The sequence below is a fragment of the Cavia porcellus genome, unplaced genomic scaffold (genome assembly GCF_034190915.1).
Source record: "Cavia porcellus strain 051 isolate PalLab524CR breed Dunkin Hartley unplaced genomic scaffold, mCavPor4.1 scaffold_36, whole genome shotgun sequence".
NCBI classification, from domain to species: Eukaryota; Metazoa; Chordata; class Mammalia; order Rodentia; family Caviidae; genus Cavia; species Cavia porcellus.
In genome coordinates this window covers 8,779,868-8,851,956 of record NW_026947519.1, presented here as the reverse complement: position 1 = coordinate 8,851,956, position 72,089 = coordinate 8,779,868, and the positions used below count along the sequence as shown (strand labels likewise).

General features: G+C 42.4%; 1 protein-coding gene across 1 annotated transcript; it reads right to left on the bottom strand.

Moving 5' to 3' along the window:
* Positions 1-20,551: 20,551 nt before the first annotated feature.
* Positions 20,552-36,693, bottom strand: LOC134474719 (uncharacterized). The gene is made up of 4 exons (XM_063243239.1): positions 36,690-36,693; positions 26,027-26,282; positions 22,185-24,942; positions 20,552-21,689 (listed from the first exon to the last, which is right to left on the bottom strand). The coding sequence occupies exons 1-4, from the start codon at positions 36,691-36,693 to the stop codon at positions 21,345-21,347; spliced, it is 3,363 nt and encodes a 1,120-aa protein (XP_063099309.1). The 3' UTR covers positions 20,552-21,344.
* Positions 36,694-72,089: the final 35,396 nt, after the last annotated feature.

The window sequence follows — 72,089 nt, the reverse complement described above, 5'->3', positions numbered from 1 at the left end:
GCTTAAAAAAAATTAAAAAAAAAGAAAACTAGACACACTTGGTCTAGGTCCCGGGGTTCACTACATGAGTTGTGGAGTCTAAATATTCCATGCCATGAGAAAATACCTGGGATTTTTAGTGAAAGGGGCATTTGCATCCCTTTTCTAAGGGTTTCCCTTTCACCATGTTACATTTGAATTCTGGGAAAACCTGCTGGTGACAAGCTACCTAGCATTATGTTGGTTTAGGTATTGAGCTAGAACCTCATATTTAGTGTTCAGGGTTATGCTGGAATGGCTGCAGACCTCCTTGAAATAGCTATTGCAGACAAGTGAACACCGAGGAAGCTGGATAGTTGAAACAGGCACTCCAAATATTCATGCACTGCAAGGATTCACTTTCATTTTTGGACTCATCTTCTGGTTGCTGGCTTTTAGAGCTAACTGATACTACCATGGTGGCAGTAATCCAGCAGAGACTGCATGTATGGTTTGCAGGTTTGCTTCCAAGCCACAAGAAACTTGGCAGAACCCAAATCATTGTGGCATTTTCTTTCCTCCCCTGAAACATTTGGCTTTCTAAGTTTGAAAATTGAATAGACTGGGTTAGTCAGGTTTGGACCCCATGTACCATCAAACAGAGCTAAAGACAGAGCCAATTTCTTCCCTCCACTTGTCAAAATATGTCAAATTTGCTTGGTCACCACAACTTCAAAGAAAATTCTGAGGCAACTTAGAGAGGTGAATCAAATACTGCCTGATTGGAATGGCTGTGGTTGTATGAGGTGGAAAGCTGCAGAGTTGGGCTGAAACTGTTCACAGAAATCCACAGGCTTTTGGTTGCCAGGCAACCACACTGGGCTGAGATTGGCAGAACATCACTGTGAGGTGGATTTTAGGCTCTAGGTTTGAAAATTTAAAAGACTGGTGTAGTCAAGTTTGGAACACATCGACCACAGACAGACCAAAAGGTCTTTCAAATACTTCCCTCCACTTCTCAAAATATGTCAAATTTTCTTGATCACTACAACTGTAAAAAAAATTCTGAGGCAACATAGAGAGGCTTATCAAATACTGCATGATTGGAATGGCTGTGGTTTTATGAGGTGGAAAGCTGCAGAGTTGGGCTGAAGCAATTCACAGAAAGCCACAAGCTTGTGGTTGCCAGGCAACCACACTGGGCTGTGATTGGCTGAGCACCATTGTGAGCTGCACTTTAGGCTCTAGGATACAAGTGTGCAGTAGGAGACCTGAGTCACAATGCTGTGCATTGCCATGGAAACCTCAGTGGCACAGAGGACCTTGTAGGGCAAGATTTAAATAGGATGAATATTCTTGGCCTGGTATGCCACAGGATTCTCACTGAAGGCTTCACTGTTCAGAATTTGGGGATGGAAATGTTTGCCAATCTACACATGGATGTACTTTCAATGGGATATGAAATATGCCAGGGCCTGGCAGATGTTCTATGACATGTCCTATCCTTGAGCATATGCTTTTCCCCTGTCATGTCTATCAATTGCTTGAGTCCTGTTCCCTAAGCTATTCAGTCAAGACTTGCTGGAATCATTCACCTGCAGTATAAGAGCTTTCTGTGAAATTTCTCAGCAGAAATCCTCTGTAAGCACATAGCTTTGGATATGAGAGACAGTGGTGGAAGTTGAATTTCAAGGGCAGATATTTGAAAACAATGAAACAAGCCCCGAATAAGATCTTTACATGTTTCCCAGATGAATATGTTTGGAAATACGGGGGAAGATGGAGATCAAGACTGAGAAGAGTGCACACCCATTTCAAGGTACAAAAACCAGGGAAAAACATGGGAAAGCAAGAGAGCTGGTTAATTTGATGTAAAAATCTTTGATGATGAAAGGAAAATTATATTCTCATGGTGATTTAATCAGGCTGTAGCAGTGAAGTTCTCAAGTTGGTTGTCCTATGTGTGGCCTTCTGCATTGGGCAGTGGATGCAGGACAGGCGATCTTCAAATAAATCTGGTTGAACACAAAATAGTGAAAAAAATATCAATCTAAATCCTGTGTATTCCTTCCCTTTGAGAACATATATGGATAATGTCCAGAGTTTTAAAAGAGAAAATGTCTATTGGGTCATGGTTTCACCAATGAAATGGTCACTTCACATAATATTTTGAATTTTGCTTTCACAGTTGCTCATGTACCGGGCCTGAGTAAAGCAGAATTCAGAGTAAGCATCATCAATAGTTGTGCATTCCATAAGTGGTTTTAAAACCAGTGAAACCCTTTGGACCTAGTGTTTGTATTTAATTGGTTGATTGGTTTTTCAAATTGTTTGTTTTACTATTTATAACTTTGGGAGTCAGGGAAGCCCTCACTCATAGTGATTTACACCTCTCCAAAAGCTCTGAAGTTATTCATGTAACAGCTATTACATGTTATAAGTTTCTCCTATTAAAACTTGAAAGACTAACAGACTCTGCTACTTTTCATCTAAATTCAGTGTTGCGCTAAATTCAGTGTTGGACTTTTTTTTACAAGTCCTTTGAAATGTGTCCTCCTCTAGTCACTGGTCGTGCTAGAATGTACTTTTTGTGAAGATAGGATTTGAGCAAATTGACACAAGTACAGTTTGCCACTACTCTGGACACCTGGTTAAATATCGAGTTGCCTAAATGGTGTGTGTTTTACTTTGATCTTTGCTCACACTTTGCTCATCCAGTTAGAACCACAGGGCTTAAAGCCATAGCCTTTTAGGTCTAAACAAGAAAATTTGCATTCCATTTTGGGAGTTCATTCGTCTCTCATAATTTCTTTTTCCACAAATGTGTGCTTCAGGAGAGTCCATGTCTAAATGTGGAGAGGCCCGTTTTCATTCACTCACTTTCAGACTTTCTAAGATTTTCAGTTACTAGAGGTTTGCCCAGACTTGCCATTGTCAAGGGCCAGTGCACTTCACTTGAAGTTGTGCAGTATTACTTCATGTGTGTCTGTAGAAATTCCACCAATGGGAAACTCTTGCTGTAGTCATCTCCAAGTGTTTCTGCCTAAGACAATATAACTAACAAAGGATGTGGTTTCAAGCAGAATGAGGAATGGAGGGATAATCTTTTTTTCAGTGCAGGTTGACCTTTCAAAGAAATAGTAATTCCTATGAAATAGGAGGTAAAATCTTTTGTAAAGAGACATGGATATGACATGCTCAACTTTATATCACATTTTTAAAAAGCCAAGGGCATTTGAGAAATTCTTGGTGGCTGAATTGTCCCTTTTTTCAAATTTCTCTTAGGTAAGACACTCCAGTTTCTTCAAACCATGGTACAGTTCCTTCCATGTAAAAAACCAAAGCAAAAAACAAAATAAATTAAAACAAAACCCATCAAATTACATTTGAGACCACACAATTGCTCAGCAGGCCCACTATTCAAGAAGCTAGAGGTACAGAAGCCTCAGCCTTCAGCCCATGGCCTGAAATTTTGTCTCTATCATGGTCCCTCAATTCCCTGGCATGTCCATATTAACTCATGAATCTTTACTCATTTCCTCTTCAAATGCACAGGATCCAATATATTTGAACCCTGTTCCCCTGGGCTGTAATCATCCGAGGACACACCAGAGGAAGGGCAGCCACCCCCTTGCCTGGGGCCTTGGAGCTTATCACAATAGAAATGGAAACCTGAACAAGGGGAGCCAAAACAAAGAGAGGAAGATTCCTAAAGTCTGAAACACAGAAGCTACCTATAGACCAGTAGTGGGATTTCACAAATTATGTAAGAATCTCTGTGCACATGCTTGGCATGGTCGCTCATGCCTATAATCCCAGCAATCTGGGGGCTGAGGTGGATGGATCCTTGGGAGTTCCAGTCCATCGTGGGCTACGAATTTATCTCAAGGCCTCTTTCAACAACTACATAAGATGCTGTTTCCAAAAAGAGGACAACAGAAAACTAGACACACTTCGTCTAGGTCCCGGGGTTCACTACATGAGTTGTGGAGTCTAAATATTCCATGCCATGAGAAAATACCTGGGATTTTTAGTGAAAGTAGCATTTGCATCCCTTTTCTAAGGGTTTCCCTTTCACCATGTTACATTTGAATTCTGGGAAAACCTGCTGGTGACAAGCTATCTAGCATTATGTTGGTTTAGGTATTGAGCTAGTACCTCATGTTTAGTGTTCAGGGTTATGCTGGAATAGCTGCAGACCTCCTTGAAATAGCTATTGCAGACAAGTGAACCCCGAGGAAGCTGGATAGTTGAAGCAGGCACTCCAAATATTCATGCACTGCAAGGATTCACTTTCATTTTGGGACTCATCTTCTGGTTGCTGGCTTTTAGTGCTAACTGATACTACCATGGTGGCAGTAATCCAGCAGAGACTGCATGTATGGTTTGCAGGTTTGCTTCCCAAGCCACAAGAAACTTGGCAGAACACAAATCATTGTGGCATTTTCTTTCCTCCCCTGAAACATTTGGCTTTCTAAGTTTGAAAATTGAATAGACTGGGTTAGTCAGGTTTAGACCCCACGTACCATCAAACAGAGCTAAAGACAGAGCCAATTACTTCCCTCCACTTGTCAAAATATGTCAAATTTGCTTGGTCAACACAACTTCAAAGAAAATTCTGAGGCAACTTAGAGTGGTGAATCAAATACTGCCTGATTGGAATGGCTGTGGTTGTATGAGGTGGAAAGCTGCAGAGTTGGGCTGCAACTGTTCTCAGAAATCCACAGGCTTGTGGTTGCCAGGCAACCACACTATGCTGAGATTGGCAGAACATCACTGTGAGGTGGATTTTAGGCTCTAGGTTTGAAAATTTAAAAGACTGGGGTAGTCAAGGTTGGAACACATCGACCACAGACAGACCAAAAGGTCTTTCAAATACTTCCCTCCACTTCTCAAAATATGTCAAATATTCTTGATCACTACAACTGTAAAAAAAATTCTGAGGCAACATAGAGAGGCTAATCAAATAAAGCATGATTGGAATGGCTGTGGTTTTATGAGGTGGAAAGCTGCAGAGTTGGGCTGAAACTGTTCACAGAAAGCCACAAGCTTGTGGTTGCCAGGCAACCACACAGGGCTGTGATTGGCTGAGCACCATTGTGAGCTGCACTTTAGGCTCTAGGATACAAGTGTGCAGTAGGAGACCTGAGTCACAATGCTGTGCATTGCCATGGAAACCTCAGTGGCACAGAGGACCTTGTAGGGCAAGATTTAAATAGGATGAATATTCTTGGCCTGGTATGCCACAGGATTCTCACTGAAGGCTTCACTGTTCAGAATTTGGGGATGGAAATGTTTGCCAATCTACACATGGATGTACTTTCAATGGGATATGAAATATGCCAGGGCCTGGCAGATGTTCTCTGACATGTCCTATCCTTGAGCATATGCTTTTCCCCTGTCATGTCTATCATTTTGTTGAGTCCTGTTCCCTAAGCTATTCAGTCAAGACTTGCTGGAATCATTCACCTGCAGTATAAGAGCTTTCTGTGAAATTTCTCAGCAGAAATCCTCTGTAAGCACATAGCTTTGGATATGAGAGACAGTGGTGGAAGTTGAATTTCAAGGGCAGATATTTGAAAACAATGAAACAAGCCCCGAATAAGATCTTTACATGTTTCCCAGATGAATATGTTTGGAAATACGGGGGAAGATGGAGATCAAGACTGACAAGAGTGCACACCCATTTCAAGGTACGAAAACCAGGGAAAAACATGGGAAAGCAAGAGAGCTGGTTAATTTGATGTAAAAATCTTTGATGATGAAAGGAAAATTATATTCTCATGGTGATTTAATCAGGCTGTAGCAGTGAAGTTCTCAAGTTGGTTGTCCTATGTGTGGCCTTCTGCATTGGGCAGTGGATGCAGGACAGGCGATCTTCAAATAAATCTGGTTGAACACAAAATAGTGAAAAAAATATCAATCTAAATCCTGTGTATTCCTTCCCTTTGAGAACATATATGGATAATGTCCAGAGTTTTAAAAGAGAAAATGTCTATTGGGTCATGGTTTCACCAATGAAATGGTCACTTCACATAATATTTTGAATTTTGCTTTCACAGTTGCACATGTACCGGGCCTGAGTAAAGCAGAATTCAGAGTAAGCCTCATCAATAGTTGTGCATTCCATAAGTGGTTTTAAAACCAGTGAAACCCTTTGGACCTAGTGTTTGTATTTAATTGGTTGATTGGTTTTTCAAATTGTTTGTTTTACTATTTATAACTTTGGGAGTCAGGGAAGCCCTCACTCATAGTGATTTACACCTCTCCAAAAGCTCTGAAGTTATTCATGTAACAGCTATTACATGTTATAAGTTTCTCCTATTAAAACTTGAAAGACTAACAGACTCTGCTACTTTTCATCTAAATTCAGTGTTGCGCTAAATTCAGTGTTGGACTTTTTTTTACAAGTCCTTTGAAATGTGTCCTCCTCTAGTCACTGGTCATGCTAGAATGTACTTTTTGTGAAGATAGGATTTGAGCAAATTGACACAAGTACAGTTTGCCACTACTCTGGACACCTGGTTAAATATCGAGTTGCCTAAATGGTGTGTGTTTTACTTTGATCTCTGCTCACACTTTGCTCATTCAGTTAGAACCACAGGGCTACAGGCCATAGAGTTCTAGGCCTAAACAAGAAAATTTCCATTCCATTTTGGGAGTTCATTCTGCTCTCATAATTACTTTTTCCACAAATGTGTGCTTCAGTAGAGGGCCTGTCTAAATGTGGAGAGGCCCATTTTCATTCACTCACTTTCAGACTTTCTAAGATTTTCAGTTACTAGAGGTTTGCCCCGACTTGCCATTGTCAAGGGACAGTGCACTTCACTTGAAGTTGTGCAGTATTACTTCATGTGTCTCCGTGGAAATTCCACCAATGGGAAACTCTTGCTGTAGTCATCTCCAAGTGTTTCTGCGTAAGAAAATATAACTAACAAAGGATGTGGTTTCAAGCAGAATGAGGAATGGAGGGATAATCTTTATTTCAGTGCAGTTTGACCTTTCAAAGAAACAGTAATTCCTATGAAATAGGATGTAAAAACTTTTGTAAAGAGACATGCATATGACATGCTCAACTTCATGTCACATTTTTTAAAAAGCCAAGGGCATTTGAGAAATTCTTGGCTGCTGAATTGTCCCTTTTTTCAAATTTCTCTTAGGTAAGACACTCCAGTTTCTTCAAACCATGGTACAGTTCCTTCCATGTAAAAAACCAAAGCAAAAAACAATTTAAATTAAAACAAACCCCATCAAATTACATTTGAGAGCACACAATTGCTCAGCAGACACACTATTCAAGAAGCTAGAGGCACAGAAGCCTCAGCCTTCAGCCCATGGCCTGAAGTTTTGTCTCTATCATGGCCCCTCAATTCCCTGGCATGTCCACATTAACTCATGAATCTTTACTCATTTCCTCTTCAAATGCACAGGATCCAATATATTTGAACCCTGTTCCCCTGGGCTGTAATCATCCGAGGACAGACCAGAGGAAGGGCAGCCACCCCCTTGCCTGGGGCCTTGGAGCTTATCACAATAGAAATGGAAACCTGAACAAGGGGAGCCAAAATAAAGAGAGGAAGATTCCTAAAGTCTGAAACACAGAAGCTACCTATAGACCAGTAGTGGGATTTCACAAATTATGTAAGAATTTCTGTGCACATGCTTGGCATGGTCACTCATGCCTATAATCCGAGCAATCTGGGGGCTGAGGTGGATGGATCCTTGGGAGTTCCAGTCCATCGTGGGCTACGAATTTATCTCAAGGCCTCTTTCAACAACTACATAAGATGCTGTTTCCAAAAAAGGACAACAGAAAACTAGACACACTTGGTCTAGGTCCCAGGGTTCACTACATGAGTTGTGGAGTCTAAATATTCCATGCCATGAGAAAATACCTGGGATTTTTAGTGAAAGGGGCATTTGCATCCCTTTTCTAAGGGTTTCCCTTTCACCATGTTACATTTGAATTCTGGGAAAACCTGCTGGTGACAAGCTATCTAGCATTATGTTGGTTTAGGTATTGAGCTAGTACCTCATGTTTAGTGTTCAGGGTTATGCTGGAATGGCTGCAGACCTCCTTGAAATAGCTATTGCAGACAAGTGAACCCCGAGGAAGCTGGATAGTTGAAGCAGGCACTCCAAATATTCATGCACTGCAAGGATTCACTTTCATTTTGGGACTCATCTTCTGGTTGCTGGCTTTTAGTGCTAACTGATACTACCATGGTGGCAGTAATCCAGCAGAGACTGCATGTATGGTTTGCAGGTTTGCTTCCCAAGCCACAAGAAACTTGGCAGAACCCAAATCATTGTGGCATTTTCTTTCCTCCCCTGAAACATTTGGGTTTCTAAGTTTGAAAATTGAATAGACTGGGTTAGTCAGGTTTGGACCCCATGTACCATCAAACAGAGCTAAATACAGAGCCAATTACTTCCCTCCACTTGTCAAAATATGTCAAATTTGCTTGGTCACCACAACTTCAAAGAAAATTCTGAGGCAACTTAGAGAGGTGAATCAAATACTGCCTGATTGGAATGGCTGTGGTTGTATGAGGTGGAAAGCTGCAGAGTTGGGCTGAAACTGTTCACAGAAATCCACAAGCTTGTGGTTGCCAGGCAACCACACTGGGCTGAGATTGGCAGAACATCACTGTGAGGTGGATTTTAGGCTCTAGGTTTGAAAATTTAAAAGACTGGGGTAGTCAAGTTTGGAAAACTTCGACCACAGACAGACCAAAAGGTCTTTCAAATACTTCCCTCCACTTCTCAAAATATGTCAAATTTTCTTGATCACTACAACTGTAAAAAAAATTCTGAGGCAACATAGAGAGGCTAATCAAATACTGCATGATTGGAATGGCTGTGGTTTTATGAGGTGGAAAGCTGCAAAGTTGGGCTGAAACAGTTCACAGAAAGCCACAAGCTTGTGGTTGCCAGGCAACCACACTGGGCTGTGATTGGCTGAGCACCATTGTGAGCTGCACTTTAGGCTCTAGGATACAAGTGTGCAGTAGAAGACCTGAGTCGCAATGCTGTGCGGTGCCATGGAGACCTCAGTGGCACAGAGGACCTTGTAGGGCACGATTTAAATAGGATGAATATTCTTCCCCTGGTATGCCACAGGATTCTCACTGAAGGCTTCACTGCTCAGAATTTGGGGATGGAAATGATTGACAATCTACACAAGGATGTACTTTCAATGGGATATGAATTATGCCAGGGCCTGGCAGATGTTCTCTGACATGTCCTATCCTTGAGCATATGCTTTTCCCTTGTCATGTCTGTCATTTGGTTGAGTCCTGTTCCCTAAGCTATTCAGTCAGGACTTGCTGGAATCATTCACCTGCAGTATAAGAGCTTTCTGTGAAATTTCTCAGCAGAAATCCTCTGCAAGCACATAGCTTTGGATATGAGAGACAGTGGTGGAAGTTGAATTTCAAGGGCAGATATTTGAAAACAATGAAACAAGCCCCGAATAAGATCTTCACATGTCTCCCAGATGAATATGTTTCGAAATACGGGGGAAGATGGAGATCAAGTCTGAGAAGGGTGCACACCCATTTCAAGGTACAAAAACCAGGGAAAAACATGGGAAAGCAAGAGAGCTGGTTAATTTCATGTAAAAATCTTTGATGATGAAAGGAAAATTATATTCTCATGGTGATTTAATCAGGCTGTGGCAGTGAAGTTCTCATGTTGGTTGTCCTATGTGTGGCCTTCTGCATTGAGCAGTGGGTGGAGGACAGGAGATCTTCAAATATATCTGGTGGAACACAAAATAGTGAAAAAAATATCAATCTAAATCCTGTGTATTCCTTCCCTTTGAGAACATATATGGATAATGTCCGGAGTTTCAAAAGAGAAAATGTCTATTGGGTCATGGTTTCACCAATGAAATGGTCACTTCACATAATATTTTGAATTTTGCTTTCACAGTTGCTCATGTACCGGGCCTGAGTAAAGCAGAATGCAGAGTAAGCCTCATCAATAGTTGTGCATTCCATAAGTGGTTTTAAAACCAGTGAAACCCTTTGGACCTAGTGTTTGTTTTTAATTGGTTGATTGGTTTTTCAAATTGTTTGTTTTACTATGTTTAACTTTGGGAGTCAGGGAAGCCCTCACTCATAGTGATTTAGACCTCTCCAAAAGCTCTGAAGTTATTCATGTAAAAGCTATTACATGTTATAAGTTTCTCCTATTAAAACTTGAAAGACTAACAGACTCTGCTACTTTTCATCTAAATTCAGTGTTGCGCTTAATCCAGTGTTGGACTTTTTTTTACAAGTCCTTTGAAATGTGTCCTCCTCTAGTCACTGGTCGTGCTGGAATGTACTTTCTTGTGAAGACAGGATTTGAGCAAATCGACACAAGTACAGTTTGCCACTACTCTGGACACCTGGTTAAATATCGAGTTGCCTAAATGGTGTGTGTTTTACTTTGATCTCTGCTCACACTTTGGTCATCCAGTTAGAACCACAGGTCTCCAGACCATAGAGTTCTAGGCCTAAACAAGAAAGTTTCCATTCCGTTTTGGGAGTTCATTGGTCTCTCATAATTACTTTTTCCACAAATGTGTGCTTCAAGAGAGGCCCTGTCTCAATGTGTAGGGCCCATTTTCATTCACTCACTTTCAGACTTTCTAAAATTTTCAGTTACTGGAGGTTTGTTCAGACTTGCCATTGTCAAGGGACAGTGCACTTCACTTGAAGTTGTGCAGTGTTACTTCATGTGTCTCCGTGGAAATACCACCAATGGGAATCTCTTGCTGTAGTCATCTCCAGGTGCTTCTGTGTAAGAAAATATAACTAACAAAGGATGTGGTTTCAAGCAGAATGAGGAATGGAGGGATAATCTTTATTTCAGTGCAGGTTGACCTTTCAAAGAAACAGTAATTCCTATGAAATAGGAGGTAAAATCTTTTGTAAAGAGACATGGATATGACATGCTCAACTTTATGTCACATTTTTTTAAAATGCCAAGGGCATTTGAGAAATTTTTTGCTGCTGAATTGTCCCTTTTTTCAAATTTCTCTTAGGTAAGACACTCCAGTTTCTTCAAACCATGGTACTGTTCCTTCCATGTAAAAAACCAAAGCAAAAAACAAAATAAATTAAAACAAAACCCATCAAATTACATTTGAGAGCGCACAATTGCTCAGCAGGCCCACTATTAGAGAAGCTAGAGGCACAGAAGCCTCAGCCTTCAGCCCATGGCCTGAAGTTTTGTCTCTATCATGGCCCCTCAATTCCCTGGCATGTCCACATTAACTCATGAATCTTTACTCATTTCCTCTTCAAATGCACAGGATCCAATATATTTGAACCCTGTTCACCTGGGCTGTAATCATCCAAGGACACACCAGAGGAAGGGCAGCCACCCCCTTGCCTGGGGCCTTGGAGCTTATCACAATAGAAATGGAAACTTGAACAAGTGGAGCGAAAACAAAGAGAGGAATATTCCTAAAGTCTGAAACACAGAATCTACCTATAGACCAGTAGTGGGATTTCACAAGTTATGTAAGAATCTCTGTGCACATGCTTGGCATGGTCGATCATGCCTATAATCCCAGCAATCTGGGGGCTGAGGTGGATGGATCCTTGGGAGTTCCAGTCCATCGTGGGCTACGAATTTATCTCAAGGCCTCTTTCAACAACTACATAAGATGCTGTTTCCAAAAAGAGGACAACAGAAAACTAGACACACTTAGTCTATGTCCCGGGGTTCACTACATGAGTTGTGGAGTCTAAATATTCCATGCCATGAGAAAATACCTGGGATTTTTAGTGAAAGGGGCATTTGCATCCCTTTTCTAAGGGTTTCCCTTTCACCATGTTACATTTGAATTCTGGGAAAATCTGGTGGTGACAAGCTATCTAGCATTATGTTGGTTTAGGTATTGAGCTAGTACCTCATGTTTAGTGTTCAGGGTTATGCTGGAATGGCTGCAGACCTCCTTGAAATAGCTATTGCAGACAAGTGAACCCCGAGGAAGCTGGATAGTTGAAGCAGGCACTCCAAATATTCATGCACTGCAAGGATTCACTTTCATTTTGGGACTCATCTTCGGGTTGCTGTCTTTTAGTGCTAACTGATACTACCATGGTGGCAGTAATCCAGCAGAGACTGCATGTATGGTTTGCAAGTTTGCTTCACAAGCCACCAGAAACTTGGCAGAACACAAATCATTTTGGCATTTTCTTTCCTGCCCTGAAACATTTGTCTTTCTAACTTTGAAAATTGAATAGACTGGGCTAGTAAGGTTTGGACCTCATGCACCACCAACAGAGCTAAAGACAGAGCCAATTACTTCCCCCCACTTGTCAAAATATGTCAAATTTGCTTGGTCACCACAACTTCAAAGAAAATTCTGAGGCAACTTAGAGAGGTGAATCAAATGCTGCCTGATTGGAATGGCTGTGGTTGTATGAGGTGGAAAGCTGCAGAGTTGGGCTGAAACTGTTCACAGAAATCCACAGGCTTGTGGTTGCCAGGCAAACACACTGGGCTGATATTTGCTGAACATCACTGTGAGGTGGATTTTAGGCTCTAGGTTTGAAAATTTGAAAGACTGGGGTAGTCAACTTTGGAAAACTTCGACCACAGACAGACCAAAAGGTCTTTCAATTACTTCCCTCCACTTCTCAAAATATGTCAAATTTTCTTGATCACTAACAACTATAAAAAAAATTCTGAGGCAACATAGAGAGGCTAATCAAATACTGCATGATTGGAATGGCTGTGGTTGTATGAGGTGGAAAGCTGCAGAGTTGGGCTGAAACAGTTCACAGAAAGCCACAAGCTTGTGGTTTCCAGGCAACCACACTGGGCTGTGATTGGCTGAGCACCATTGTGAGCTGGACTTTAGGCTCTAGCATACAAGTGTGCAGTAGGAAACCTGAGTCACCATGCTGGGGGTTGCCATGGAGACCTCAGTGGCACAGAGGATCTCCTAGGGCAAGATTTAAATAGGATGAATATTCTTGGCCTGGTATGCCACAGGATTCTCACTGAAGGCTTCACTGCTCAGAATTTGGGGATGGAAATGCTTGCCAATCTACACATGGAAGTACTTTCAATGGGATATGAAATATGCCAGGGCCTGGCAGATGTTCTCTGACATGTCCTATCCTTGAGCATATGCTTTTCCCTTGTCATGTCTGTCATTTGGCTGAGTCCTGTTCCCTAAGCTATTCAGTCAAGACTTGCTGGAATCATTCACCTGCAGTATAAGAGCTTTCTGTGAAATTTCTCAGCAGAAATCCTCTGCAAGCACATAGCTTTGGACATGAGAGACAGTGGTGGAAGTTGAATTTCAAGGGCAGATATTTGAAAACAATGAAATAAGCCCCGAATAAGATCTTTACATGTTTCCCAGATGAATATGTTTGGAAATACGGGGGAAGATGGAGATCAAGACTGAGAAGACTGCACACCCCTTTCAAGGTACAAAAACCAGGGAAAAACATGGGAAAGCAAGAGAGCTGGTTAATTTGATGTAAAAAGCTTTGATGATGAAAGGAAAATTATATTCTCATGGTGATTTAATCAGGCAGTAGCAGTGAAGTTCTCATGTTGGTTGTCCTATGTGTGGCCTTCTGCATTGGGCAGTGGATGCAGGACAGGAGATCTTCAAATAAATCTGGTGGAACACAAAATAGTGAAAAAAATATCAATCTAAATCCTGTGTATTCCTTCCCTTAGAGAACATATATGGATAATGTCCGGAGTTTCAAAAGAGAAAATGTGTATTGGGTCATGGTTTCAGCAATGAAATGGTCACTTCACATAACATTTTGAATTTTGCTTTCACAGTTGCTCATGTCCCGGGCCTGAGTAAAGCAGAATGCAGAGTAAGCCTCATCAATAGTTGTGCATTCCATAAGTGGTTTTAAAACCAGTGAAACCCTTTGGACCTAGTGTTTGTATTTAACTGGTTGATTGGTTTTTCAAATTGTTTGTTTTACTATTTTTAACTTTGGGAGTCAGGGAACCCCTCACTCATAGTGATTTAGACCTCTCCAAAAGCTCTGAAGTTATTCATGTAACAGCTATTACATGTTATAAGTTTCTCCTATTAAAACTTGAAAGACTAACAGACTCTGCTACTTTTCATCTAAATTCAGTGTTGCGCTAAATTCAGTGTTGGACTTTTTTTTACAAGTCCTTTGAGATGTGTCCTCCTCTAGTCACTGGTCGTGCTGGAATGTACTTTCTTGTGAAGACAGGATTTGAGCAAATTGACACAAGTAGAGTTTGTTACTACTCTGGACACCTGGTTAAATATCGAGTTGCCTAAATGGTGTGTGTTTTACTTTGATCTCTGCTCACACTTTGCTCATCCAGTTACAACCACAGGGCTCCAGGCCATAGAGTTCTAGGCCTAAACAAGAAAATTTCCATTCCATTTTGGGAGTTCATTGGTCTCTCATAATTACTTTTTCCACAAATGTGTGCTTCAGGAGATTCCCTGTCTAAATGTGGAGAGGCCCATTTTCATTCACTCACTTTCAGACTTTCTAAGATTTTCAGTTACTAGAGGTTTGCTCAGACTTGCCATTGTCAAGGGACAGTGCACTTCACTTGAAGTTGTGCAGTATTACTTCATGTGTCTCCGTGGAAATACCACCAATGGGAAACTCTTGCTGTAGTCATCTCCAGGTGTTTCTGTGTAAGAAAATATAACTAACAAAGGATGTGGTTTCAAGCAGAATGAGGAATGGAGGGATAATCTTTATTTCAGTGCAGGTTGACCTTTCAAAGAAACAGTAATTCCTATGAAATAGGAGGTATAATCTTTTGTAAAGAGACATGGATATGACATGTTCAACTTTATGTCACTTTTTTTAAAAAGCCAAGGTCATTTGACAAATTCTTGGCGGCTGAATTGTCCCTTTTTTCAAATTTCTCTTAGGTAAGACACTCCAGTTTCTTCAAACCATGGTACTGTTCCTTCCATGTAAAAAACCAAAGCAAAAATCAAAATAAATTAAAACAAAACCCATCAAATTACATTTGAGAGCACACAATTGCTCAGCAGGCCCACTATTCAAGAAGCTAGCTAGAGGTACAGAAGCCTCAGCCTTCAGCCCATGGCCTGAAGTTTTGTCTCTATCATGGCCCCTCAATTCCCTGGCATGTCCACATTAACTCATGAATCTTTACTCATTTCCTCTTCAAATGCACAGGATCCAATATATTTGAACCCTGTTCACCTGGGCTGTAATCATCCAAGGACACACCAGAGGAAGGGCAGCCACCCCCTTGCCTGGGGCCTTGGAGATTATCACAATAGAAATGGAAACCTGAACAAGGGGAGCCAAAACAAAGAGAGGAATATTCCTAAAGTCTGAAACACAGAAGCTACCTATAGACCAGTAGTGGGATTTCACAAATTATGTAAGAATCTCTGTGCACATGCTTGGCATGGTCGCTCATGCCTATAATCCCAGCAATCTGGGGGCTGAGGTGGATGGATCCTTGGGAGTTCCAGTCCATTGTGGGCTACGAATTTATCGCAAGGCCTCTTTCAACAACGACATAAGATGCTGTTTCCAAAAAGAGGTCAACAGAAAACTACACACTTGGTCTAGGTCCCGGGGTTCACTACATGAGTTGTGGAGTCTAAATGTTCCATGCCATGAGAAAATACCTGGGATTTTTAGTGAAAGGGGCATTTGCATCCCTTTTCTAAGGGTTTCCCTTTCACCATGTTACATTTGAATTCTGGGAAAACCTGCTGGTGACAAGCTATCTAGCATTATGTTGGTTTAGGTATTGAGCTAGTACCCCATGTTTAGTGTTCAGGGTTATGCTGGCATGGCTGCAGACTGCCTTAAAATAGCTATTTCAGACAAGTGAACCCCGAGGAAGCTGGATAGTTGAAGCAGGCACTCCAAATATTCATGCACTGCAAGGATTCACTTTCATTTTGGGACTCATCTTCTGGTTGCTGGTTGTAGTGCTAACTGATACTACCATGGTGGCAGTAATCCAGCAGAGACTGCATGTATGGTTTGCAGGTTTGCTTCCCAAGCCACCAGAAACTTGGCAGAACACAAATCATTGTGGCATTTTCTTTCCTCCCCTGAAACATTTGGCTTTCTAAGTTTGAAAATTGAATAGACTGGGCTAGTCAGGTTTGGACCCCATGTACCACCAACAGAGCTAAAGACAGAGCCAATTACTTCCCTCCACTTGTCATAATATGTCAAATTTGCTTGGTCACCACAACTTCAAAGAAAATTCTGAGGCAACTTAGAGAGATGAATCAAATGCTAGCTGATTGGAATGGCTGTGGTTGTATGAGGTGGAAAGCTGCAGAGTTGGGCTGAAACTGTTCACAGAAATCCACAGGCTTGTGGTTGCCAGGCAAACACACTGGGCTGATATTTGCTGAACATCACTGTGAGGTGGATTTTAGGCTCTAGGTTTGAAAATTTGAAAGACTGGGGTAGTCAAGTTTGGAACACATCAACCACAGACAGACCAAAAGGTCTTTCAATTACTTCCCTCCACTTCTCAAAATATGTCAAATATTCTTGATCACTACAACTGTAAAAAAAATTCTGAGGCAACATAGAGAGGCTAATCAAATACTGCATGATTGGAATGGCTGTGGTTTTATGAGGTGGAAAGCTGCAGAGTTGGGCTGAAACAATTCACAGAAAGCCACAAGCTTGTGGTTTCCAGGCAACCACACTGGGCTGTGATTGGCTGAGCACCATTGTGAGCTGGACTTTAGGCTCTAGGATACAAGTGTGCAGTAGGAGACCTGAGTCACAATGGTGGGCGTTGCCATGGAGACCTCAGTGGCACAGAGGACCTTGTAGGGCAAGATTTAAATAGGATGAATATTCTTGGCCTGGTATGCCACAGGATTCTCACTGAAGGCTTCACTGCTCAGAATTTGGGGATGGAAATACTTGCCAATCTACACATTGATGTACTTTCAATGGGATATGAAATATGCCAGGGCCTGGCAGATGTTCTCTGACTTGTCCTATCCTTGAGCATATGCTTTTCCCTTGTCATGTCTGTCATTTGGCTGAGTCCTGTTCCCTAAGCTATTCAGTCAAGACTTGCTGGAATCATTCACCTGCTGTATAAGAGCTTTCTGTGAAATTTCTCAGCAGAAATCCTCTGCAAGCACATAGCTTTGGATATGAGAGACAGTGGTGGAAGTTGAATTTCAAGGGCAGATATTTGAAAACAATGAAACAAGCCCCAAATAAGATCTTTACATGTTTCCCAGATGAATATGTTTGGAAATACGGGGGAAGATGGAGATCAAGACTGACAAGGGTGCACACCCATTTCAAGGTACAAAAACCAGGGAAAAACATGGAAAGCAAGAGAGCTGGTTAATTTGATGGAAAAATCTTTGATGATGAAAGGAAAATTATATTCTCATGGTGATTTAATCAGGCTGTAGCAATGAAGTTCTCATGTTGGTTGTCCTATGTGTGGCCTTCTGCATTGGGCAGTGGATGCAGGACAGGAGATCTTCAAATAAATCTGGTTGAACACAAAATAGTGAAAAAAATATCAATCTAAATCCTGTGTATTCCTTCCCTTTGCGAACATATATGGATAATGTCCGGAGTTTCAAAAGAGAAAATGTCTATTGGGTCATGGTTTCACCAATGAAATGGTCACTTCACATAACATTTTGAATTTTGCTTTCACAGTTGCTCATGTACCGAGCCTGAGTAAAGCAGAATGCAGAGTAAGCCTCATCAATAGTTGTGCATTCCATAAGTGGTTTTAAAACCAGTGAAACCCTTTGGACCTAGTGTTTGTATTTAATTGGTTGATTGGTTTTTCAAATTGTTTGTTTTACTATTTTTAACTTTGGGAGTCAGGGAACCCCTCACTCATAGTGATTTAGACCTCTCCAAAAGCTCTGAAGTTATTCATGTAACAGCTATTACATGTTATAAATTTCTCCTATTAAAACTTGAAAGACTAACAGACTCTGCTATTTTTCATCTAAATTCAGTGTTGCGCTAAATTCAGTCTTGGACTTTTTTTACAAGTCCTTTGAAATATGTCCTCCTCTAGTCACTGGTCATGCTGGAATGTACTTTCTTGTGAAGACAGGATTTGAGCAAATTGACACAAGTACAGTTTGGCACTACTCTGGACACCTGGTTAAATATCGAGTTGCCTAAATGGTGTGTGTTTTACTTTGATCTCTGCTCACACTTTGCTCATTCAGTTAGAACCACAGGGCTCCAGGCCATAGCGTTCTAGGCCTAAACAAGAAAATTTCTGTTATAACGTGGGCCCCGGTATAAAGTCCACGGAAACAAGAGTCCAAAACTTAAGTGGCAAAGGCTTTATTGAGCCAGTCCTGGCGGCACAGTCTCTCCTAGATCAAACCAAAGACTGCGCGCCCAAGACTGGGGAAAGGGGTTTTTAAAAGTAAGGGAAAGTGGGGAGGAAACCTGTAAGGCCATTAAACCTGTTGACCCGCATCTGGAAACTGTATTGCTGTCCACTTAGCTCTGACAGTCCCGGGAGTTCCTGGTGTTGCTCAAATTACTCCCATCCTGCAGACTGACATTATCTCAGAGTGGCACATCTGCAGCAATATTTGGGGAAGAAAGTGGAGAGTTAATTATCCCAGGACAGCTTGTCTTCGCCAGTGAGTGCGAAGGGGTCACGAGTTATGAGATGCTGGAACTTAAGTTTTATAAAGATCTGATATCTAACCCATTGGTACATACAGAACAAAAGGAAAGCACCGATCGGGGTTTGGGCCACAGTATTTCCCGGTAATTTCTTTGAAGCTAAACAGTTCTTAAAATTGGGGCAGGCTCATTTTATGACAGATCATCACCAGGTCGGGGAGAGGTCACCAGAAACCCAAATTCTTTATGGCCCAGATAGGTGGGTGGGGGGAGGCAATAAGGCGCGCTACAGAACAGGAAAACGGCGAGTATCTATCTTGTGGGAAGAGTAACTAAGGTTAGGTAAAAAGGTTAAACTCATGGGCAAATCTCCCTGCATATAAACACACTACTTCAAACAATGTGTAAATTAGTGGGCCTTCTTGTCTTCTTTAGTTCTTTAGCGAAGACTAGAGGCGCCTACCCGTGATTAACAGCCCTTGTTAGCTTGTTTTAGCACCACTCTTCTTGTTTGTAGAGGGCCGCTCCGTGATTAACATTTCAATTAAGTGAAATTCTTGCAATTCTTTACAGGGGAGAGTATTGCTCAACATATCAATTGGGTCACTTAACATATCAGTTAAGAAAAGAAAACATTTAGTAAGCCGCGGTACAGGTTTGCTATAATATACAAAATGATGAAGCTACTTTCTTAGAGTACAACATTCCCCTCTGATGTTGTGACTTCTGGGCCAAATCCTTGGCCGTACTTAAGGTCTGCTGTGGACAAGCTCATATGCTTGTTGCCTGACCATCATTAATTTTATACTTTGTACCTGACGCTTGACATATGCAGTCAGCCTATTTACTATGCAGGGGCCCAAAGTGGCTAGCACTAGAATCACAATGATAGGACCGGCTAAGGTCGCTATTATGTTGGTTATCCACGGTGGGAAGGAGAACATTTGCTCCGCCCACCCTAGAGCTCCTTGTCTTAGTCTCTCTCTTTCTTGTATGCCTCTTTGGAGTTCCGCTAAGTTTTGTCTAACTACCCCAGACTTATTGGCGTACAAGCAGCATTGCTCTCCCAGGGCCAAGCACAGTCCTCCTTTTTCAGCAAGCAAGAGGTCTAGTCCTCTGCGATTTTGGAGAGCTACTTTAGCTAATGAGTCCATTGAACTCTCTAAGGCCTCAATAGCATTTTGGACTCTTTTTATTTTTTTATCTACCTGTTGAGATAGCATATTGTATTGGTGTATGCTAACTCCCATGGACGCAGCACTCATCCCGAGGGCTGAGAATACACTGATCCCAGCCATAATAGGGAGGGCTGGACTTCTCTTATTGATCTGGTGACTGGCTGAGATGAGAGCCCGGTTCCCTTCTTCCTCGGAGTGCCAGTAGATTCTAGGCAGAACCTGGGTTAGTACACACACCTCATCCTGGTCAACAACGAACTTTTTTGAAATCATACAAGGGAACCATCCTGAAGTACAAGCCCACCAATGGCTGGCCGGGGCTATTAGGGGAGTAGCGTCACCAGCTCCTGTGATGCGATAAGAGTGAGAAAGGTCGCAATACTCAGGGGCTGTGTGGCTAAAATGATATATGCAGGTACCAGTTATCCCCTCTAAACTGGTGCCTTTCCATAGCGATTGGGGAAGGAGCATTTTGCATCTAGAGGGATCGGAGGCTAGTTTATCAGTGACCGTGATGTAGCCCTCATAGAAGGGGGGCTCTGGGGACATGCACAGCCAGCATGGGATTTTTAAATCGCTATCAAGGGAACTGTTAAGTAGCTCAGCTGCTACTTCCAAAGGTTGGAATATTTCCGCTATCATTGAAGGTGGGGCGGAGGCTTTGGGCTCAGTCTGTGCCCGTCTAGACCTTCTCAAACCAGTTTTTGTAGTCCTTGTTGAAGGTTGCATCGAGGTTGGATCGAGGCTAGGCACTCTAATCTCTATCCAGTATGGGATGTCCCCTTTCCCCCTCCATTTACACAGCTTTATCTGGGGCTGGTCTGTGTGGTAAATGCTCCCATTGTATGTGGCCTCAGTCACTTTAGTCGTCGGAGTGTGCCTCCGGGGTCGACTGAGTGGGAAATTAATGGGTGCCTTCTGAGTGGGGGCTGTCACTGGGCGGCGTCCTCTCCTGTAAATGACTACAGGAGGCTTTCTAGGTGGCTTGTATAAGATATTGATACTAATTCCAGGATCATGTCCAGATTTATAAATTTTAACAGCGTAAGTAAGTCCCTGCCCCAGCCACCTAAAATCCGTTGGATTTAGAAAGGTCAGCTGGACTGGGTTACAAGTATAAACACCATAACAGTTTTTGTTTCCTATGTACTTGACAGCGAGATACTTTTCAGAGTTATAGTATCCATCTAGGCCTCCTGTGACACATGACCACGAATAACAATATTGATGTTTTGGATCGGAGGCACAGTACACATTATAATTGGGGTCAGGCTGGTTTTTAGGACATACATATAGGGATGCCTGCTTGAGTTGGAACATAACTTGCAGAGCTTTAGGCCCACGGCCCGAGCAGAGGTTACGGTGGACCGACCCACCTACCCTGCCAGTTGGGCTGTCATCATTAATTATTATCCCATTGAAAAGTATACATAGGTCAATGGTGACTTGATTTATCGTGCCTTTAGCTCTCCCTAGTTCCCTTTTAGTTTTCTCGTCTGAAACAATCCAGTCCCCATTCCCGGGGTTTACAATTATAATCGAGCACCAAGCCAAATACCATAGTACAGACATAATTTTATGGCTGAGAGTCCTTTATAAACTTTAACTTTAATGGGTTACCAGTCCGTTGTACTGTCCATCGGGGACCCTTTTCGTCGTCTGTAGCTTCAAGTGGTTTGACTTGTGTGTGGTGGATCCACGCAGTCTTTCCTGCTACCTTGACGGAGGTGGGAGTGCTGAGCACCACGGTGAATGGTCCCTCCCAGCGCGGCTCAAGCGAATCCCGGTGGTGTCGTCGCACCAGGACCGACGTTCCTGGCTCAATTGACGCTTGGGGCAGCGTTCCCAAGGGGGGGTTCGGATGTTTTTGTCTGAACAGCCGGTGAATTGAGGTCAGTACAGGCTGGAGACTCTGTAAGGACTTAATGAGATCTTGGTTAGTTACTTCGGCTAATTTGTCTTCTGACAACTTAGGAACTATAGGTGGGGGTCTCCCGAACATAGCCTCAAAGGGGGAGATCCCAGAAATATATGGGGTGCATCTGGCCCTCAGCAATGCAAAGGGAAGAAGGCTCACCCAATTGTCACCAGTTTCTAAAGACAGCTTAGTCAAAGCGTCCTTAATGGTCCGGTTCATGCGCTCTACTTGTCCCGAGCTTTGTGGCCGATAGGCACAATGGAGTTTCCAACTGATTTTTAATACTTGGGCTAACTTTTGAGTAACTTGGGCTATAAAAGCCGGGCCATTGTCGGACCCCATTGATAATGGGAGGCCAAATCGGGGTATAATCTCATGTAGTAGCTTTTTAACTATAACCAGGGCTGACTCAGACTTAGTGGGGAAGGCCTCTACCCAGCCAGTGAATGTGTCTACCATCACCAGGAGATAGCGGTGTCCCTGCAAGCCAGGTTTTACCATATCCGTGAAGTCCACTTCCCAGTGTTCTCCTGGGGAGGTTCCTCGATACCGGGTGGTTTCCAGTGGAGGTTTCCTGGTTGGGTTGACCAACAAACACTGTGGACATCTAGAGCTCAGAGAGGCAGTTAGTTTGGAGAGCTTTGGAATGAAAAATCGATCTCTGAACAATTCTGCTAGTTTAGTTCCTCCTAAATGAGTAGCCTGATGAGCTTGCTGCAAAAGCTCTCGTCCTAGTGCTTCGGGTAACAGCACTCGCTTGTCGGGCAGCTGATACCAGCCCCCTGGAGTGCGGGGTTTGGCTCCAAGTTGAGATGCTAGCTGTAAATCTGTCTTCGAATAAACAGGCTCTGACAAGGCTTGAGGGACTAGCATCAGGGCAGTCATTTCCTCTGCAGGCCCCTCTGATGTGGTTGCTATTTTTTGGGCAGCCTGATCGGCCAAATTGTTTCCTATGATGATGGGGTCATCTCCCACTTGGTGTGCCTTGCAATGAATAATAGCGACTTGCTGAGGTAGCCAGACAGCTGCTAGCAAGTCTAGGATCTGTGGGGCATTTTTAATCTTAGTCCCGGCCGAGGTCAAGAGACCGCGTTCATGGTAAATAGCTCCATGTACATGTACAGTAGCAAAAGCATATCTGCTGTCTGTGTAGATGTTTACCCTCTTTCCTGAGGCTAGCTTTAATGCCTCTGTCAGAGCAATGAGCTCTGCCTTTTGGGCAGAAGTGCCAGGCTCTAACTGCTTAGCCCAGAGTACCTCTTTCTCGGTGGTCACTGCTGCGCCGGCCACTCGCCTCCCGTCCTGAATGAAACTGCTTCCGTCGGTGAAATAATTGTAAGCGTCCTTAAAAGGCTGGTCGGTTAGATCAGCTCGCAAGTTCTGCTGTAACTCGAGAATGTCAGCACACTCATGGAGAGGCATCTGTTGGTTTTCTGGGTTATCGTCGGGCATGAGAGTGGCTGGGTTTAGAGCTGAGGAGGTCTTGAAAACTACTGATTCTGGGTCTAGAAGCAAGGCCTGATAGTGTAGAATTCTGGCATTTGAAAGCCATTTTTCTGGGGGGGTTTTAATAAGAGTCTCTAGGCTGTGGGAGGTTACCACAGAAATCTTTTGTCCAAAAGTGAGCTTCTTAGCCTCTTTGAGTAGCATTGCCACAGCGGCCAAAATTCTCAGGCACGGAGGCCACCCTCCTGCCACTGGGTCGAGTCTTTTAGAAAGATAGGCTATAGGTCTCTTCCAAGGGCCAATATCTTGAGTCAGAACCCCTTTTGCTATGCCTCTGAGTTCATCTACGAACAAGGTGAAGGGTTTAGTAACATCAGGGAGCCCCAGGGCTGGAGCCTCAGTCAGAGCTCGCTTGAGCTGTTGGAAAGCCTGCTCGCACTCATCTGTCCAGTCGAGCGACTTTTGAGTCTCTCCCTTTAAAGAGTCATACAATGGGCGAGCGATTTCAGTAAAGTTTAGAATCCATAGTCTGCAGTATCCGACAGCTCCCAGAAACTCCCGCACCTGTTTCTTAGTTTCTGGGGATGGGATTTGTAATATGGCCTGGATTCTTTCTTTTGATAAAGTCCTCTTTCCTTCTTGTAATTTATAGCCCAGGTAAGTCACGGCCTGGCGACACAGTTGAGCCTTTTTAGCCGAGACTTTATAGCCTAATCGTCCCAAAGTCTTTAACAACTCCTCAGTTGCCTCTTGACATGTTTTTAGGGACGTTGAGGCTATCAACAAATCATCTACATATTGAAGGAGCACTATCTCGGGGTGTTTCTCTCTAAATCCTAAGAGATCTCTTGCTAACGCCTCGTCAAAAAGGGTGGGAGAGTTCTTGTAGCCCTGAGGTAAACGTGTCCAGGTCAGCTGTTCCTTTACCCCTGTATCTGGGTCAGTCCACTCGAAGGCAAATAGGGGTTGACTCACCGGAGCAAGAGGCAGGGTGAAGAAGGCATCCTTCAAGTCCAGGACAGAGTACCAGGTGTTCTCCGGATTAAGGAGGCTGAGCAGGGTGTAAGGATTTGGCACTGTTGGGTGTAGAGTCAGCACTCGTCTATTAACCTCTCGGAGATCCTGTACAGGGCGATAGTCATTCGTCCCCGGTTTCTGAACTGGGAGCAAGGGCGAGTTCCAGGGAGAGACACAAGGAATGAGAATATCATTGTCTCTTAGTCTCTGTATGTGGACTTTAATTCCTTTCCGGGCTTGCAGGCTTATTGGGTATTGCCTTAAGCAGATGGGGCGTGCCTGAGGCAAGAGTTCTACCACATGGGGGACTTGGTTGACTGCTAGCCCTGGAGGGTTGTTTTCTGCCCAGACTTCTGGAATCTCCTGTTTCCATTTGTTCAGCAGTTCTAATTCTAAGTCAGTCCGTGACAACTCGGGTGCACCAGACAAACTTCCCAGCAGGCGGTAACTTTCTCCTTCTGGGACAAGAGCCAACACTCTAATACTCTCTGATTTTGAGGGGGTATCAGTCCCTAGCTTCAGTCTAGGTTCATTCGTAACAAAGTCAATTTGCACCTGTAATTTATGTAGAAGGTCCCGCCCTAAAAGGGGATCCGGGCACTCAGGGACCCAGAGAAAATCATGTTGGACCAGTCTATGTCCAGGTCGAGCCAGACTAGCTGTCACCTTTGGGTACGATTTTCGGCCCCCTGTAGCTCCTATCACATTGACAGATTGCTTGGTCAGTTTTCCTAATGGTTGAGTCAGCACAGAATAGGTAGCTCCTGTATCGACTAGGAAGTCCACCGGTTGCCCCCCCCACTTGGAGAGTTATCCGGGGCTCAGGGGGTGGCGGCGAGCCCTGACCTCCTCATTTCTGAGACAACAGGGCCTTAGTCTCTCGTTCTGTCTTAGGCTTTAACTTTGGACAATCCTTACGCCAATGTCCCATCTCCTTACAGTACGCACATTGCTCTTTGTCTAGAGGAGGTCGCTTACCTCGAGCTTCCTTTTTCCTAGGGTTAGCTGACCTCTTGGCTTCTTTTTCGCAAAGTAATTCCAGTACTTTAGTCATCCTTTTGGTTGTTGTTTCTTGCAAGGTTTCCCTATTGTTGAAAACCTTTTGTGCGACCTCGACCAACTGGCTGAGAGGCATTCCCTCGAATCCCTCAAGCTTTTGTAACTTTCTCTTAATATCAGGGGCCGACTGGGACACGAAAGCAATATTAATTGCTCGTGCGTTCTCGGGTGCCATCGGATTGATTGGAGTATATAATCTATAGGTCTCTAAAAGGCGCTCTAAGAACACCGCTGGAGACTCATCGGCTAACTGCTGCACTGCACTCACTCGGGAAAGGTTGGTGGGCTTCTTAGCAGCCGCACGAAGTGCATCTAAGAGCCTCAGGCGATACTCATCGAGAGCCTTTTTACCTGCATCTGTGTTAGGGTCCCACTCGGGTCGGGAGGAGGGGAACAAGTGCTCAATTCGTTGCCGATCAGTGGATGGAGATCCATCCGGTTCTCGGACTCCCTTTTGCCCCAAAGCGCAGATTCGCATCCTTTCCTCAGCCGTGAAAAGGATGCGTAAGATCTGCTGGCAGTCATCCCAAGTGGGAAGGTGGGTGGAGAAAACAGACTCTATAAGGCTAATCAGAGATTCTGGGTCCTTCGAGAAAGGGGGGTTCTGACTTTTCCAGTTATAGAGGTCAGAGAAAGAAAAGGGGGTGTACACAAACATGGAGCCCCCACTCGGGGCTGGGACCTCCCTCAGAGGACACAGTGGCGCTGCCTCGTGGCCCTGTTCCAGAGGTCCCTCTGGTCGAGCGTGGCGGCGGGTTCGAATGGGCCGAGGCGGGGAGGGCGAGGTGGAGTCAGGTTGTGGCTCAGGGGCAGGATACGGGGGAGGGGGTAAGGGAAGGATGTCTAGCGGGTCGGAGAAGTCTTCGCTCGGAGGTAAGACTGGAGGTGCGTTGGGCTTGGAGGTCTCCTCTTCTGCCTTGGATTTCGGTTTGAGGGCTGCTAGGACTCCATTCGGAAGTGGCTCAATCCAAGGGGGAGCATCATAGATTGTATCTATCCAAGCCTGGATATAGACAATCTGATCGGGGTGAGCGGGGGGCCCAAATACATACTGGCGGACCGCTCGAGCTGTCTCTATATCAAAGGACCCAAAAGGGGGCCAGACTCCTTGGGTCCCCAGGGGCCACTCCTGTGTGACAAAGGTTGTTAGTCTGGCTTTGCGAACCCTTTCCCCATATCTCCCACCTCGCCTCAGGAATTCTTTAAAGTGGTCAATGACAAGGCTAAGGGGAGTGCTGGGAACAGATTCGTTCCGACCCATAATGGACTCGTTCTGACCCATAGCTGGTGGTGTCGCTGGTTTTGCTGGAAAAAAACTTAAAAGGCAAAGTTAGGGTTAAACAGAAAAACTACAGAGACTAGGCAAACGGTCGGAATCACCTTTGCCCACTCCGAATTCCAGGAAGGAGCTCCTAAGAAAGAAGGCTCTGTTAGAGTTAGGTGACCAAAAAGGGGAACAATTAGAACAAATGAACACACAGACCGACACACAAGACGAGACAGAACAAGACAAGCTGCAGCAGAATGGCCTTTGCTCAAAAATTAGTCAAATTTTGGGATCTGGAGGAATTAACAAATTTAACTAATGAAGTGGTTCCCCACCCAGGCGGAGTCACAAATGGCAAAAACCAATTGACTTCGTCCTCGGGGGCTTCACTTCCCAAATTAAGGGCGTCCCCTTCCGAACGGAGTGGTTCCTCACCCGGGGCAGATTCACAGATGGACAGAATTTGTCCGACAAACCAACTGACTCTGTCCTCGGGTGGTTCCCACTCCCAAATTGAGGGCGTCCCCTCAAAATTACAAATTGACCGCGGCCCAAACAAAACCTCCAGAGCACTTACTTTCAGATGTTCGGAAATGAGTCTGGAGTCTTGCTTCCATCCAGGGCGAGCCCCCAAATGTTATAACGTGGGCCCCGGTATAAAGTCCACGGAAACAAGAGTCCAAAACTTAAGTGGCAAAGGCTTTATTGAGCCAGTCCTGGCGGCACAGTCTCTCCTAGATCAAACCAAAGACTGCGCGCCCAAGACTGGGGAAAGGGGTTTTTAAAAGTAAGGGAAAGTGGGGAGGAAACCTGTAAGGCCCATTAAACCTGTTGACCCGCATCTGGAAACTGTATTGCTGTCCACTTAGCTCTGACAGTCCCGGGAGTTCCTGGTGTTGCTCAAATTACTCCCATCCTGCAGACTGACATTATCTCAGAGTGGCACATCTGCAGCAATATTTGGGGAAGAAAGTGGAGAGTTAATTATCCCAGGACAGCTTGTCTTCGCCAGTGAGTGCGAAGGGGTCACGAGTTATGAGATGCTGGAACTTAAGTTTTATAAAGATCTGATATCTAACCCATTGGTACATACAGAACAAAAGGAAAGCACCGATCGGGGTTTGGGCCACAGTATTTCCCGGTAATTTCTTTGAAGCTAAACAGTTCTTAAAATTGGGGCAGGCTCATTTTATGACAGATCATCACCAGGTCGGGGAGAGGTCACCAGAAACCCAAATTCTTTATGGCCCAGATAGGTGGGTGGGGGGAGGCAATAAGGCGCGCTACAGAACAGGAAAACGGCGAGTATCTATCTTGTGGGAAGAGTAACTAAGGTTAGGTAAAAAGGTTAAACTCATGGGCAAATCTCCCTGCATATAAACACACTACTTCAAACAATGTGTAAATTAGTGGGCCTTCTTGTCTTCTTTAGTTCTTTAGCGAAGACTAGAGGCGCCTACCCGTGATTAACAGCCCTTGTTAGCTTGTTTTAGCACCACTCTTCTTGTTTGTAGAGGGCCGCTCCGTGATTAACATTTCAATTAAGTGAAATTCTTGCAATTCTTTACAGGGGAGAGTATTGCTCAACATATCAATTGGGTCACTTAACATATCAGTTAAGAAAAGAAAACATTTAGTAAGCCGCGGTACAGGTTTGCTATAATATACAAAATGATGAAGCTACTTTCTTAGAGTACAACAATTTCCATTCCATTTTGGGAGTTCATTCGTCTCTCATAATTACTTTTTCCACAAATGTGTGCTTCAGGAGAGTCCATGTCTAAATGTGGAGAGGCCCATTTTCATTCACTCACTTTCAGACTTTCTAAGATTTTCAGTTACTAGAGGTTTGCCCAGACTTGCCATTGTCAAGGGACAGTGCACTTCACTTGAAGTTGTGCAGTATTACTTCATGTGTGTCTGTGGAAATTCCACCAATGGGAAACTCTTGCTGTAGTCATCTCCAAGTGTTTCTGCCTAAGACAATATAAATAACAAAGGATGTGGTTTCAGGCAGAATGAGGAATGGAGGGATAATCTTTATTTCAGTGCAGGTTGACCTTTCAAAGAAACAGTAATTCCTATGAAATAGGAGGTAAAATCTTTTGTAAAGAGACATGGATATGACATGCTCAACTTTATGTCACATTTTTTAAAAAGCCAAGGGCATTTGAGAAATTCTTGGCGTCTGAATTGTCCCTTTTTTCAAATTTCTCTTAGGTAAGACACTCCAGTTTCTTCAAACCATGGTACAGTTCCTTCCATGTAAAAAACCAAAGCAAAAAATAAAATAAATTAAAACAAAACCGATCAAATTACATTTGAGAGCACACAATTGCTCAGCAGGCCCACTATATAAGAAGCTAGAGGTACAGAAGCCTCAGCCTTCAGCCCATTGCCTGAAGTTTTGTCTCTATCATGGCCCCTCAATTCCCTGGCATTTCCACATTAACTCATGAGTCTTTACTCATTTCCTCTTCAAATGCACAGGATCCAATATATTTGAACCCTGTTCACCTGGGCTGTAATCATCCAAGGACACACCAGAGGAAGGACAGCCACCCCCTTGCCTGGGGCCTTGGAGCTTATCACAATAGAAATGGAAACCTGAACTAGGGGAGCCAAAACAAAGAGAGGAATATTCCTAAAATCTGAAACACAGAAGCTACCTGTAGACCAGTAGTGGGATTTCACAAATTATGTAAGAATCTCTGTGCACATGCTTGGCATGGTCGCTCATGCCTATAATCACAGCAATCTGGGGGCTGAGGTGGATGGATACTTGGGAGTTCCAGTCCATCGTGGGCTACGAATTTATCCCAAGGCCTCTTTCAACAACTACATAAGATGCTGTTTCCAAAAAGAGGACAACAGAAAACTAGACACACTTCGTCTAGGACCCGGGGTTCACTACATGAGTTGTGGAGTCTAAATATTCCATGCCATGAGAAAATACCTGGGATTTTTATTGAAAGGGGCATTTGCATCCCTTTTCTAAGGGTTTCCCTTTCACCATGTTACATTTGAATTCTGGGAAAACCTGCTGGTGACAAGCTATCTAGCATTATGTTGGTTTAGGTATTGAGCTAGTACCTCATGTTTAGTGTTCAGGGTTATGCTGGAATGGCTGCAGACCTCCTTGAAATAGCTATTGCAGACAAGTGAACCCCGAGGAAGCTGGATAGTTGAAGCAGGCACTCCAAATATTCATGCACTGCAAGGATTCACTTTCATTTTGGGAATCATCTTCTGGTTGCTGGCTTTTAGTGCTAACTGATACTACCATGGTGGCAGTAGTCCAGCAGAGACTGCATGTATGGTTTGCAGGTTTGCTTCCCAAGCCACCAGAAACTTGGCAGAACACAAATCATTGTGGCATTTTCTTTCCTCCCCTGAAATATTTGTCTTTCTAAGTTTGAAAATTGAATAGACTGGGCTAGTCAGGTTTGGACCCCATGTACCACCAACAGAGCTAAAGACAGAGCCAATTACTTCCCTCCACTTGTCAAAATATGTCAAATTTGCTTGGTCACCACAACTTCAAAGAAAATTCTGAGGCAACTTAGAGAGGTGAATCAAATACTACCTGATTGAAATGGCTGTGGTTGTATGATGTAGAATGCTACAGAGTTGGGCTGAAACTGTTCACAGAAATCCACAGGCTTGCGGTTGCCAGGCAACCACACTGGGCTGAGATTGGCTGAACATCACTGTGAGGTGGATTTTAGGCTCTAGGTTTGAAAATTTGAAAGACTGGGGTAGTCAATTTTGGAACACATCGACCACAGACAGACCAAAAGGTCTTTCAATTACTTCCTCCACTTCTCAAAATATGTCAAATTTTCTTGATCACTACAACTATACAAAAAATTCTGAGGCAACATAGAGAGGCTAATCAAATGCTGCATGATTGGAATGGCTGTGGTTGTATGAGGTGGAAAGCTGCAGAGTTGGGCTGAAACAGTTCACAGAAAGCCACAAGCTTGTGGTTGCCAGGCAACCACACTGGGCTGTGATTGGCTGAGCACCATTGTGAGCTGGACTTTAGGCTCTAGCATACAAGTGTGCAGTAGGAGACCTGAGTCACAATGCTGGGGGTTGCCATGGAGACCTCAGTGGCACAGAGGACCTTGTAGGGCAAGATTTAAATAGGATGAATATTCTTGGCCTGGTATGCCACAGGATTCTCACTGAAGGCTTCACTGCTCAGAATTTGGGGATGGAAATGCTTGCCAATCTACACATGGAAGTACTTTCAATGGGATATGAAATATGCCAGGGCCTGGCAGATGTTCTCTGACATGTCCTATCCTTGAGCATATGCTTTTCCCTTGTCATGTCTGTCATTTGGCTGAGTCCTGTTCCCTAAGCTATTCAGTCAAGACTTGCTGGAATCATTCACCTGCAGTATAAGAGCTTTCTGTGAAATTTCTCAGCAGAAATCCTCTGCAAGCACATAGCTTTGGATATGAGAGACAGTGGTGGAAGTTGAATTTCAAGGGCAGATATTTGAAAACAATGAAACAAGCCCCAAATAAGACCTTTACATGTTTCCCAGATGAATATGTTTGGAAATACGGGGGAAGAGGGAGATCAAGACTGAGAAAACTGAACACCCATTTCAAGGTACAAAAACCAGGGAAAAACATGGGAAAGCAAGAGAGCTGGTTAATTTGATGTAAAAAGCTTTGATGATGAAAAGAAAATTATATTCTCATGGTGATTTAATCAGGCGGTAGCAGTGAAGTTTTCATGTTGGTTGTCCTATGTGTGGCCTTCTGCATTGGGCAGTGGATGCAGGACAGGAGATCTTCAAATAAATTTGGTGGAACACAAAATAGTGAAAAAAATATCAATCTAAATCCTGTGTATTCCTTCCCTTTGAGAACATATATGGATAATGTCCGGAGTTTCAAAAGAGAAAATGTCTATTGGGTCATGGTTTCACCAATGAAATGGTCACTTCACATAACATTTTGAATTTTGCTTTCACAGTTGCTCATGTACCGGGCCTGAGTAAAGCAGAATGCAGAGTAAGCCTCATCAATAGTTGTGCATTCCATAAGTGGTTTTAAAACCAGTGAAACCCTTTGGACCTAGTGTTTGTATTTAACTGGTTGATTGGTTTTTCAAATTGTTTGTTTTACTATTTTTAACTTTGGGAGTCAGGGAAGCCCTCACTCATAGTGATTTAGACCTCTCCAAAAGCTCTGAAGTTATTCATGTAACAGCTATTACATGTTATAAGTTTCTCCTATTAAAACTTGAAAGACTAACAGACTCTGCTACTTTTCATCTAAATTCAGTGTTGCGCTAAATTCAGTGTTGGACTTTTTTTTACAAGTCCTTTGAGATGTGTCCTCCTCTAGTCACTGGTCGTGCTGGAATGTACTTTCTTGTGAAGACAGGATTTGAGCAAATTGACACAAGTACCGTTTGCCACTACTCTGGACACCTGGTTAAATATCGAGTTGCCTAAATGGTGTGTGTTTTACTTTGATCTCTGCTCACACTTTGCTCATCCAGTTACATCCACAGGGCTCCAGGCCATAGAGTTCTAGGCCTAAACAAGAAAATTTCCATTCCGTTTTGGGAGTTCATTGGTCTCTCATAATTACTTTTTCCACATATGTGTGCTTCAGGAGAGGCCCTGTCTAAATGTGGAGAGGCCCATTCTCATTCACTCACTTTCAGACTTTCTAAGATTTTCAGTTACTAGAGGTTTGCTCAGGCTTGCCATTGTCAAGGGACAGTGCACTTCACATGAAGTTGTGCAGTATTACTTCATGTGTCTCCGTGGAAATACCACCAATGGGAAACTCTTGCTGTAGTCATCTCCAGGTGTTTCTGTGTAAGAAATTATAACTAACAAAGGACGTGGTTTCAAGCAGAATGAGGAATGGAGGGATAATCTTTATTTCAGTGCAGGTTGACCTTTCAAAGAAACAGTAATTCCTATGAAATAGGAGGTAAAATCTTTTGTAAAGAGACATGGACATGACATGCTCAACTTTATGTCACATTTTTTTAAAAAGCCAAGGGCATTTGAGAAATTCTTGGCTGCTGAATTGTCCCTTTTTTCAAATTTCTCTTAGGTAAGACACTCCAGTTTCTTCAAACCATGGTACTGTTCCTTCCATGTAAAAAACCAAAGAAAAAACAAAAGAAATTAAAAGAAAACCCATCAAATTACATTTGAGAGCACACAATTGCTCAGCAGGCCCACTATTCAAGAAGCTAGAGGTACAGAAGCCTCAGCCTTCAGCCCATGGCCTGAAGTTTTGTCTCTATCCTGGCCCCTCAATTCCCTGGCATGTCCACATTAACTCATGAATCTTTACTCATTTCCTCTTCAAATGCACAGGATCCAATATATTTGAACCCTGTTCAACTGGGCTGTAATCATCCATGGACACCTCAGAGGAAGGGCAGCCACCCCCTTGCTGGGGCCTTGGAGCTTATCACAATAGAAATGGAAACCTGAACAAGGTGAGCCAAAACAAAGAGAGGAATATTCCTAAAGTTGGAAACACAGAATCTACCTATAGACCAGTGGTGGGATTTCACAAATTATGTAAGAATCTCTGTGCACATGCTTGGCATGGTCGCTCATGCCTATAATCCCAGCAATCTGGGGGCTGAGGTGGATGGATCCTTGGGAGTTCCAGTCCATCGTGGGCTATGAATTTATCTCAAGGCCTCTTTCAACAACTACATAAGATGCTGTTTCCAAAAAGAGGACAACAGAAAACTAGAAACACTTGGTCTAGGTCCCGGGGTTCACTACATGAGTTGTGGAGTCTAAATATTCCATGCCATGAGAAAATACCTGGGATTTTTAGTGAAAGGGGCATTTGCATCCCTTGTCTAAGGGTTTCCCTTTCACCATGTTACATTTGAATTCTGGGAAAACCTGCTGGTGACAAGCTACCTAGCATTATGTTGGTTTAGGTATTTAGCTAGTACCTCATGTTTAGTGTTCAGGGTTATGCTGGAATGGCTGCAGACTGCCTTGAAATAGCTATTGCAGACAAGTGAACCCTGAGGAAGCTGGATAGTTGAAGCAGGCACTCCAAATATTCATGCACTGCAAGGATTCACTATCATTTTGGGACTCATCTTCTGGTTGCTGGCTTTTAGTGCTAACTGATACTTCCATGGTGGCAGTAATCCAGCAGAGACTGCATGTATGGTTTGCAGGTTTGCTTCCCAAGCCACCAGAAACTTGGCAGAACACAAATCATTGTGGCATTTTCTTTCCTCCCCTGAAACATTTGGCTTTCTAAGTTTGAAAATTGAATAGACTGGGCTAGTCAGGTTTGGACCCCATGTACCACCAACAGAGCTAAAGACAGAGCCAATTACTTCCCTCCACTTGTCAAAATATGTCAAATTTGCTTGGTCACCACCACTTCAAAGAAAATTCTGAGGCAACTTAGATAGGTGAATCAAATGCTGCCTGATTGGAATGGCTGTGGTTGTATGAGGTGGAAAGCTGCAGAGTTGGGCTGAAACTGTTCACAGAAATCCACAGGCTTGTGGTTGCCAGGCAACCACACTGGGCTGATATTGGCTGAACATCACTGTGAGGTGGATTTTAGGCTCTAGGTTTGAAAATTTAAAAGACTGGGGTAGTCAAGTTTGGAACACATCGACCACAGACAGACCAAAAGGTCGTTCAATCACTTCCCTCCACTTCTCAAAATATGTCAAATTTTCTTCATCACTACAACTATAAAAAAAATTCTGAGGCAACATAGAGAGGCTAATCAAATACTGCATGATTGGAATGGCTGTGGTGTATGAGGTGGAAAGCTGCAGAGCTGGGCTGAAACTGTTCACAGAAAGCCACAAGCTTGTGGTTGCCAGGCAACCACACTGGGCTGTGATTGCCTGAGCACCATTGTGAGCTGGACTTTAGGCTCTAGGATACAAGTGTGCAGTAGGAGACCTGAGTCACAATGCTGGGCGTTGCCATGGAGACCTCAGTGGCACAGAGGACATTGTAGGGCAAGATTTAAATAGGATGAATATTCTTGGCCTGGTATGCCACAGGATTCTCACTGAAGGCTTCACTGCTCAGAATTTGGGGATGGAAATGCTTGCCAATCTACACATGGATGTGCTTTCAATGGGATATGAAATATACCAGGGCCTGGCAGATGTTCTCCGACCTGTCCTATCCTTGAGCATATGCTTTTCCCTTGTCATGTCTGTCATTTGGCTGAGTCCTGTTCCCTAAGCTATTCAGTCAAGACTTGCTGGAATCATTCACCTGCAGTATAAGAGCTTTCTGTGAAATTTCTCAGCAGAAATCCTCTGCAAGCACATAGCTTTGGATATGAGAGACAGTGGTGGAAGTTGAATTTCAAGGGCAGATATTTGAAAACAATGAAACAAGCCCCGAATAAGATCTTTACATGTTTCCCAGATGAATATGTTTGCAAATACGGTGGAAAATGGAGATCAAGACTGAGAAGAGTGCACACCCATTTCAAGGTACAAAAACCAGGGAAAAACATGGGAAAGCAAGAGAGCTGGTTAATTTGATGTAAAAATCTTTGATGATGAAAGGAAATCTATATTCTCATGGTGATTTAATCAGGCTGTAGCAGTGAAGTTCTCATGTTGGTTGTCCTATGTGTGGCCTTCTGAATTGGGCAGTGGATGCAGGACAGGAGATCTTCAAATAAATCTGGTGGAACACAAAATAGTGAAAAAAATATCAATCTAAATCCTGTGTATTCCTTCCCTTTGAGAACATATATGGATAATGTCCGGAGTTTCAAAAGAGAAAATGTCTATTGGGTCATGGTTTCACCAATGAAATGGTCACTTCACATAACATTTTGAATTTTGCTTTCACAGTTGCTCATGTACCTGGCCTGAGTAAAGCAGAATGCAGAGTAAGCCTCATCAGTAGTTGTGCATTCCATAAGTGGTTTTAAAACCAGTGAAACCCTTTGGACCTAGTGTTTGTATTTAATTGGTTGACTGGTTTTTCAAATTGTTTGTTTTACTATTTTTAACTTTGGGAGTCAGGGAAGCCCTCACTCATAGTGATTTTGACCTCTGCAAAAGCTCTGAAGTTATTCATGTAACAGCTATTACATGTTATAAGTTTCTCCTATTAAAACTTGAAAGACTAACAGACTCTGCTACTTTTCATCTAAATTCAGTTTGCGCTAAATTCAGTGTTGGACTTTTTTTTACAAGTTCTTTGAAATGTGTCCTCCTCTAGTCACTGGTCTTGCTGGAATGTACTTTCTTGTGAAGACAGGATTTGAGCAAATTGACACAAGTACAGTTTGCCACTACTCTGGACACCTGGTTAAATATCGAGTTGCCTAAATGTTGTGTGTTTTACTTTGATCTCTGCTCACACTTTGCTCATCCGGTTAGAACCACAGGGCTCCAGGCCATAGCGTTCTAGGACTAAACTAGAAAATTTCCATTCCGTTTTGGGAGTTCATTCATCTCTCATAATTACTTTTTCCACAAATGTGTGCTTCAGGAGAGGCCCTGTCTAAATGTGGAGAGCCCCATTTTCATTCACTCACTTTCAGATTTTGTAAGATTTTCAGTTACTAGAAGTCTGCCCAGACTTGCCATTGTCAAGGGACAGTGCACTTCACTTGAAGTCGTGCTGTATTACTTCATGTGTCTCCGTGGAAATTCCACCAATGGGAAACTCTTGCTGTAGTCATCTCAAAGTGTTTCTGCATAAGAAAATATAACTAACAAAGGATGTGCTTTCAAGCAGAATGAGGAATGGAGGGATAATCTTTATTTCAGTGCAGGTTGACCTTTCAAAGAAACAGTAATTCCTATGAAATAGGAGGTAAAATCTTTTGTAAAGAGACATGGATATGACATGCTCAACTTTATGTCAAATTTTTTTAATAAGCCAAGGGCATTTGAGAAATTCTTGGCTGCTGAATTGTCCCTTTTTTCAAATTTCTCTTAGGTAAGACACTCCACTTTCTTCAAACCATGGTACTGTTCCTTCCATGAAAAAAACCAAAGCAAAAAACAAAATAAATTAAAACAAATCCCATCAAATTACATTTGAGATCACACAATTGCTCAGCAGGCCCACTATTCAAGAAGCTAGAGGTACAGAAGCCTCAGCCTTCAGCCCATGGCCTGAAGTTTTGTCTCTATCATGGCTCCTCAATTCCCTGGCATGTCCACATTAACTCATGAATCTTTACCCATTTCCGCTTCAAATGCACAGGATCCAATATATTTGAACCCTGTTCACCTGGGCTGTAATCATCCAAGGACACACCAAAGGAAGGACAGCCACCCCCTTGCCTGGGGCCTTGGAGCTTATCACAATAGAAATGGAAACCTGAAGGAGGGGAGCCAAAACAAAGAGAGGAATATTCCTAAAGTCTGAAACACAGAAGCTACCTATAGACTACAACTGGGACTTTAAAAATTATGTAAGAATCTCTGTGCACATGCTTGGCATGGTCGCTCATGCCTATAATCCCAGCAATCTGTTGGCTGAGGTGGATGGATTCTTGGGAGTTCGAGTCCATCGTGCGCTACGAATTTATCTCAAGGCCACTTTCAACAAATACATAAGATGCTGTTTCCAAAAAGAGAACAACAGAAAATTAGACACACTTCGTCTAGGTCCCGGGGTTCACTACATGAGTTGTGGAGTCTAAATATTCCATGCCATGAGAAAATACCTGGGATTTTTAGTGAAAGGGGCATTTGCATCCCTTTTCTAAGGGTTTCCCTTTCACCATGTTACATTTGAATTCTGGGAAAACCTGCTGGTGACAAGCTATCTAGCATTATGTTGGTTTAGGTATTGAGCTAGTACCTCATGTTTAGTGTTCAGGGTTATGCTGGAATGGCTGCAGACCTCCTTGAAATAGCTATTGCAGACAAGTGAACCCCGAGGAAGCTGGATAGTTGAAGCATGCACTCCAAATATTCATGCACTGCAAGGATTCACTTTCATTTTGGGATTCATCTTCTGGTTGCTGGCTTTTAGTGCTAACTGATACTACCATGGTGGCAGTAATCCAGCAGAGACTGCATGTATGGTTTGCAAGTTTGCTTCACAAGCCACCAGAAACTTGGCAGAACACAAATCATTTTGGCATTTTCTTTCCTGCCCTGAATCATTTGGCTTTCTAAGTTTGAAAATTGAATAGACTGGGCTAGTCAGGTTTGGAACCCACGTATCACCAACAGAGCTAAAGACAGAGCCAAGTACTTCCCTCCCCTTGTCAAAATATGTCAAATTTGCTTGGTCACCACAACTTCGAAGAAAATTCTGAGGCAACTTAGAGAGGTGAATCAAATACTGCCTGATTGGAATGGCTGTGGTTGTATGAGGTTGAAAGCTGCAGAGTTGGGCTGAAACTGTTCACAGCAATCCACAGGCTTGTGGTTGCCAGGCAACCACACTGGGCTGAGATTGGCTGAACATCACTGTGAGGTGGATTTTAGGCTCTAGGTTTGAAAACTTAAAAGACTGGGGTAGTCAAATTTGGAACACATCGACCACAGACAGACCAAACGGTCTTTCAATAACTTCACTCCACTTCTCAAAATCTGGCAAATTTTGTTGATCACTACAAGTGTAAAAAAAATTCTGAGGCAACATAGAGAGGCTAATCAAATACTGCATGATTGGAATGGTTGTGGTTGTATGAGGTGGAAAGTTGCACAGTTGGGCTGAAACAGTTCACAGAAAGTCACAAGCTTGTGGTTGCCAGGCAACCACATTGGGCTGTGATTGGCTGAGCACCATTGTGAGCTGGACTTTAGGCTTTAGGATACAAGTGTGCAGTAGGAGACCTGAGTCACAATGCTGGGCGTTGCCATGGAGACCTCAGTGGCACAGAGGACCTTGTAGGGCAAGATTTAAATAGGATGAATATTCTTGGCCTGGTATGCCACAGGATTCTCACTGAAGGCTTCACTGCTCAGAATTTGGGGATGGAAATGCTTGCGAAATTACACATGGATGTACTTTCAATGGGATATGAAATATACCAGGGCCTGGCAGATGTTCTCCGACCTGTCCTATCCTTGAGCATATGCTTTTCCCTTGTCATGTCTGTCATTTGGCTGAGTCCTGTTCCCTAAGCTATTCAGTCAAGACTTGCTGGAATCATTCACCTGCAGTATAAGAGCTTTCTGTGAAATTTCTCAGCAGAAATCCTCTGCAAGCACATAGCTTTGGATATGAGAGGCAGTGGTGGAAGTTGAATTTCAAGGGCAGATATTTGAAAACAATGAAACAAGCCCCGAATAAGATCTTTACATGTTTCCCAGATGAATATGTTTGGAAATACGGGCAAAGATGGAGATCAAGACTGAGAAGAGTGCACACTCATTTCAAGGTACAAAAGCCAGGGAAAAACATGGGAAAGCAAGAGAGCTGGTTAATTTGATGTAAAAATCTTTGATGATGAAAGGAAAATTATATTCTCATGGTGATTTAATCAGGCTGAAGCAGTGAAGTTCTCATGTTGGTTGTCCTATGTGTGGCCTTCTGCATTGGGCAGTGGATGCAGGACAGGAGATCTTCAAATAAATCTGGTGGAATACAAAATAGTGAAAAAAATATCAATCTAAATCCTGTGTATTCCTTCCCTTTGAGAACATATATGGATAATGTCCGGAGCTTCAAAAGAGAAAATGTCTATTGGGTCATGGTTTCACCAATGAAATGGTCACTTCACATAACATTTTGAATTTTGCTTTCACAGTTGCTCATGTACCAGGCCTGAGTAAAGCAGAATGTAGAGTAAGCCTCATCAATAGTTGTGCATTCTATAAGTGGTTTTAAAACCCGTGAAACCCTTTGGACCTAGTGTTTGTATTTAATTGGTTGATTGGTTTTTCAAATTGTTTGTTTTACTATTTTTAACTTTTGGAGTCAGGGAAGCCCTCACTCATAGTGATTTAGACCTCTCCAAAAGCTCTGAAGTTATTCATGTAACAGCTATTACATGTTATAAGTTTCTCCTATTAAAATTTGAAAGTCTAACAGACTCTGCTACTTTTCATCTAAATTCAGTTTGCGCTAAATTCAGTGTTGGACTTTTTTTACAATTCCTTTGAAATGTGTCCTCCTCTAGTCACTGGTCGTGCTGGAATGTACTTTCTTGTGAAGACAGGATTTGAGCAAATTGACACAAGTACAGTTTGCCACTACTCTGGACACCTGGTTAAATATCGAGTTGCCTAAATGGTGTGTGTTTTACTTTGATCTCTGCTCACACTTTGCTCATTCAGTTAGAACCACAGGGCTCCAGGCCATAGCGTTCTAGGCCCAACCAAGAAAATTTCCATTCCGTGTTGGGAGTTCATTCATCTCTCATAATTACTTTTTCCACAAATGTGAGCTTCAGGAGAGGCCCTGTCTGAATATGGAGAGGCCCATTTTCATTCACTCACTTTCAGACTTTCTACAAGATTTTCAGTTACTAGACGTCTGCCCAGACTTGCCATTGTCAAGGGACAGTGCACTTCACATGAAGTCGTGCTGTATTACTTCATGTGTCTCCGTGGAAATTCCACCAATGGGAAACTCTTGCTGTAGTCATCGCCAAGTGTTTCTATGTAAGAAAATATAACTAGCAAAGGATGTGGTTTCAAGCAGAATGAGGAATGGAGGGATAATCTTTATTTCAGTGCAGGTTGACCTTTCAAAGAAACAGTAATTCCTATGAAATAGGAGGTAAAATCTTTTGTAAAGAGACATAGATATGACATGCTCAACTTTATGTCACATTTTTTTTTAACTTTTTTTTTCTTTTTCCTTTTTATCGGTACCAGAGATTGAACTCACGACTACCTGCTTACAAGGCAGGCTCTTATGCCGCTGAGCTAAACCCCTAGCCCCTTATGTCACATTTTTTAAAAAGCCAAGGGCAATTGAGAAATTTTTTGCTGCTGAATTGTCCCTTTTTTCAAATTTCTCTTAGGTAAGACACTCCAGTTTCTTCAAACCATGGTACTGTTCCTTCCATGTAAAAAACCAAAGCAAAAAACAAAATAAATTAAAACAAAACCCATCAAATTACATTTGAGAGCACACAATTGCTCAGCAGGCCCACTATTCAAGAAGCTAGAGGTACAGAAGCCTCAGCCTTCAGCCCATGGCCTGAAGTGTTATCTCTATCATGGCCCCTCAATTCACTGGCATGTCAAAATTAACTCATGAATCTTTACTCATTTTCTCTTCAAATGCACAGGATCCAATATATTTGAACCCTGTTCACCTGGGCTGTAATCATCCAAGGACACACCAGAGGAAGGGCAGCCACCCCCTTGCCTGGGGCCTTGGAGCTTATCACAATAGAAATGGAAACCTGAACAAGAGGAGCCAAAACAAAGAGAGGAAGATTCCTAAAGTCTGAAACACAGAAGCTACCTATAGACCAGTAGTGGGATTTCACAAATTATGTAAGAATTTCTGTGCACATGCTTGGCATGGTCGCTCATGCCTATAATCCCAGCAATCTGGGGGCTGAGGTTGATGGATCCTTGGGAGTTCCAGTCCATCGTGGGCTATGAATTTATCTCAAGGCCTCTTTCAACAACTACATAAGATGCTGTTTCGAAAAAGAGGACAACAGAAAACTAGACACACTTGGTCTAGGTCCCGGGGTTCACTACATGAGTTGTGGAGTCTAAATATTCCATGCCATGAGAAAATGCCAGGGATTTTTAGTGAAAGGGGCATTTGCATCCCTTTTCTAAGGGTTTCCCTTTCACCATTTTACATTTGAATTCTGGGAAAACCTGCTGGTGACAAGGTATCTAGCATTATGTTGGTTTAGGTATTGAGCTAGTACCTCATGTTTAGTGTTCAGGGTTATGCTGGAATGGTTGCAGACCTCCTTGAAAAGGCTATTGCAGACAAGTGAACCCCGAGGAAGCTGGATAGTTGAAGCAGGCACTCCAACTATTCATTCACTGCAAGGATTCACTTTCATTTTGGGACTCATCTTCTGGTTGCTGGCTTTTAGTGCTAACTGATACTACCATGGTGGCAGTAATCCTGCAGAGACTGCATGAATGGTTTGCAGGGTTGCTTCCCAAGCCACCAGAAACTTGGCAGAACCCAAATCATTGTGGCATTTTCTGTCCTCCCCTGAAACATTTGGCTTTCTAAGTTTGAAAATTGAATAGACTGGGCTAGTCAGGTTTGGACCCCATGTACCACCAACAGAGCTAAAGACAGAGCCAATTACTTCCCTCCACTTGTCAAAATATGTCAAATTTTCTTGGTCACCACAACTTCAAAGAAAATTCTGAGGCAACTTAGACAGGTGAATCAAATACTGCCTGATTGGAATGGCTGTGGTTGTGTGTGGTTGAAAGCTGCAGAGTTGGGCTGAAACTGTTCACAGAAATCCACAGGCTTGTGTTTGCCAGGCAACCACACTGGGCTGAGATTGGGTGAACATCACTGTGAGGTGGATTTTAGGCTCTAGGTTTGAAAATTTAAAAGACTGGGGTAGTCAAGTTTGGAACACATCGACCACAGACAGACCAAAAGGTCTTTCAACTACTTCCCTCCACTTCTCAAAATATGTCAAATTTTCTTGATCACTACAACTGTAAAAAAATTCTGAGGCAACATAGAGAGGCTAATCAAATACTGCATGATTGGAATGGTTGTGGTTGTATGAGGTGGAAAGTTGCACAGTTGGGCTGAAACAGTTCACAGAAAGTCACAAGCTTGTGGTTGCCAGGCAACCACATTGGGCTGTGATTGGCTGAGCACCATTGTGAGCTGGACTTTAGGCTTTAGGATACAAGTGTGCAGTAGGAGACCTGAGTCACAATGCTGGGCGTTGCCATGGAGACCTCAGTGGCACAGAGGACCTTGTAGGGCAAGATTTAAATAGGATGAATATTCTTGGCCTGGTATGCCACAGGATTCTCACTGAAGGCTTCACTGCTCAGAATTTGGGGATGGAAATGCTTGCGAAATTACACATGGATGTACTTTCAATGGGATATGAAATATACCAGGGCCTGGCAGATGTTCTCCGACCTGTCCTATCCTTGAGCATATGCTTTTCCCTTGTCATGTCTGTCATTTGGCTGAGTCCTGTTCCCTAAGCTATTCAGTCAAGACTTGCTGGAATCATTCACCTGCAGTATAAGAGCTTTCTGTGAAATTTCTCAGCAGAAATCCTCTGCAAGCACATAGCTTTGGATATGAGAGGCAGTGGTGGAAGTTGAATTTCAAGGGCAGATATTTGAAAACAATGAAACAAGCCCCGAATAAGATCTTTACATGTTTCCCAGATGAATATGTTTGGAAATACGGGCAAAGATGGAGATCAAGACTGAGAAGAGTGCACACTCATTTCAAGGTACAAAAGCCAGGGAAAAACATGGGAAAGCAAGAGAGCTGGTTAATTTGATGTAAAAATCTTTGATGATGAAAGGAAAATTATATTCTCATGGTGATTTAATCAGGCTGAAGCAGTGAAGTTCTCATGTTGGTTGTCCTATGTGTGGCCTTCTGCATTGGGCAGTGGATGCAGGACAGGAGATCTTCAAATAAATCTGGTGGAATACAAAATAGTGAAAAAAATATCAATCTAAATCCTGTGTATTCCTTCCCTTTGAGAACATATATGGATAATGTCCGGAGCTTCAAAAGAGAAAATGTCTATTGGGTCATGGTTTCACCAATGAAATGGTCACTTCACATAACATTTTGAATTTTGCTTTCACAGTTGCTCATGTACCAGGCCTGAGTAAAGCAGAATGTAGAGTAAGCCTCATCAATAGTTGTGCATTCTATAAGTGGTTTTAAAACCCGTGAAACCCTTTGGACCTAGTGTTTGTATTTAATTGGTTGATTGGTTTTTCAAATTGTTTGTTTTACTATTTTTAACTTTTGGAGTCAGGGAAGCCCTCACTCATAGTGATTTAGACCTCTCCAAAAGCTCTGAAGTTATTCATGTAACAGCTATTACATGTTATAAGTTTCTCCTATTAAAATTTGAAAGTCTAACAGACTCTGCTACTTTTCATCTAAATTCAGTTTGCGCTAAATTCAGTGTTGGACTTTTTTTACAATTCCTTTGAAATGTGTCCTCCTCTAGTCACTGGTCGTGCTGGAATGTACTTTCTTGTGAAGACAGGATTTGAGCAAATTGACACAAGTACAGTTTGCCACTACTCTGGACACCTGGTTAAATATCGAGTTGCCTAAATGGTGTGTGTTTTACTTTGATCTCTGCTCACACTTTGCTCATTCAGTTAGAACCACAGGGCTCCAGGCCATAGCGTTCTAGGCCCAACCAAGAAAATTTCCATTCCGTGTTGGGAGTTCATTCATCTCTCATAATTACTTTTTCCACAAATGTGAGCTTCAGGAGAGGCCCTGTCTGAATATGGAGAGGCCCATTTTCATTCACTCACTTTCAGACTTTCTACAAGATTTTCAGTTACTAGACGTCTGCCCAGACTTGCCATTGTCAAGGGACAGTGCACTTCACATGAAGTCGTGCTGTATTACTTCATGTGTCTCCGTGGAAATTCCACCAATGGGAAACTCTTGCTGTAGTCATCGCCAAGTGTTTCTATGTAAGAAAATATAACTAGCAAAGGATGTGGTTTCAAGCAGAATGAGGAATGGAGGGATAATCTTTATTTCAGTGCAGGTTGACCTTTCAAAGAAACAGTAATTCCTATGAAATAGGAGGTAAAATCTTTTGTAAAGAGACATAGATATGACATGCTCAACTTTATGTCACATTTTTTTTTAACTTTTTTTTTCTTTTTCCTTTTTATCGGTACCAGAGATTGAACTCACGACTACCTGCTTACAAGGCAGGCTCTTATGCCGCTGAGCTAAACCCCTAGCCCCTTATGTCACATTTTTTAAAAAGCCAAGGGCAATTGAGAAATTTTTTGCTGCTGAATTGTCCCTTTTTTCAAATTTCTCTTAGGTAAGACACTCCAGTTTCTTCAAACCATGGTACTGTTCCTTCCATGTAAAAAACCAAAGCAAAAAACAAAATAAATTAAAACAAAACCCATCAAATTACATTTGAGAGCACACAATTGCTCAGCAGGCCCACTATTCAAGAAGCTAGAGGTACAGAAGCCTCAGCCTTCAGCCCATGGCCTGAAGTGTTATCTCTATCATGGCCCCTCAATTCACTGGCATGTCAAAATTAACTCATGAATCTTTACTCATTTTCTCTTCAAATGCACAGGATCCAATATATTTGAACCCTGTTCACCTGGGCTGTAATCATCCAAGGACACACCAGAGGAAGGGCAGCCACCCCCTTGCCTGGGGCCTTGGAGCTTATCACAATAGAAATGGAAACCTGAACAAGAGGAGCCAAAACAAAGAGAGGAAGATTCCTAAAGTCTGAAACACAGAAGCTACCTATAGACCAGTAGTGGGATTTCACAAATTATGTAAGAATTTCTGTGCACATGCTTGGCATGGTCGCTCATGCCTATAATCCCAGCAATCTGGGGGCTGAGGTTGATGGATCCTTGGGAGTTCCAGTCCATCGTGGGCTATGAATTTATCTCAAGGCCTCTTTCAACAACTACATAAGATGCTGTTTCGAAAAAGAGGACAACAGAAAACTAGACACACTTGGTCTAGGTCCCGGGGTTCACTACATGAGTTGTGGAGTCTAAATATTCCATGCCATGAGAAAATGCCAGGGATTTTTAGTGAAAGGGGCATTTGCATCCCTTTTCTAAGGGTTTCCCTTTCACCATTTTACATTTGAATTCTGGGAAAACCTGCTGGTGACAAGGTATCTAGCATTATGTTGGTTTAGGTATTGAGCTAGTACCTCATGTTTAGTGTTCAGGGTTATGCTGGAATGGTTGCAGACCTCCTTGAAAAGGCTATTGCAGACAAGTGAACCCCGAGGAAGCTGGATAGTTGAAGCAGGCACTCCAACTATTCATTCACTGCAAGGATTCACTTTCATTTTGGGACTCATCTTCTGGTTGCTGGCTTTTAGTGCTAACTGATACTACCATGGTGGCAGTAATCCTGCAGAGACTGCATGAATGGTTTGCAGGGTTGCTTCCCAAGCCACCAGAAACTTGGCAGAACCCAAATCATTGTGGCATTTTCTGTCCTCCCCTGAAACATTTGGCTTTCTAAGTTTGAAAATTGAATAGACTGGGCTAGTCAGGTTTGGACCCCATGTACCACCAACAGAGCTAAAGACAGAGCCAATTACTTCCCTCCACTTGTCAAAATATGTCAAATTTTCTTGGTCACCACAACTTCAAAGAAAATTCTGAGGCAACTTAGAGAGGTGAATCAAATACTGCCTGATTGGAATGGCTGTGGTTGTGTGTGGTTGAAAGCTGCAGAGTTGGGCTGAAACTGTTCACAGAAATCCACAGGCTTGTGTTTGCCAGGCAACCACACTGGGCTGAGATTGGGTGAACATCACTGTGAGGTGGATTTTAGGCTCTAGGTTTGAAAATTTAAAAGACTGGGGTAGTCAAGTTTGGAACACATCGACCACAGACAGACCAAAAGGTCTTTCAACTACTTCCCTCCACTTCTCAAAATATGTCAAATTTTCTTGATCACTACAACTGTAAAAAAATTCTGAGGCAACATAGAGAGGCTAATCAAATACTGCATGATTGGAATGGCTGTGGTTGTATGAGGTGGAAAGCTGCAGAGTTGGGCTGAAACAGTTCACAGAAAGCCACAAGCTTGTGGTTGCCAGGCAACCACACTGGGCTGTGATTGGCTGAGCACCATTGTGAGCTGGACTTTAGGCTCTATGATACAAGTGTGCAGTAGGAGACCTGAGTCACAATGCTGGGCGTTGCCATGGAGACCTCAGTGGCACAGAGGTCCTTGTAGGGCAAGATTTAAATAGGATGAATATTCTTGGCCTGGTATGCCACAGGACTCTCACTGAAGGCTTCACTGCTCAGAATTTGGGGATGGAAATGCTTGCCCATCTACACATGGATGTACTGTCAATGGGATACGAAATATGCCAGGGCCTGGCAGATGTTCTCTGACATATCCTATCCTTGAGCATATGCTTTTCCCTTGTCATGTCTGTCATTTGGCTGAGTCCTGTTTCCTAAGCTATTCAGTCAAGACTTGCTGGAATCATTCACCTGCAGTATAAGAGCTTTCTGTGAAATTTCTCAGCAGAAATCCTCTGCAAGCACATAGCTTTGGATATGAGAGACAGTGGTGGAAGTTGAATTTCAAGGGCAGATATTTGAAAACAATGAAACAAGCCCCGAATAGGATCTTTATATGTTTCCCAGATGAATATGTTTGGAAATACGGGGGAAGATGTAGATCAAGACTGAGAAGAGTGAACACCCATTTCAAGGCACAAAAACGAGGGAAAAACATGGGAAAGCAAGAGAGCTGGTTAATTTGATGTAAAAATCTTTGATGATGAAAGGAAAATTATATTCTCATGGTGATTTAATCAGGCTGTAGCAATGAAGTTCTCATGTTGGTCGTCCTATGTGTGGCCTTCTGCATTGGGCAGTGGATGCAGGACAGGAGATCTTCAAATAAATCTGGTGGAACACAAAATAGTGAAAGAAATATCAATCTAAATCCTGTGTATTCCTTCCCTTTGAGAACATATATGGATAATGTCCGGAGTTTCAAAAGAGAAAATGTCTATTGGGTCATGGTTTCACCAATGAAATGGTCACTTCACATAACATTTTGAATTTTGCTTTCACAGTTGCTCATGTACCGGGCCTGAGTAAAGCAGAATGCAGAGTAAGGCTCATCAATAGTTGTGCATTCCATAAGTGGTTTTAAAACCAGTGAAACAATTTGGACCTAGTGTTTGCATTTAATTGATTGATTGGTTTTTCAAATTGTTTGTTTTACTATTTTTAACTTTTGGAGTCAGGGAACCTCTCACTCATAGTGATTTAGACCTCTCCAAAAGCTCTGAAGTTATTCACGTAACAGCTATTACATGTTATAAGTTTCTCCTATTAAAACTTGAAACACTAACAGACTCTGCTACTTTTCATCTAAATTCAGTGTTGCGCTAAATTCAGTGTTGGACTTTTTTTTACAAGTCCTTTGAAATGTGTCCTCCTCTAGTCACTGGTCGTGCTGGAATGTACTTTCTTGTGAAGACAGGATTTGAGCAAATTGACACAAGTAGAGTTTGCCACTACTCTGGACACCTGGTTAAATATCGAGTTGCCTAAATGGTGTGTGTTTTACTTTGATCTCTGCTCACACTTTGCTCATCCAGTTAGAACCAAAGGGCTCCAGGACATAGCGTTCTAGGCCTAAACAAGAAAATTTGCATTCCGTTTTGGGAGTTCATTAGTCTCTCATAATTACTTTTTCCACAAATTTGTGCTACAGGAGAGTCCCTGTCTAAATGTGGAGAGGCCCATTTTCATTCACTCGCTTTCAGACTTTCTAAGATTTTCAGTTACTAGAGGTTTGCCCAGACTGGCCATTGTCAAGGGACAGTGCACTTCACTTGAAGTTGTGCAGTATTACTTCATGTGTGTCCGTGGAAATTCCACCAATGGGAAACTCTTGCTGTAGTAATCTCCAAGTGTTTCTGCGTAAGAAAATATAACTAACAAAGGATGTGGTTTCAAGCAGAATGAGGAATGGAGGGATAATCTTTATTTCAGTGCAGGTGGACCTTTCAAAGAAACAGTAATTCCTATCAAATAGGAAGTAAAATCTTTTGTAAAGAGACATGGATATGAAATGCTCAACTTTATGTCACATTTTTTAAAAAGCCAAGGGCATTTGAGAAATTCTTGGCTGCTGAATTGTCCCTTTTTTCAAATTTCTCTTAGGTAAGACACTCCAGTTTCTTCAAACCATGGTACTGTTCCTTCCATGTAAAAAACCAAAGCAAAAAACAAAATAAATTAAAACAAAACGCATCAAATTACATTTGAGAGCACACAATTGCTCAGCAGGCCCACTATTCAAGAAGCTAGAGTTACAGAAGCCTCAGCCTTCAGCCCATGGCCTGAAGTTTTGTCTCTATCATGGCCCCTCAATTCCCTGGCATGTCCACATTAACTCATGAAACTTTACTCATTTCCTCTTCAAATGCACAGGATCCAATATATTTTAACCCTGTTCACCTGGGCTGTAATCATCCAAGGACACACCAGAGGAAGGGCAGCCACCCCCTTGCCTGGGGCCTTGGAGCTTATCACAATAGAAATGGAAACCTGAACAAGAGGAGCCAAAACAAAGAGAGGAATATTCCTAAAGCCTGAAACACAGAAGCTACCTATAGACCAGTAGTGGGATTTCACAAATTATGTAAAAATCTCTGTGCACATGCTTGGCATGGTCGCTCATGCCTATAATCCCAGCAATCTGTTGGCTGAGGTGGATGGATTCTTGGAAGTTCGAGTCCATCGTGCGCTACGAATTCATCTCAAGGCCACTTTCAACAAATACATAAGATGCTGTTTCCAAAAAGAGGACAACAGAAAATTAGACACACTTCGTCTAGGTCCCGGGGTTCACTACATGAGTTGTGGAGTCTAAATATTCCATGCCATGAGAAAATACCTGGGATTTTTAGTGAAAGGGGCATTTGCATCCCTTTTCTAAGGGTTTCCCTTTCACCATGTTACATTTGAATTCTGGGAAAACCTGCTGGTGACAAGCTATCTAGCATTATGTTGGTTTAGGTTTTGAGCTAGTACCTCATGTTTAGTGTTCAGGGTTATGCTGGAATGGCTGCAGACCTCCTTGAAATAGCTATTGCAGACAAGTGAACCCCGAGGAAGCTGGATAGTTGAAGCAGGCACTCCAAATATTCATGCACTGCAAGGATTCACTTTCATTTTGGGACTCATCTTCTGGTTGCTGGCTTTTAGTGCTAACTGATACTACCATGGTGGCAGTAATCCAGCAGAGACTGCATGTATGGTTTGCAAGTTTGCTTCACAAGCCACCAGAAACTTGGCAGAACACAAATCATTTTGGCATTTTCTTTCCTCCCCTGAATCATTTGGCTTTCTAAGTTTGAAAATTGAATAGACTGGGCTAGTCAGGTTTGGACCCCACGTATCACCAACAGAGCTAAAGACAGAGCCAAGTACTTCCCTCCCCTTGTCAAAATATGTCAAATTTGCTTGGTCACCACAAGTTCGAAGAAAATTCTGAGGCAACTTAGAGAGGTGAATCAAATACTGCCTGATTGGATTGGCTGTGGTTGTATGAGGTGGAAAGCTGCAGAGTTGGGCTGAAACTGTTCACAGCAATCCACAGGCTTGTGGTTGCCAGGCAACCACACTGGGCTGTGATTGGCTGAACATCACTGTGAGGTGGATTTTAGGCTCTAGGTTTGAAAACTTAAAAGACTGGGGTAGTCAAATTTGGAACACATCGACCACAGACAGACCAAAAGGTCTTTCAATAACTTCACTCCACTTCTCAAAATCTGTCAAATTTTGTTGATCACTACAAGTGTAAAAAAAATTCTGAGGCAACATAGAGAGGCTAATCAAATACTGCATGATTGGTATGGCTGTGGTTGTATGAGGTGGAAAGTTGCACAGTTGGGCTGAAACAGTTCACAGAAAGCCACAAGCTTGTGGTTGCCAGGCAACCACACTGGGCTGTGATTGGCTGAGCACCATTGTGAGCTGGACTTTAGGCTTTAGGATACAAGTGTGCAGTAGGAGACCTGAGTCACAATGCTGGGCGTTGCCATGGAGACCTCAGTGGCACAGAGGACCTTGTAGGGCAAGATTTAAATAGGATGAATATTCTTGGCCTGGTATGCCACAGTATTCTCACTGAAGGCTTCACTGCTCAGAATTTGGGGATGGAAATGCTTGCCAAATTACACATGGATGTACTTTCAATGGGATATGAAATATACCAGGGCCTGGCAGATGTTCTCCGACCTGTCCTATCCTTGAGCATATGCTTTTCCCTTGTCATGTCTGTCATTTGGCTGAGTCCTGTTCCCTAAGCTATTCAGTCAAGACTTCCTGGAATCATTCACCTGCAGTATAAGAGCTTTCTGTGAAATTTCTCAGCAGAAATCCTCTGCAAGCACATAGCTTTGGATATGAGAGGCAGTGGTGGAAGTTGAATTTCAAGGGCAGATATTTGAAAACAATGAAAAAAGCCCCGAATAAGATCTTTACATGTTTCCCAGATGAATATGTTTGGAAATACGGGCAAAGATGGAGATCAAGACTGAGAAGAGTGCACACTCATTTCAAGGTACAAAACCAGGGAAAAACATGGGAAAGCAAGAGAGCTGGTTAATTTGATGGAAAAATCTTTGATGATGAAAGGAAAATTATATTCTCATGGTGATTTAATCAGGCTGAAGCAGTGAAGTTCTCATGTTGGTTATCCTATGTGTGGCCTTCTGCATTGGGCAGTGGATGCAGGACAGGAGATCTTCAAATAAATCTGGTGGAATACAAAATAGTGAAAAAAATATCACTCTAAATCCTGTGTATTCCTTCCCTTTGAGAACATATATGGATAATGTCCGGAGTTTCAAAAGAGAAAAGGTCTATTGGGTCATGGTTTCACCAATGAAATGGTCACTTCACATAACATTTTGAATTTTGCTTTCACAGTTGCTCATGTACCAGGCCTGAGTAAAGCAGAATGTAGAGTAAGCCTCATCAATAGTTGTGCATTTTATAAGTGGTTTTAAAACCCGTGAAACCCTTTGGACCTATTGTTTGTATTTAATTGGTTGATTGGTTTTTCAAATTGTTTGTTTTACTATTTTTAACTTTGGGAGTCAGGGAAGCCCTCACTCATAGTGATTTAGACCTCTCCAAAAGCTCTGAAGTTATTCATGTAACAGCTATTACATGTTATAAATTTCTCCTATTAAAATTTGAAACACTAACAGACTCTGCTACTTTTCATCTAAATTCAGTTTGCGCTAAATTCAGTGTTGGACTTTTTTTACAATTCCTTTGAAATGTGTCCTCCTCTAGTCACTGGTCGTGCTGGAATGTACTTTCTTGTGAAGACAGGATTTGAGCAAATTGACACAAGTACAGTTTGCCACTACTCTGGACACCTGGTTAAATATCGAGTTGCCTAAATGGTGTGTGTTTTACTTTGATCTCTGCTCACACTTTGCTCATCCAGTTAGAACCACAGGGCTCCAGGCCATAGCGTGCTAGGCCCAAACAAGAAAATTTCCATTCCGTTTTGGGAGTTCATTCATCTCTCATAATTACTTTTTCCACAAATGTGTGCTTCAGGAGAGGCCCTGTCTGAATATGGAGAGGCCCATTTTCATTCACTCACTTTCAGACTTTCTACAAGATTTTCAGTTACTAGACGTCTGCCCAGACTTGCCATTGTCAAGGGACAGTGCACTTCACATGAAGTCGTGCTGTATTACTTCATGTGTCTCCGTGGAAATTCCACCAATGGGAAACTCTTGCTGTAGTCATCGCCAAGTGTTTCTATGTAAGAAAATATAACTAGCAAAGGATGTGGTTTCAAGCAGAATGAGGAATGGAGGGATAATCTTTATTTCAGTGCAGGTTGACCTTTCAAAGAAACAGTAATTCCTATGAAATAGGAGGTAAAATCTTTTGTAAAGAGACATAGATATGACATGCTCAACTTTATGTCACATTTTTTAAAAAGCCAAGGGCAATTGAAAAATGTTTGCTGCTGAATTGTCCCTTTTTTCAAATTTCTCTTAGGTAAGACACTCCAGTTTCTTCAAACCATGGTACTGTTCCATCCATGTAAAAAACCAAAGCAAAAAACAAAATAAATTAAAACAAAACCCATCAAATTACATTTGAGAGCACACAATTGCTCAGCAGGCCCACTATTCAAGAAGCTAGAGGTACAGAAGCCTCAGCCTTCAGCCCATGGCCTGAAGTGTTATCTCTATCATGGCCCCTCAATTCACTGGCATGTCCAAATTAACTCATGAATCTTTACTCATTTTCTCTTCAAATGCACAGGATCCAATATATTTGAACCCTGTTCACCTGGGCTGTAATTATCCAAGGACACACCAGAGGAAGGGCAGCCACCCCTTGCCTGGGGCCTTGGAGCTTATCACAATAGAAATGGAAACCTGAACAAGAGGAGCCAAAACAAAGAGAGGAAGATTCCTAAAGTCTGAAACACAGAAGCTACCTATAGACCAGTAGTGGGATTTCACAAATTATGTAAGAATCTCTGTGCACATGCTTGGCATGGTCGCTCATGCCTATAATCCCAGCAATCTGTGGGCTCAGGTGGATGGATCCTTGGGAGTTCCATTCCATCGTGGGATACGAATTTATCTCAAGGCCTCTTTCAACAACTACATAAGATGCTGTTTCCAAAAAGAGGACAACAGAAAACTAGACACACTTGGTCTAGTGAATCCCGGGGTTCACTACATGAGTTGTGGAGTCTAAATATTCCATGCCATGAGAAAATGCCAGGGATTTTTAGTGAAAGGGGCATTTGCATCCCTTTTCTAAGGGTTTCCCTTTCACCATTTTACATTTGAATTCTGGGAAAACCTGCTGGTGACAAGGTATCTAGCATTATGTTGGTTTAGGTATTGAGCTAGTACCTCATGTTTAGTGTTCAGGGTTATGCTGGAATGGCTGCAGACCTCCTTGAAAAGGCTATTGCAGACAAGTGAACCCCGAGGAAGCTGGATAGTTGAAGCAGGCACTCCAACTATTCATGCACTGCAAGGATTCACTTTCATTTTGGGACTCATCTTCTGGTTGCTGGCTTTTAGTGCTAACTGATACTACCATGGTGGCAGTAATCCAGCAGAGACTGCATGAATGGTTTCCAGGGTTGCTTCCCAAGCCACCAGAAACTTGGCAGAACCCAAATCATTGTGGCATTTTCTGTCCTCCCCTGAAACATTTGGCTTTCTAAGTTTGAAAATTGAATAGACTGGGCTAGTCAGGTTTGGACCCCATGTACCACCAACAGAGCTAAAGACAGAGCCAATTACTTCCCTCCACTTGTCAAAATATGTCAAATTTGCTTGGTCACCACAACTTCAAAGAAAATTCTGAGGCAACTTAGACAGGTGAATCAAATACTGCCTGATTGGAATGGCTGTGGTTGTATGAGGTGGAAAGCTGCAGAGTTGGGCTGAAACTGTTCACAGAAATCCACAGGCTTGTGTTTGCCAGGCAACCACACTGGGCTGAGATTGGCTGAACATCACTGTGAGGTGGATTTTAGGCTCTAGGTTTGAAAATTTAAAAGACTGGTGTAGTCAAGTTTGGAACACATCGACCACAGACAGACCAAAAGGTCTTTCAACTACTTCCCTCCACTTCTCAAAATATGTCAAATTTTCTTGATCACTACAACTGTAAAAAAAATTCTGAGGCAACATAGAGAGGCTAATCAAATACTGCATGATTGGAATAGCTGTGGTTGTATGAGGTGGAAAGCTGCAGAGTTGGGCTGAAACAGTTCACAGAAAGCCACAAGCTTGTGGTTGCCAGGCAACCACACTGGGCTGTGATTGGCTGAGCACAATTGTGAGGTGAACTTTAGACTCCAGGATACAAGTGTGCAGTAGGAGACCTGAGTCACAATGCTGGGCGTGGCCATGGAGACCTCAGTGGCACAGAGGACCTTGTAGGGCAAGATTTAAATAGGATGAATATTCTTGGCCTGGTATGCCACAGGATTCTCACTGAAGGCTTCCCTGCTCAGAATTTGGGGATGGAAATGCTTGCCAATCTACACATGGATGTACTTTCAATGGGATATGAAATATGCCAGGGCCTGGCAGATGTTCTCTGACAAGTCCTATCCTTGAGCATATGCTATTCACTTGTCATGTCTGTCATTTGGCTGAGTCCTGTTCCCTAAGCTATTCAGTCAAGACTTGCTGGAATCATTCACCTGCAGTATAAGAGCTTTCTGTGAAATTTCTCAGCAGAAATCCTCTGCAAGCACATAGCTTTGGATATGAGAGACAGTGGTGGAATTTGAATTTCAAGGGCAGATGTTTGAAAACAATGAAACCAGCCCCGAATAAGAAATTTACATGTTTCCCAGATGAATATGTTTGGAAATACGGGGGAAGATGGAGATCAAGACTGAGAAGAGTGCACACCCATTTCAAGGTACAAAAACCAGGGAAAAACATGGGAAAGCAAGAGAGCTGGTTAATTTGATGTAAAAATCTTTGATGATTGGGGCTGGGGATTTAGCTCAGCGGCATAAGCGCCTGCCTTGCAAGCAGGCAGTCGTGGGTTCGATCCCCAGTACCGATAAAAAGGAAAAAGACAAAAAAAAAAATTTTTGATGATGAAAGGAAAATTATATTCTCATGGTGATTTAACCAGGCTGTAGCAGTGAAGTTCTCATGTTGGTTGTCCTATGTGTGGCCTTCTGCATTGGGCAGTGGATGCAGGACAGGAGATCTTCAAATAAATCTGGTGAAACACAAAAGAGTTGAAAAAATATCAATCTAAATCCTGTGTATTCCTTCGCTTTGAGAACATCTATGGATAATGTCCGGAGTTTCAAAAGAGAAAATGTGTATTGGGTCATGGTTTCACCAATGAAATGGTCACTTCACATGACATTTTGAATTTTGCTTTCACAGTTGCTCATGTACCGGGCCTGAGTAAAGCAGAATGCAGAGTAAGCCTCATCAATAGTTGTGCATTCCATAAATGGTTTTAAAACCAGTGAAACCCTTTGGACCTAGTGTTTGTATTTAATTGGTTGATTGGTTTTTCAAATTGTTTGTTTTACTATTTTTAACTTTGGGAATCAGGGAAGCCCTCACTCATAGTGATTTAGACCTCTCCAAAAGCTCTGAAGTTATTCATGTAACAGCTATTACATGTTATAAGTTACTCATATTAAAACCTGAAAGACTAACAGACTCTGCTACTTTTCATCTAAATTCAGTGTTGCGCTAAATTCAGTGTTGGACTTTTTTTACAAGTCCTTTGAAATGTGTCCACCTCTAGTCACTGGTCGTGCTGGAATGTACTTTCTTGTGAAGACAGGATTTGAGCAAATTGACACAAGTACAGTTTGCCACTACTCTGGACACCTGGTTAAATATTGAGTTGCCTAAATGGTGTGTGTTTTACTTTGATCTCTGCTCACACTTTGCTCATCCAGTTAGAACCACAGGGCTCCAGGCCATAGCGTTCTAGGCCTAAACAAGAAAATTTCCATTCCGTGTTGGGAGTTCATTCGTCTCTCATAATAACTTTTTCCACAATTGGGTGCTTCAGGAGAGGCCCTGTCTAAATGTCGAGAGGCCCATTTTCATTCACTCACTTTCAGGCTTTCTAAGATTTTCAGTTACTAGAGGTTTGCCCAGTCTTTCCATTGTCAAGGGACAGTGCACTTCACTTGAAGTTGTGCAGTATTACTTCATGTGTCTCCGTGGAAATTCCACCAATGGGAAACTCTTGCTGTAGTCATCTCCAAGTGTTTCTGCATAAGTAAATATAACTAACAAAGGATGTGGTTTCAAGCAGAATGAGTAATGGAGGGATAATCTTTATTTCAGTGCAGGTTGACCTTTCAAAGAAACAGTAATTCTTATGAAATAGGAGGTAAAATCTTTTGTAAAGAGACATGGATATGACATGCTCAACTTTATGTCACATTTTTTAAAAAGCCAAGGGCATTTGAGAAATTCTTGGCTGCTGAAGTGTCCCTTTTTTTCAAATTTCTCTTAGGTAAGACACTCCAGTTTCTTCAAACCATGGTACTGTTCCTTCCATGTAAAAAACCAAAGCAAAAAACAAAATAAATTAAAACAAACCACATCAAATTACATTTGAGAGCACACAATTGCTCAGCAGGCCCACTATTCAAGAAGCTAGATGTACAGAAGCCTCAGCCTTCAGGCCATGGCCTGAAGTTTTGTCTCTATCATGGCCCCTCAATTCCCTGGCATGTCCACATTAACTCATGAATCTTTACTCATTTCCTCTTCAAATACACAGGATCCAATATATTTGAACCCTGTTCACCTGGGTTGTAATCATCCAAGGCACACCCGAGGAAGGGCAGCCACCCCCTTGCCTGGGGCCTTGGAGCTTATCACAATAGAAATGGAAACCTGAACAAGGGGAGCCAAAACAAAGAGAGGAATATTCCTAAAGCCTGAAACACAGAAGCTACCTATAGACCAGTAGTGGGATTTCACAAATTATGTAAGAATCTCTGTGCACATGCTTGGCATGGTCGCTCATGCCTATAATCCCAGCAATCTGGGGGCTGAGGTGGATGGATCCTTGGGAGTTCCAGTCCATGGTGGGCTACGAATTTATCTCAATGCCTCTTTCAACAACTACATAAGATGCTGTTTCCAAAAAGAGGACAACAGAAAACTAGACACACTTGGTCTAGGTCCCAGGGTTCACTACATGAGTTGTGGAGTCTAAATATTCCATGCCATGAGAAAATACCTCGGATTTTTAGTGAAAGGGGCATTTGAATCCCTTTTCTAAGGGTTTCCCTTTCACCATGTTACATTTGAATTCTGGGAAAACCTGCTGGTGACAAGGTATCTAGCATTATGTTGGTTTAGGTATTGAGCTAGTACCTCATGTTACAGTTCAGGGTTATGCTGGAATGGCTGCAGACCTCCTTGAAATAGCTATTGCGGACAAGTGAACCCCGAGGAAGCTGGATAGTTGAAGCAGGCACTCCAAATATTCATGCACTGCAAGGATTCACTTTCATTTTGGGACTCATCTTCTGGTTGCTGGCCTTTAGTGCTAACTGATACTACCATGGTGGCAGTAATCCAGCAGAGACTGCATGTATGGTTTGCAGGTTTGCTTCCCAAGCCACCAGAAACTTGACAGAACACAAATCATTGTGGGATTTTCTTTCCTCCCCTGAAACATTTGGCTTTCTAAGTTTGAAAATTGAATAGACTGGGCTAGTCAGGTTTTGGACCCCATGTACCACCAACAGAGCTAAAGACAGAGCCAATTACTTCCCTCCACTTGTCAAAATATGTCAAATTTTCTTGGTCACCACAACTTCGAAGAAAATTCTGAGGCAACTTAGAGAGGTGAATCAAATACTGCCTGATTGGAATGGCTGTGGTTGTATGAGGTGGAAAGCTGCAGAGTTGGGCTGAAATTGTTCACAGAAATCCACAGGCTTGTGGTTGCCAGGCAACCACACTGGGCTGAGATTGGCTGAACATCACTGTGAGGTGGATTTTAGGCTCTAGGTTTGAAAATTTAAAAGACTGGGGTAGTCAACTTTGGAACACATCGACCACAGACAGACCAAAAGGTCTTTCAATTACTTCCCTCCACTTCTCAAAATATGTCAAATTTTATTGATCACTACAACTGTAAAAATATTCTGAGGCAACATAGAGAGGCTAATCAAATACTGCTTGATTGGAATGGCTGTGGTTGTATGAGGTGGAAAGCTGCAGAGTTGGGCTGAAACAGTTCATAGAAAGCCACAAGCTTGTGGTTGCCAGGCAACCACACTGGGCTGTGATTGGCTGAGCACCATTGTGAGCTGGACTTTAGGCTCTAGGATACAAGTGTGCAGTAGGAGACCTGAGTCACAATGCTGGGCGTTGCCATGGAGACCTCAGTGGAACAGAGGACCTTGTAGCGCAAGATTTAAATAGGATGAATATTCTTGGCCTGGTATGCCACAGGATTCTCACTGAAGGCTTCACTGCTCAGAATTTGGGGATGGAAATGCTTGCCAATCTACACATGGATGTACTTTCAATGGGATATGAAATATGCCAGGGCCTGGTAGATGTTCTCTGACATGTCCTATCCTTGAGCATATACTTTTCCCATGTCATGTCTGTCATTTGGCTGAGTCCTGTTCCCTAAGCTATTCAGTCAAGACTTGCTGGAATCATTCACCTGCAGTATAAGAGCTTTCTGTGAAATTTCTCAGCAGAAATCCTCTGCAAGCACATAGCTTTGGATATGAGAGACAGTGGTGGAAGTTGAATTTCAAGGGCAGATATTTGAAAACAATGAAACAAGCCCCGAATAAGATCTTTACATGTTTCCCAGATGAATATATTTGGAAATACGGGGGAAGATGGAGATCAAGACTGAGAAGAGTGAGCACCCGTTTCAAGGTACAAAAACCAGGGAAAAACATGGGAAAGCAAGAGAGCTGGTTAATTTGATGTAAAAATCTTTGATGATGAAAGGAAAATTATATTTTTATGGTGATTTAATCAGGCTGTAGCAGTGAAGTTCTCATGTTGGTTGTCCTATGTGTGGCCTTCTGCATTGGGCAGTGGATGCAGGACAGGAGATCTTCAAATAAATCTGGTGGAACACAAAATAGTGAAAAAAATATCAATCTAAATCCAGTGTATTCCTTCCCTTTGAGAACATCTATGGATAATATCCGGAGTTTCAAAAGAGAAAATGTTCTATTGGGTCATGGTTTCACCAATGAAATGGCCACTTCACATAACATTTTGAATTTTGCTTTCTCAGGTGCTCATGTACCGGGCCTGAGTAAAGCAGAATGCAGAGTAAGACTCATCAATAGTTGTGCATTCCATAAGTGGTTTTAAAACCAGTGAAACCCTTTGGACCTAGTGTTTGTAATTAAATGGTTGATTGGTTTTTCAAATTGTTTGTTTTACTATTTTTAACTTTGGGAGTCAGGGAAGCCCTCACTCATAGTGATTTAGACCTCTCCAAAAGCTCTGAAGTTATTCATGTAACAGCTATTACATGTTACAAGTTGCTCCTATTAAAACTTGAAAGACTAACAGACTCTGCTACTTTTCATCTAAATTCAGTGTTGCGCTAAATTCAGTGTTGGATTTTTTTTACAAGTCCTTTGAAATGTGTCCTCCTATAGTCACTGGTCGTGCTGGAATGTACTTTCTTGTGAAGACAGGATTTGAGCAAATTGACACAAGTACAGTTTGCCACTACTCTGGATGCCTGGTTAAATATCGAGTTGCCTAAATGGTGTGTGTTTTACTTTGATCTCTGCTCACACTTTGCTCATCCAGTTAGAACCACAGGGCTCCAGGCCATAGTGTTCTAGGCCTAAACAAGAAAATTTCCATTCCATTTTGGGAGTTCATTCGTCTCTCATAATTACTTTTTCCACAAATGTGTGCTTCAGGAGAGGCCCTGTCTAAATGTGGAGATGCCCATTTTCATTCACTCACATTCAGGCTTTCTAAGATTTTCAGTTGCTAGAGGTTTGCCCAGTCTTTCCATTGTCAAGGGACAGTGCCCTTCACTTGAAGTTGTGCAGTATTACTTCATGTGTCTCCGTGGAAATTCCACCAATGGGAAACTCTTGCTGTAGTCATCTCCAAGTGTTTCTGCGTAAGAAAATATAACTAACAAAGGATGTGGTTTCAAGCAGAATGAGGAATGGAGGGATAATCTTTATTTCAGTGCAGGTTGACCTTTCAAAGAAACAGTAATTCCTATGAAATAGGAGGTAAAATCTTTTGTAAAGAGACATGGATATGACATGCTCAACTTTATGTCACATTTTTTAAAAAGCCAAGGGCATTTGAGAAATTCTTGGCTGCTGAATTGTCCCTTTCTTCAAATTTCTCTTAGGTAAGACACTCCAGTTTCTTCAAACCATGGTACTGTTCCTTCCATGTAAAAAACCAAACCAAAAAAACAAAATAAATTAAAACAAAACCCATCAAATTACATTTGAGAGCACACAATTGCTCAGCAGGCACACTATTCAAGAAGCTAGAGGCACAGAAGCCTCAGCCTTCAGCCCATGGCCTGAAGTTTTGTCTCTATCATGGCCCCTCGATTCCCTGGCATGTCCACATTAACTCATGAATCTTTACTCATTTCCTCTTCAAATGCACAGGATCCAATATATTTGAACCCCGTTCACCTGTGCGTAATCATCCAAGGACACAACAGAGGAAGGGCAACCACCCCCTTGCCTGGGGCCTTGGAGCTTATCACAATAGAAATGGAAACCTGAACAAGGGGAGCCAAAACAAAGAGAGGAATATTCCTAAAGCCTGAAACACAGAAGCTACCTATAGACCAGTAGTGGGATTTCACAAATTATGTAAGAATCTCTGTGCACATGCTTGGCATGGTCGCTCATGCCTATAATCCCAGCAATCTGGGGGCTGAGGTGGATGGATCTTTGGGAGATCCAGTCGATGGTGGGCTACGAATTTATCTCAAGGCCTCTTTCAACAACTACATAAAATGCTGTTTCCAAAAAGAGGACAACAGAAAACTAGACACACTTGGTCTAGTGAATGCCGGGGTTCACTACATGAGTTGTGGAGTCTAAATATTCCATGCCATGAGAAAATACCTGGGATTTTTAGGGAAAGGGGCATTTGCATCCCTTTTCTAAGGGTTTCCCTTTCACCATGTTACATTTGAATTCTGGGAAATCCTGCTGGTGACAAGCTATCTAGCATTATGTTGGTTTAGGTATTGAGCTAGTATCTCATGTTTATTGTTCAGGGTTATGCTGTAATGGATGCAGACCTCCCTGAAATAGCTATTGCAGACAAGTGAACCCAGAGGAAGCTGGATAGTTGAAGCAGGCACTCCAAATATTCATGCACTGCAAGGATTCACTTTCATTTTGGGACTCATCTTCTGGTTGCTGGCTTTTAGTGCTAACTGATACTACCATGGTGGCAGTAATCCAGCAGAGACTGCATGTCTGGTTTGCAGGTTTGCTTCCCAAGCCACCAGAAACTTGACAGAACACAAATCATTGTGGGATTTTCTTTCCTCCCCTGAAACATTTGGCTTTCTAAGTTTGAAAATTGAATAGACTGGGCCAGTCAGGTTTGGACCCCATGTACGACCAACAGAGCTAAAGACAGAGCCAATTACTTCGCTCCACTTGTCAAAATATGTCAAATTTTCTTGGTCACCACAACTTCGAAGAAAAGTCTGAGGCAACTTAGAGAGGTGAATCAAATACTGCCTGATTGGAATGGCTGTGGTTGTATGAGGTGGAAACCTGCAGAGTTGGGCTGAAACTGTAAAGAGAAATACACAGGCTTGTGGTTGCCAGGCAACCACACTGGGATGAGATTGGCTGAACATCACTGTGAGGTGGATTTTAGGCTCTAGGTTTGAAAATTTAAAAGACTGGTGTAGTCAAGTTTGGAACACATCGACCACAGACAGACCAAAAGGTCTTTCAATTACTTCCCTCCACTTCTCAAAATATGTCAAATTTTCTTGATCACTACAACTGTAAAAAAAATTCTGAGGCAACATAGAGAGGCTAATCAAATACTGCATGATAGGAATGGCTGTGGTTGTATGAGGTGGAAAGCTGCAGAGTTGGGCTGAAACAGTTCATAGAAAGCCACAAGCTTGTGGTTGCCAGGCAACCACACTGGGCTGTGATTGGCTGACCACCATTGTGAGCTGGACTTTAGGCTCTAGGATACAAGTGTGTAGTAGGAGACTTGGGTCACAATGCTGGGCGTTGCCATGGAGACCTCAGTGGCACAGAGGAATTTGTAGGGCAAGATTTAAATAGGATGAATATTCTTGGCCTGGTATGCCACAGGATTCTCACTGAAGGCTTCACTGCTCAGAATTTGGGGATGGAAATGCTTGCCAATCTACACATGGATGTACTTTCAATGGGATATGAAATATGCCAGGGCCTGGCAGATGTTCTCTGACATGTCCTATCCTTGAGCGTGTGCTTTGCCCCTGTCATGTCTGTCATTTGGCTGAGTCCTGTTCCCTAAGCTATTCAGTCAAGACTTGCTGGAATCATTCACCTGCAGTATAAGAGCTTTCTGTGAAATTTCTCAGCAGAAATCCTCTGCAAGCACATAGCTTTGGATATGAGAGACAGTGGTGGAAGTTGAATTTCAAGGGCAGATATTTGAAAACAATGAAACAAGCTCCGAATAAGATCTTTACATGTTTCCCAGATGAATATGTTTGGAAGTACTGGGGAAGATGGAGATCAAGGCTGAGAAGAGTGCACACGCATTTCAAGGTACAAAAACCAGGGAAAAACATGGGAAATTAAGAGAGCTGGTTAATTTGATGTAAAAATCTTTGATGATGAAAGGAAAATTATATTCTCATGGTGATTTAATCAGGCTGTAGCAGTGAAGTTCTCATGTTGGTTGTCCTATGTGTGGCCTTCTGCATCGGGCAGTGGATGCAGGACAGGAGATCTTCAAATAAATCTGGTGGAACACAAAATAGTGAAAAAAATATCAATCTAAATCCTGTGTATTCCTTCCCTTTGAGAAGATACATGGATAATGTCCGGAGTTTCAAAAGAGAAAATGTGTATTGGGTCATGGTTTCACCAATGAAATGTTCAATTCACATAACATTTTGAATTTTTCTTTCACAGTTGCTCAGGTACTGGGCCTGAGTAAAGCAGAATGCAGAGTAAGCGTCATCAATAGTTGTGCATTCCATAAGTGGTTTTAAAACCAGTGAAACCCTTTGGACCTAGTGTTTGTATTTAATTGGTGATTGGTTTTTCAAATTGTTTGTTTTACTATTTTTAACTTTGGGAGTCAGGGAAGCCCTCACTCATAGTGATTTAGACCTCTCCAAAACCTCTGAAGTTATTCATGTAACAGCTATTACATGTTATAAGTTTCTCCTATTAAAACTTGAAAGACTAACAGACTGCTACTTTTCATCTAAATTCAGTGTTGCGCTAAATTCAGTGTTGCACTTTTTTTACAAGTCCTTTGAAATGTGTCCTACTCTAGTCACTGGTCGTGCTGGAATGTACTTTCTTGTGAAGACAGGATTTGAGCAAATTGACACAAGTACAGTTTGCCACTACTCTGGACACCTGGTTAAATATCGAGTTGCCGACATGGTGTGTGTTTTACTTTGATCTCTGCTCACACTTTGCTCATGCAGTTAGAACCACAGGGCTCCAGGCCATAGCGTTCTAGGCCTAAACAAGAAAATTTCCATTCCGTTTTGGGAGTTCATTTGTCTCTCATAATTACCTTTTCCACTAATGTGTGCTTCAGGAGAGTCCTTGTCTAAATGTGGAGAGGCCCATTTTCATTCACTCACTTTCAGACTTTCTAAGATTTTCAATTAGTAGAGATTTGCCCAGACTTGCCATTGTCAAGGGACAGTGCACTTCACTTGAAGTTGTGCAGTATTACTTCATGTGTCTCCGTGGAAATTCCACCAATGGGAAACTCTTGCTGTAGTCATCTCCAAGTGTTTCTGCATAAGACAATAAAACTAACAAAGGATGTGGTTTCAAGCAGAATGAGGAATGGAGGGATAATCTTTATTTCAGTGCAGGTTTACCTTTCAAAGAAACAGTAATTCCTATGAAATTGGAGGTAAAATCTTTTGTAAAGAAACATGGATATGACATGCTCAACGTTATGTCACATTTTTTAAAAAGCCAAGGGCATTTGAGAAATTCTTGGCTGCTGAATTGTCCCTTTTTTCAAATTTCTCTTAGGTTAGACACTCCAGTTTCTTCAAACCATGGTACTGTTCCTTCCATGTAAAAAACCAAAGCAAAAAGCAAAATAAATTAAAACAAAACCCATCAAATTACATTTGAGAGCACACAATTGCTCAGCAGGCCCACTATTCAAGAAGCTAGAGGTACAGAAGCCTCAGCCTTCAGCCCATGGCCTGAAGTTTTGTCTCTATCGTGGCCCCTCAATTCCCTGGCATGTCCACATTAACTCATGAATCTTTACTCATTTCCTCTTCAAATGCACAGGATCCAATATATTTGAACCCTGTTCACCTGGGCTGTAATCATCCAAGGACACACCAGAGGAAGGGCAGCCACCCCCTTGCCTGGGGCCTTGGAGCTTATCACAATAGAAATGGAAACCTGAACTAGGGGAGCCAAAACAAAGAGAGGAATATTCCTAAAGCCTGAAACACAGAAGCTACCTATAGACCAGTAGTGGGATTTCACAAATTATGTAAGAATCTCTGTGCACATGCTTGGCATGGTCGCTCATGCCTATAATCCCAGCAATCTGGATGCTGAGGTGGATGGATCCTCGGGAGTTCCAGTCCATCGTGGGCTACGAATTTATCTCAAAGCCTCTTTCAACAACTACATAAGATGCTGTTTCTAAAAAGAGGACAACAGAAAACTAGACACACTTGGTCTAGGTCCCGGGGTTCACTACATGAGTTGTGGAGTCTAAATATTCCATGCCATGAGAAAATACCTGGGATTTTTAGTGAAAGGGGCATTTGAATCCCTTTTCTAAGGGTTTCCCTTTCACCATGTTACATTTGAATTCTGGGAAAACCTGCTGGTGACAAGCTATCTAGCATTATGTTGGTTTAGGTATTGAGCTAGTACCTCATGTTTAGTGTTCAGGGTTATGCTGGAATGGCTGCAGACCTCCTTGAAATAGCTATTGCATACAAGTGAACCCCGAGGATGCTGGATAGTTGCAGCAGGCATTCCAAATATTCATGCACTGCAAGGATTCACTTTCATTTTGGGACTCATCTTCTGGTTGGTGGCTTTTAGTGCTAACTGATACTACCATGGTGGCAGTAATCCAGCAGAGACTGCATGTATGGTTTGCAGGTTTGCTTTCCAAGCCACCAGAAACTTGACAGAACACAAATCATTGTGGGATTTTCTTTCCTCATCTGAAACATTTGGCTTTCTAAGTTTGAAAATTGAATAGACTGGGCTAGTCAGGTTTGGAACCCATGTACCACCAACAGAGCTAAAGACAGAGCCAATTATTTCCCTCCACTTGTCAAAATATGGCAAATTTTCTTGGTCACAACAACTTCGAAGAAAATTCTGAGGCAACTTAGAGAGGTGAATCAAATACTGCCTGATTGGATTGGCTGTGGTTGTATGAGGTGGAAAGCTGCAGAGTTGGTCTGAAATTGTTCACAGAAATCCACAGGCTTCTGGTTGCCAGGCAACCACACTGGGCTGAGATTGGCTGAACATCACTGTGAGGTGGATTTTAGGCTCTAGGTTTGAAAATTGAAAAGACTGGGTTAGTCAAGTTTGGAACACATCGACCACAGACAGACCAAAAGGTCTTTCAATTACTTCCCTCCACTTCTCAAAATATGTCAAATTTTCTTGATCACTACAACGGTAAAAATATTCTGAGGCAACATAGAGAGGCTAATCAAATACTGCTTGATTGGAATGGCTGTGGTTGTATGAGGTGGAAAGCTGCAGAGTTGGGCTGAAACAGTTCATAGAAAGCCACAAGCTTGTGGTTGCCAGGCAACCACACTGGGCTGTGATTGGCTGACCACCATTGTGAGCTGGACTTTAGGCTCTAGGATACAAGTGTGCAGTAGGAGACCTGAGTCACAATGCTGGGCGTTGCCATGGAGACCTCAGTGGCACAGAGGACCTTGTAGGGCAAGATTTAAATAGGATGAATATTCTTGGCCTGGTATGCCACAGGATTCTCACTGAAGGCTTCACTGCTCAGAATTTGGGGATGGAAATGCTTGCCAATCTACACATGGATGTACTTTCAATGGGATATGAAATATGCCATGGCCTGGCAGATGTTCTCTGACATGTCCTATCCTTGAGCATATACTTTTCCCTTGTCATGTCTGTCATTTGGCTGAGTCCTGTTCCCTAAGCTATTCAGTCAAGACTTGCTGGAATCATTCACCTGCAGTATAAGAGCTTTCTGGGAAATTTCTCAGCAGAAATCCTCTGCAAGCACATAGCTTTGGATATGAGAGACAGTGGTGGAAGTTGAATTTCAAGGGCAGATATTTGAAAACAATGAAACAATCCCCGAATAAGATCTTGACATGTTTCCCAGATGAATATGTTTGGAAATACGGGGGAAGATGGAGATCAAGACTGAGAAGAGTGAACACCCGTTTCAAGGTACAAAAACCAGGGAAAAACATGGGAAAGCAAGAGAGGTGGTTAATTTGATGTAAAAATCTTTGATGATGAAAGGAAAATTATATTCTCATGGTGATTTAATCAGGCTGTAGCAGTGAAGTTCTCATGTTGGTTGTCCTATGTGTGGCCTTCTGCATTGGGCAGTGGATGCAGGACAGGAGATCGTCAAATAAATCTGGTGGAACACAAAATATTGAAAAAAATATCAATCTAAATCCAGTGTATTCCTTCCCTTTGAGAACATCTATGGATAATATCCGGAGTTTCAAAAGAGAAAATGTTCTATTGGGTCATGGTTTCACCAATGAAATGGCCACTTCACATAACATTTTGAATTTTGCTTTCACAGTTGCTCATGTACCGGGCCTGAGTAAAGCAGAATGCAGAGTAAGACTCATCAATAGTTGTGCATTCCATAAGTGGTTTTAAAACCAGTGAAACCCTTTGGACCTAGTGTTTGTAATTAAATGGTTGATTGGTTTTTCAAATTGTTTGTTTTACTATTTTTAACTTTGGGAGTCAGGGAAGCCCTCACTCATAGTGATTTAGACCTCTCCAAAAGCTCTGAAATTATTCTTGTAACAGCTATTACATGTTATAAGTTGCTCCTATTAAAACTTGAAAGACTAACAGACTCTGCTACTTTTCATCTAAATTCAGTGTTGCGCTAAATTCAGTGTTGGACTTTTTTTTACAAGTCCTTTGAAATGTGTCCTCCTCTAGTCACTGGTCGTGCTGGAATGTACTTTCTTGTGAAGACAGGATTTGAGCAAATTGACACAAGTACAGTTTGCCACTACTCTGGATGCCTGGTTAAATATCGAGTTGCCTAAATGGTGTGTGTTTTACTTTGATCTCTGCTCACACTTTTCTCATCCAGTTAGAAACACAGGGCTCCAGGCCATAGCGTTCTAGGCCTAAACAAGAAAATTTCCATTCCGTTTTGGAAGTTCATACGTCTCTCATAATTACTTTTTCCACAAATGTGTGCTTCAGGAGAGGCCCTGTCTAAATGTGGAGACGCCCATTTTCATTCACTCACATTCAGGCTTTCGAAGATTTTCAGTTGCTAGTGGTTTGCCCAGTCTTTCCATTGTCAAGGGACAGTGCACTTCACTTGAAGTTGCGCAGTATTACTTCATGTGTCTCCGTGGAAATTCCACCAATGGGAAACTCTTGCTGTAGTCATCTCCAAGTGTTTCTGCCTAAGACAATATAACTAACAAAGGATGTGGTTTCAAGCAGAATGAGGAATGGAGGGATAATCTTTATTTCAGTGCAGGTTGACCTTTCAAAGAAACAGTAATTCCTATGAAATAGGAGGTAAAATCTTTTGTAAAGAGACATGGATATGACATGGTCAACTTTATGTCACATTTTTTAAAAAGCCAAGGGCATTTGAGAAATTCTTGGCTGCTGAATTGTCCCTTTCTTCAAATTTCTCTTAGGTAAGACACTCCAGTTTCTTCAAACCATGGTACTGTTCCTTCCATGTAAAAAACCAAACCAAAAAAACAAAATAAATTACAACAAAACACATCAAATTACATTTGAGAGCACCCAATTGCTCAGCAGACACACTATTCAAGAAGCTAGAGGCACAGAAGCCTCAGCCTTCAGCCCATGGCCTGAAGTTTTGTCTCTGTCATGGCCCATCAATTCCCTGGCATGTTCACATTAACTCATGAATCTTTACTCATTTCCTCTTCAAATGCACAGGATCCAATATATTTGAACCCTGTTCACCTGTGCTGTAATCATCCAAGGACACACCAGAGGAAGGGCAGCCACCCCCTTGCCTGGGGCCTTGGAGCTTATCACAATAGAAATGGAAACCTGAACAAGGGGAGCCAAAACAAAGAGAGGAATATTCCTAAAGCCTGAAACACAGAAGCTACCTATAGACCAGTAGTGGGATTTCACAAATTATGTAAGAATCCCTGTGCACATGCTTGGCATGGTCGCTCATGCCTATAATCCCAGCAATCTGTGGGCTCATGTGGATGGATCCTTGGGAGTTCCATTCCATCGTGGGATACGAATTTATCTCAAGGCCTCTTTCAACAACTACATAAGATGCTGTTTCCAAAAAGAGGACAACAGAAAACTAGACACACTTGGTCTAGTGAATCCCGGGGTTCACTACATGAGTTGTGGAGTCTAAATATTCCATGCCATGAGAAAATACCTGGGATTTTTAGTGAAAGGGGCATTTGCATCCCTTTTCTAAGGGTTTCCCTTTCACCATGTTACATTTGAAATCTGGGAAAACCTGCTGGTGACAAGCTATCTAGCATTATGTTGGTTTAGGTATTGAGCTAGTATCTCATGTTTATTGTTCAGTGTTATGCTGGAATGGCTGCAGACCTCCCTGAAATAGCTATTGCAGACAAGTGAACCCAGAGGAAGCTGGATAGTTGAAGCAGGCACTCCAAATATTCATGCACTGCAAGGATTCACTTTCATTTTGGGACTCATCTTCTGGTTCCTGGATTTTAGTGCTAACTGATACTACCATGGTGGCAGTAATCCAGCAGAGACTGCATGTCTGGTTTGCAGGTTTGCTTCCCAAGCCACCAGAAACTTGACAGAACCCAAATCATTGTGGGATTTTCTTTCCTCCCCTGAAACATTTGGCTTTCTAAGTTTGAAAATTGAATAGACTGGGCCAGTCAGGTTTGGACCCCATGTACCACCAACAGAGCTAAAGACAGAGCCAATTACTTCCCTCCACTCGTCAAAATATGTCAAATTTTCTTGGTCACCACAACTTCGAAGAAAAGTCTGAGGCAACTTAGAGAGGTGAATCAAATACTGCCTGATTGGAATGGCTGTGGTTGTATGAGGTGGAAAGCTGCAGAGTTGGGCTGAAACTGTAAAGAGAAATCCAGAGGCTTGTGGTTGCCAGGCAACCACACTGGGCTGAGATTGGCTGAACATCACTGTGAGGCGGATTTTAGGCTCTAGGTTTGAAAATTTAAAAGACTGGTGTAGTCAAGTTTGGAACACATCGACCACAGACAGACCAAAAGGTCTTTCAATTACTTCCCTCCACTTCTCAAAATATGTCAAATTTTGTTGATCACTACAAGTGTAAAAAAAATTCTGAGGCAACATAGAGAGGCTAATCAAATACTGCATGATTGGAATGGCTGTGGTTGTATGAGGTGGAAAGCTGCAGAGTTGGGCTGAAACAGTTCATAGAAAGCGACATGCTTGTGGTTGCCAGGCAACCACACTGGGCTGTGATTGGCTGAGCACCATTGTGAGCTGGACTTTAGGCTCTAGGATACAAGTGTGCAGTAGGAGACCTGAGTCACAATGCTGGGCGTTGCCATGGAGACCTCAGTGGCACAGAGGAACTTGTAGGGAAAGATTTAAATAGGATGAATATTCTTGGCCTGGTATGCCACAGGATTCTCACTGAAGGCTTCACTGCTCAGAATTTGGGGATGGAAATGCTTGCCAATCTACACATGGATGTACTTTCAATGGGATATGAAATATGCCAGAGCCTGGCAGATGTTCTCTGACATGTCCTATCCTTGAGCGTGTGCTTTGCCCTTGTCATGTCTGTCATTTGGCTGAGTCCTGTTCCCTAAGCTATTCAGTCAAGACTTGCTGGAATCATTCACCTGCAGTATAAGAGCTTTCTGTGAAATTTCTCAGCAGAAATCCTCTGCAAGCACATAGCTTTGGATATGAGAGACAGTGGTGGAAGTTGAATTTCAAGGGCAGATATTTGAAAACAATGAAACAAGCTCCGAATAAGATCTTTACATGTTTCCCAGATGAATATGTTTGGAAGTACGGGGGAAGATGGAGATCAAGGCTGAGAAGAGTGCACACGCATTTCAAGGTACAAAAACCTGCGAAAAACATGGGAAAGCAAGAGAGCTGGTTAATTTGATGTAAAAATCTTTGATGATGAAAGGAAAATTATATTCTCATGGTGATTTAATCAGGCTGTAGCAGTGAAGTTCTCATGTTGGTTGTCCTATGTGTGGCCTTCTGCATTGGGCAGTGGATGCAGGACAGGAGATCTTCAAATAAATCTGGTGGAACACAAAATAGTGAAAAAAATATCAATCTAAATCCTGTGTATTCCTTCCCTTTGAGAAGATACATGGATAATGTCCGGAGTTTCAAAAGAGAAAATGTGTATTGGGTCATGGTTTCACCAATGAAATGTTCACTTCACATAACATTTTGAATTTTGCTTTCACAGTTGCTCATGTACTGGGCCTGAGTAAAGCAGAATGCAGAGTAAGCGTCATCAATAGTTGTGCATTCCATAAGTGGTTTTAAAACCAGTGAAACCCTTTGGACCTAGTGTTTGTATTTAATTGGCGATTGGTTTTTCAAATTGTTTGTTTTAGTATTTTTAACTTTGGGAGTCAGGGAAGCCCTCACTCATAGTGATTTAGACCTCTCCAAAAGCTCTGAAGTTATTCATGTAACAGCTATTACATGTTATAAGTTTCTCCTATTAAAACTTGAAAGACTAACAGACTCTGCTACTTTTCATCTAAATTCAGTGTTGCGCTAAATTCAGTGTTGCACTTTTTTTACAAGTCCTTTGAAATGTGTCCTACTCTAGTCACTGGTCGTGCTGGAATGTACTTTCTTGTGAAGACAGGATTTGAGCAAATTGACACAAGTACAGTTTGCCACTACTCTGGACACTTGGTTAAATATCGAGTTGCCGAAATGGTGTGTGTTTTACTTTGATCTCTGCTCACACTTTGCTCATGCAGTTAGAACCACAGGGCTCCAGGCCATAGCGTTCTAGGCCTAAACAAGAAAATTTCCATTCCGTTTTGGGAGTTCATTTGTCTCTCATAATTACCTTTTCCACAAATGTGTGCTTCAGGAGAGTCCTTGTCTAAATGTGGAGAGGCCCATTTTCATTCACTCACTTTCAGACTTTCTAAGATTTTCAATTAGTAGAGGTTTGCCCAGACTTGCCATTGTCAAGGGACAGTGCACTTCACTTGAAGTTGTGCAGTATTACTTCATGTGTCTCCGTGGAATTTCCACCAATGGGAAACTCTTGCTGTAGTCATCTCCAAGTGTTTCTGCCAAAGAAAATATAACTAACAAAGGATGTGGTTTCAAGCAGAATGAGGAATGGAGGGATAATCTTTATTTTAGTGCAGGTTTACCTTTCAAAGAAACAGTAATTCCTATGAAATTGGAGGTAAAATCTTTTGTAAAGAAACATGGATATGACATGCTCAACGTTATGTCACATTTTTTAAAAAGCCAAGGGCATTTGAGAAATTCTTGGCTGCTGAATTGTCCCTTTTTTGAAATTTTCTTAGGTTAGACACTCCAGTTTCTTCAAACCATGGTACTGTTCCTTCCATGTAAAAAACCAAAGCAAAAAGCAAAATAAATTAAAACAAAACCCATCAAATTACATTTGAGAGCACACAATTGCTCAGCAGGCCCACTATTCAAGAAGCTAGAGGTACAGAAGCCTCAGCCTTCAGGCCATGGCCTGAAGTTTTGTCTCTATCATGGCCCCTCAATTCCCTGGCATGTCCACATTAACTCATGAAACTTTACTCATTTCCTCTTCAAATGTACAGGGTGCAATATATTTGAACCCTGTTCACCTGGGCTGTAATCATCCAAGGACACACCAGAGGAAGGGCAGCCACCCTCTTGCGTGGGGCCTTGGCGCTTATCACAATAGAAATGGAAACCTGAACAAGGGGAGCCAAAACAAAGAGAG

Bases quoted from the DNA above. Each gene is read 5' to 3' on its own strand.
- LOC134474719 (XM_063243239.1), bottom strand. The intron at 24,943-26,026 runs GTATCCTGCCCC...CAAGTGGGGGGG, and splicing joins CTTCCCTTACCCCCTCCCCC to GCAACCGGTGGACTTCCTAG. The intron at 21,690-22,184 runs GTAAAACCTGGC...GATCTCATTAAG, and splicing joins AAGTGGACTTCACGGATATG to TCCTTACAGAGTCTCCAGCC.